This window comes from Marmota marmota, unplaced genomic scaffold (genome assembly GCF_001458135.2).
Source record: "Marmota marmota marmota unplaced genomic scaffold, marMar, whole genome shotgun sequence".
NCBI lineage: Eukaryota > Metazoa > Chordata > Mammalia > Rodentia > Sciuridae > Marmota > Marmota marmota.
In genome coordinates, this window is record NW_025999895.1 from 4,855,388 (window position 1) to 4,925,152 (window position 69,765).

Sequence of the window (69,765 nt, forward strand, 5' to 3'; positions counted from 1 at the left end):
GAAGAGCAGATTAATCAAAACATACCATATTGTAGTTTACTATTTTAGCAACTTCCATCAGGAGTCTCCTCGGCATAGTGTGTACACAGAGGGCTAGGACAGAGCCAGCTAGAGCTGAGAATGCACCCATGTTTGGAGTTGAGCCCCAGCAGAATTTGAGACACTCTCCTGGCCACTGGGCCAGGAGCATAGGCTGTATGTCAGCTGAGGCTGTGTCCAGTGAAAAATCTGCCAGTTGTCACTACATTGGGTCACCAAGTCCTCGACATTACAGCTCTGAGGTCACCGGTTTGATGTTCCCAAGCAGCCCGAGTTCTAGCTTCTGTAGTAACTGCCACACCCAGGTGGGAGCACCCAGCCTCTTGGGCGCTCGCTTATCCAGCAGGGAGAATGCCTGTCTGTTGTGCCAAGCAGTCGTAAACCGTCCTGAAAATATTTGGGCGATGCACGTATGTTTCCTGAGTGGTGATCAGCATCTAGTCCTCACCTGAGGGTCATGCCACCTCTGCTGGGAAGAATACCAACCCAGCTGCAGGTGGAGCAGGATGGTAGCTAGGGCTTTATGCTCTGCCTGAGCCGAGACCCTGGTTGGGGCAGAGGCCAAGAGTGCCACCAGGAGTTGCAGTGGTTATTGCCAGGCCTATCGCTTTGAAGAAACATGGAACCATGTTTTTAAAATGGATAAGGTGGGTTGGGGCTGATGCTCAGTGGTAGGGCCCCTTGCCTAGCACATGCCAGGTCCTGGGTTCAATCCCCAGCACTGCCAAAAAAGAAAGATAATAACCCCTCTGTTTATCAGTGTATCAGTGGTAGGAGAAGTGAGAAGAACATGAATAAATACAGTCTAGACCAGCACCTCTCTGAGGCACTGTTCATACCATCACTTGGGACTCTCCTTGTGTCTAACAGGTGTCTAATGATGCTGCTGCTGCTGCCTGCCCTCTGAATTGCACTGATGATCTACAGTTCTTCCAAAACTAGGGATGGGCCCAGCGCAGTGGTACATGTCTATAATCCCAGCAGTTTAGGAGGCTGAGGCAGGAGAATCACAAGTTCACAGCCAGCCTCTGAAATTTAACAAGGCCCTAAGGAACTTGGCAAGACCCTGTCTCTAAATAAATACAAAAAGAGCTGGGAAGGCAGATCAGTGGTTAAGCACCCCTGAATTCAATCCCCAGTACCAAAAAACCAGGAATGTCAGTAGGTTTTGGTTTTTTCTTCTCCCCATATTCTAGTATGTAATTGATTTGAGGTCTTTGTCTTCTTGTTTTTCTAGTGCCAGTGTTAATCAGAAATCATCAAAAGGGCCACAGAAGGACAGGAAATCGATAAGGTGACCCTAATAATCAGGCAGCTCTCTCTGCTTCCTCTTCCCCTCCTCACTGCTTGCTGACAATTATTATTAACCCAACTGTTGCTAAGAAGTTTCAGTGAATTGCATTTTTTTAGGATGGAAATGTGCTAGTTGTTAGCGATATAATGCAAGCAGTCAAGAGGAAAATGATCGTTCACCATTTTAGTGAAATTGCTTTGATCCAGCCAGTCTTAGTGGACTTCTGCTGGAGGCCACACAGTTTTAACCCATGCTTCCCATGTGCCCCATTTTAGAGAGGGAGAGACTGAAATCCAGATAGTGCCTATGATTTGCCCAATGCCACAGAGCTAGAAAGAGACAGGCCAGATTTGAACCCAGGATTGTTTGTGCTGCAGGGTACAAGTTCTTTTCACTAGCTACACAGCTTCCCCTACACTGAACCAGATGCTTTGGACAGTGGAGATTCCCTGGCCCTCCAGCTCAGGGACCCACAGACTTCCTAGGAAGGGCCAAATGGTGAATGATTTAGACATTGCAGGCTCTACCATCTCCTTCACAGCCCCTCAACTTTACCATCGCGACACACAAGCACCCAGAAATACGAAGCAAACATTGTGCAGGCTATGTTGCAATAAAACTTTATTTAAAAAAATAAAAGGCATAAGCTGGATTCAGCCTCCAGGTTGTAGTCTGCTCACCTGTGCTCTAGAAGTGTCTTGACCAGTAGAGATGTAATGTGAGCTTTGTCGGAAAAAGTAAATAGGAACAGGCAAAAGTAGTTTGTTTTGTTTTGTTTTATATTTTAAGGTAGCTGTAGATGGACAGAATGTCTTTGTTTTGTTTATTTTTTAAAATATCTTTATTTTATTTATATTTTAAATGTGGTGCCAAGGATCGAACCCACAGCCTCATGCATGCTAGGTGAGCACTCTACCACTGAGCCACATCCCCAGCCCTGTTTTGTTTATTTTTGTTCTAAAGATCAAACCCAGTGCCTCACACATGCTAGGCAAATGCTCTACCACTGAGCTACGTCCCAGCCCCATAAGTAGTCTTAATACTATTTTAATTGGCCCAATGATTTCATGATATTAACATTTAATCTGTATGAAAAGTACTAAGAAGTTATTGTGCATTTGACAAGAGTGGCAGCTGTATTGCATTGCGCTGCTCCTCAGCCCTAGTCTGGTAGGAGAAAAGCCACCCTCTGATCCCCTATTCAGCCCTACTTTCTTGATAGCACCTGGCAGCATCTGAGATGGTACTGCTCCATGTCCTTCTCGCTGTCCTCCCAGCCAGAAGGTAAGGGAAGTGCTCTACTGTACACCCAGTGCTGGAGAGCACTGGCCCCACATAGGTACTCAGGGAGACCTGCTGAATGGGTAAATGCATGGCCACTCGAAAGTGGCAAGGGCTGAGCCTAGGTGAAGGGTGTTAACATGGCAGGGGGCGCTTAGGAGCAGTTTTCGTGGGGGTGGAAGAGAAGAGCCTGGAAAGCGGTGGTAGAGGGACATACACCTAGACCAGGAGATTAGTTTGCATCTAGGCAGCTGAGTCAGGAAGTTGGAGGGACAGGTGGAGAAGTGGTACACTTGAGCACTTCCTCACTTAGGCCTCAGAGCTTCTTCAACTTACATCCTGAGGACCCCAGTGAGCTCCTGTTTATATGGGTTGTATCTATTAATGTTTCACCATATAAGGAGTTAGGACAATTCAGAGCCCAAGAACACCAGGCACAGTCTGTTAGCCTCTGAGCAATGGCATCACCACACATCATGAGGCCTCTGAAGACTAGCACATGGGAACTGTGAGAGGATAGAGTGCAAAGGGCAGCTGCCCTCTTAGTGTTGACTGGTAAGAGCTCTGATTTTGGATCTCCTAAAAGGTCTTGGGACCCTGGAACCAGTTCTTGAGCACGACTGAGCTGGAGGTGGGATGGAAGCAAGAGAGTGCAGGTGAGATCAGGTTTGACTGCAGAGAATGGTCATCATGGAAACTTCTGTGCACCACTGTGTTCCGAGCCCTATGTGTGCTTTTTTAAGCTTCATTGGCAGAACCCTGTGAAACAGGTGTGTTATGTCACAGATGAAGAGAGGTCTGAGTTCTGCCCAGGGTCAGGAAGTGAGTGGAAATGCTCAGGTCAAATCTTGACTGCACCCACAGCCACCTGGTCAGCTGCCCTGCATCATATCATATTTTGCATTGTGTTTGCTATGTGGCATGTAGGTCTTTGATGACAGATGCAGGAGTTAGGGATTGTATTTTTACAAAACAACATGTATCTCCAAACTTTGCAGTGATGATCTGACAGCAGTTCATGGGTGGATTGGGTGGGGGAACTGGAGATCAGTCAGAAATTCTTGGCAGTTTTAGGTGAGCTTTCTTATGTGCATTTAATTTGCATGACATCACATATTTGCATGGCATGGAGTGATAAAAGTGCTGATATTTCAAACATGGTGGCCCTAAGTGTGAACCAACCCCTTTATCCAGTACCTAGTGGAGAAGTGGCTGTCTTTTCCAGAACAAGGGGAAAAGCTGACTGTGTTGGGGTTTACTGATAGATTGTGGGGGTTTTTTTGAACATAATTTAATGATGCTCATTTAGAACATTGGATCTAACACCCCTGTAAAATTGAGACAGTTGTGATCAAGCTTTGAATTAGAGCAGTGTGGTAGAGAGAAAGATAGGGTGGGTGGGAAAGTTTTTCAGATGGGGCTCCAAGGCGTGAAGAGTGTTTGGGACTAGCAAACATTCCACGACCTAGCATGCAGCACAGTCCAGGAGTGTGTGGGGAGGAAGGAGACAGGGAAGAATCAGTGTATCGTCATGCTGGGCCTTCAGATAATCAGGAGAGAGATGAGGAACCACTGAGATTTGTTTTGTGTGTGGGCGGTGGGGGGCTGTCTTTTTAATTCTGCTAAAATAATTTGAACAAAATTTACTACCTTAAGATGTGTGTGTGTGTGTGTGTGTGTGTGTGCGCGCGCGCGTGTAATGTTGGGGATGGAACAAGGGTCTTGTGTTTTTTTGTTTTTTTTTTTTTTAGTTGGACACAATATTTTTATTTTATTTATTTTTATGTGGTGCTGAGGATCGAACCCAGGGCCTCACACATGCTAAGCAAGTGCTACCCCACTTGAACAATTTTTAAATTAAAAGTTCAGGAACATTAAGTGGTTCATTCACATTGCTGTGCAACCATCATACCATCTCCAGGACTTTTTCATCATCTCATCTGAAACTCTGTATCCATTAAACAACTCAACAAATCACTATATATATAGCTTTTAGAAAAAGGTTTTGTGAAAGTAGTAGATATTCATGGTCGACCCATGGTTACTTACCCTAGGAGAATGACACAGGGAAACACAAAAGAGACTCAGGGTGTAGTGTACGTGGCCAAGTGGGTGTCCAATAGAAGGAGATCAGCGTGGACAGAGGACCAGAGCAAGTGGAAGATTCTGTGTTGAACGGACTGTGAATCAGATGGCCTGGCAACTTCACTATGATGAAAGATACCTTCCTTGGAATTGGGTGTTCAGTCTGTCCCCTGCTTTTTTCTTCTTGCTGTCCTGTTTCAAGCCCTAATCATTGTATTTATATATAAGTTTTTTATAAAGATCCTATAGAATGTCCTCATATACCCTCACCCAGTTTCCCCTATATAACCTCTTACAGGCTGTGGTTTATTTGCCCAAAGTAAGAAATTAACTTTGTTCCCACACCTTTAATGGAATTGCACATTTTGACTTGGATTTGTTTCCGTTTCTGCCCTGTTTCTGCTCCAGGATCCCATCCAGGATGCTGCTTTGCATTCAGCATAGTTGCCTTTGGGTGTTGGGAATTACCCTCCTAATGAACCTTTCCATTTCATTTCCTGTCCTGGGAGTCAGCTTTTCTTGAGACTTGTTCAGGAAGGTGGGTATGGCCAATAGGTTCTGATGCCAGAGAGAAGGGGTCACGTCAGACACTTTCTAAGAGGCACTTTAGAAATTACAAGCAATCCTGGGTCCCAGTTTGAGGTGGGATGTGGTAGTTAGGGCTGGGGTGTGGGCCCCACTCTTAGAACCTGGGGTCAGCAGGCCAGAAAAGACTGGGCTTAAGGGCCATTTTTCAGTATCTAATGATCCAGCACTGAAAAAAAAAAATTGCTGGTATCTTTTGCTTATTTGTCTTCCATCCTGGTTGCTAAGTTACTTATATACCCTTAATACAGGTTGGGTATCCTTATCTAAAATGCCTGGGACCAGAAATGTTGCAGATTTTGGAGTTTTTTGAATTTGGGAATATTAATTAGACTTTACTCAGTTAGCATCCCTAATCTGAAAAATTCAATATGAAATTCTCCAGAATCCAAAACTTTTTTTTTTTTTTTGGCAGGGAGAGAGTATACTGGGGATTGAACCCAAGGACACTGCCACTGAGCCACATCCCCAGTCCTTTTTACTTTTTATTTTAAGCCATGGTCTTGCTAAGTTGCTGAGGCTGGCCTGGAACTATGATCCTCCTGCTTTAATCCACTGAGTTGTTGGGATTACAGGCATGTGCCACTGTACCTGGCCAGAATCCAAAACTTTTTAAGTAGAATTTCAGACCATTTCAAATTTTTGGATTAGGGATGCTCAACCTGGTTTTTTATTAAAAAAAAAAAAAAAAAAAANTGTTTTTTTCTGAATGTATACAGTCTTTTTTTTAAGAGAGAGAGAGAGAGAGAATTTTAATATTTATTTTTTTTTTAGTTTTTGGCGGACACAACATCTTTGTTTGTATGTGGTGCTGAGGATCGAACCCGGGCCGCACGCATGCCAGGTGAGCGCGCTACCACTTGAGCCACATCCCCAGCCCCCCCCCCTTTTTTTTTAATGCTGGGAATGTAACCCAGGAGCACTCAACCTCTGAACTGCGTCCCTAGCCCTTTTGTGTTTTTTATTTTGAGACAGGGGCTTGCTGAGTTGTTAGGGCCTTGCTAAATTGCTGAAGCTGAACTTAAACTTGCAATTCTCCTGCCTCTTGAGTCACTGGGATTACAGGTGTGTACCACCATACCTGGCTAACCAATCCCCCTTGACCAGTTAATTTGTTTTCAGTTTTAAATAATGGGATTCTGATATCATTACATTTTTATTTCATACTTTTGTTACATTTTTGCATTTTTAGGTTTCTTAAATGAATTCCTAGATGGAGTTACTAGGTACATTTAAAAGACCTTTGATTAATTTTACTTGCCATCCTAAAAAATGCCACCCATTTTCCATCTGTCTTGTGATGCCTGTTTTCTGCATGAAGATGAAGATTTGTGGCAGTACACATGAGATTCCCAGCCTCAGGAAGGCTGGTACTTGGTCAGCTGGTGGGGCCTTCAGTTGACTGTACCTGTGCTGGGATGTTTCTTTGGGGTACAGGCTAGTCTGTTGTGCCTTCAACCCAGGGAATGTGTCTCTACACATAGGGCTGGACTCGTGCCTTAAGTGAGCCAGAAGGGGAAGGTGGTACATGGGGTTGGGATGAACATGCAAACCTGTGATTGCTTGGTATCTGCAAATAGAAAAAAAAAAAAAAAACAGACTCCTCTAGTTGTGGGGGAAGGAATGTACTCACCTTTGAGAGGTTCTGGGTGGAGTCTCTGACCAACTGTGACTGCTGCCTGGGGAATAGTTTAGCTCCACTTCCCTTTCCATGTTATGGGGAAATGAATGTAATTGAAAATAAGATTGAACGTCTAGAGGGAATACTGCTAATTTTCTGTCCCATAATACTGTTTATTTTTGCAGTGCTAGGGTCTGAACCCAGAGCATTGCTCATGCCAGAGAAGTACCACTGTGCTACACCCCCAGCCTTGTTTTTTAACAGATACATAAAAACATAAAAATGATCCGTATTAGAGGGAGCACAATGGCCCATGCCTGTAATCCCAGTGGTTTGGGAGGCTGAGGCGGGAGAATTGTGAGTTCAAAGCCATCCTTAACAGTTTAGCTAGGCCCTGAGCGACTCAGTGAGACCCTGTCTCTAAATAAAAATACAAAAAGGGCTGGGGAGGGTTGGGGATGTGGCTCAAGCGGTAGCGGGCTTGCCTGGCATGTGTGCAGCGCTGGGTTCGATCCTCAGCACCACATACAAATAAAGATATTGTGTCTGCTGAAAACTAAAAAATAAATATTAAAAAATTCTCTCTCTCTCTCTCTCTCTCAAAAAAAAAAAAAAGGTACCTGTAATTCTACCATTCAAGAACAAGAATAAGTGGCATTTTTATGTGTATGGAGTGGGGTAGTACTAGGAATTGAACCCAAAGCCCCATACATGCTAGGCAGATGCTCTACCACTGAGCTATATCCCTCTACCACTCAAGGATAACTGTTTTTTTTGTTTTGTTTTGTTTTGGGTACTGGGGATTTAACCCTGGGTGCTTTTACTACTAGCTACATCCCCAGCCCTGTTTAGTTTTTGTTTTGAGAGAGGGTCTGGCTAAATTGCTCAGGATTGGCAGGCTTGGTGGTGCATGCCTATAATCCCAGCAGCTTGGAAAGCTGAGACAGGAGGGTCTTAAGTTCAAAGCCAGCCTCAATAACTAAGTGAGGTCTTGGGGCTGGGGATGTGGCTCAAGCGGTAGTGCGCTTGCCTGGCCTGCGTGCGGCCCCGGTTTGATCCTCAGCACCATATACAAACAAAAGATATTGTGTCCGCCGAAAAACTAAAAAATAAATATTAAAAAAAAAATAACTAAGTGAGGTCTTAACCAATTTAGTGGCTCTGTCTCAAAAAAATAAATTTAAAAAAAGGTCTGGGGAGGTGGCTCAGTGGTTGAGTGCCGCTGGGTTCAATCCCCAGTACCAAAAAAAAATTTTTAAAAATGCTGAGAATTTTGCTAAGATATGCAGGTTGGCCTCAAACTTGCAATACTCTTACCTCAGCTTCCCCAGTTGCTAGGATTACAAGTGTGCACCACTGTGCCCTGCTACCTGCATTTTATTACATATTTCAGTGGATGGTTACTCTTTTTTACACATATAAATATTTCTGTTTAGAAAAGCACATACTGTGCTAATTCCAACCTTCTCGTGTCATCTCCTAATAAACTATACAAATGGGTCAGATTCCAAAAGAATCTGTTTGCAGGTGTTCAGGAGGGCTCTTTGCAGTACCTAGCTGTGCGTCCACTGAAGAGTGGAAGCTTTAAAGTCAGATGTAGTCTTCTCTGTTGATTAGTGTTCTATAAGGCATCTTTTCCAAAAACAGACTGTGTCACCTGCATTGAAACCTGTCAGACTCATTACAGTGCAGGTGTCCCCTCCTTGAACTTTAACTTGCAATTCTCCTGCCTCAGCCCAGGAAAACCCTTTGTAATTGCTTGGCATCTTCCCTCACCTTGATGTTACCCTGATTCTCATAGGCCTGAACCAAAGGAATCATTCCCCAGTGTGTTTTAAAGGTAAAGAACATCAGGAACTAGAAGCCCTTTGCCACCATGACCTTGCTCAGACTGGGTCTCAATGCCAAGCCTTCTGCAGCCCTGCAGAAACAGGAGGCTGAGATTGTGCTCATCACTGCCTGGAGCTTGGGGCTCTGCCGCTCATGGGTTACTCTCTGGAACTTGCCAAGAGTCCTGTCACAACCCTTGCAGAGCATGGTTGACACCTTGCAGGGACACCTCAGCCTGTGGGCTTAAGTTGGTCCACTCATCCTGCATGCTCTTGGAGTAGCCATGGTTTTCTTCCTGCCTCTTTCTTGTAATATAGTCTGTACTTCAAGGGCCCTCATACATAATCTGTACTTCAAGGGCCCTCATAAACTTCCTGGGGCAGCAGTTTGAGCACACAGTGCCATTGCTCTTTTCAGGTGCAGTGGGGTTAGTGTTTATTAGACATACAGACTAAGTCCTTGGCACAGATCAGAAAGGCCGGTGGACTGCTCTTTTTCAGGAGACTAGCTTTGGTCCTGCCCATAGTGCTCCTGAGTTGGATGTTCACAGGCGATGTGTTTCTGTGTCAGGAAATTTCCTGTTTTTTTCTGAATGTATACAGTCTTTTTTTTAAGAGAGAGAGAGAGAGNCTCTCTCAAAAAAAAAAAAAAAGGGCTGGGGATGTGACTCAGTGGTTGAGTGCCTCTGAGTTCAATCCTTGGTACCAAACAAACAAAAATATACATATTAAAGAGGTAACCATGTGATGTTGCAATACATGTATACATTGTATAATATTTAAGTCAAGTTAAACATATGTTTCCTTATACACTTATCACTTATTCCTTTTTTGCAGTGCCTAGGCAAGTGCTCTATCATAGTTAATATAGAAAATTGCACAACATTCAAAAAAGGTTTAAAAGAATATAAGCTGGGAGGGGCTGGGACTGTGGCTCAGCAGTAGAGCGCTCACCTAGCACGGGCGGGACCCGGGTTTGATCCTCAGCACCACATAAAAATAAAGGCATTGTGTAAAAAAAAAAAAAGAATATAAGCTGGGCACAGTGGTTCACACCTGTAATCCCAGCAGCTCTGGAGGCTGAGGCAGGAGGATTATGAGTTCAAAGCCAGCCTTAGCCACAGCAAGGTGCTAAGCAGCTCAGTGAGATCCTGTATAAATAAAATTCAGAATAGGGCTGGGGGATGTGGCTCAGTGGTTGAGTGCCCCTGAGTTCAACCCCTGGCACACACACACCCCCCGCCACAAAAAAAAAAAAAAAAAAAAGAATATGTAGTGAAATGTTTGTCTTCTTTCTATCATTTCCCTGTATGCATACTCCAGTGTGTGTGGGGTGTGTGTGTGTGTGTGTGTCTCTCTCTGTCTAATTTGGGTTGGGGTCTTGCTTTGTTGCCAGGTGGCCCTAAACTCATGGGCTCGTGTGATCTTCCTGCCTCAGCCTCCCAAGTAGCGGGAACTACAGGCATCCTGCGTCTGTCTTGTATTTTAATTTTTTCCATATAGTAGTAGCTCTGGGTATAGCTGTTCAGCACTTGCAGGGTCGTAGCTTTGGGTGCAGTCAAACCTGGGTTCATTTTGAGACTTCCTCTTTAGTCTTGTTGTGGCAGTTCCCGCCCGACCTGGTACATCTTGTCCCTCGGGGCTGTCTAGGCATGTTGCTTCCCTTCTTCTGTCTGCAGTGTCACCCTTCGTGCCAGGATGCTCAGTTGGATCCAGCATGCTGTCACTTGAGGAAGAGGCCAGCTCTGCTCTTTGTAGAATAGTGTAGGAATCCAGTATGCCTTGCTGGGCACTACACAGCCCTTTTTCTGGGACAGGGATTCTCCATAGTCAGGGTGTCACTGAGGGGTGGTGGGGGAACGGGTCTCATAGGGCTTTTTGAATCAAAAGATCCCGGGAGGGGGAATATTTAAAAAAAAAAAAATAGCCAGTGGTGCATGCCTATAATCCCAGAGGTTCAGGAGACTAAGGCAGGAGGATTGCAAGTCAAAGTGAGCCTCAGCAATGGTGAGGCACTAAAGCAACTCAGTGAGACCCTGCCTCTAAATAAAATGCAAAATAGGGCTGGGAATGTGGCTCAGTGGTAGAGCTAGCATGTGTGAGGCACTGGGTTTGATTCTCAGCACCACATATAAACAAATAAAATTAAAGTCCATCTACAATTTAAAAAATACTTAAAGAAAAAAAAAAAGGCAGATGCAAACTGTGGTCCAATGTAGCAGGTTCTATTTCCTTTCCCGGGATGGGGAATTAACCTCATTAAGAGTCCAGTGAGATGCTTCTCACATAGCACAGCTGTAGTCGTAGGGTTATACTGTCCTTTACAATTTCCAGGGAGACATGTGAGCCCAGTGATTCCCAAGATAGGGTGTTTCCTCCATGTCGAATGTCCCCTGGATCCTGGACCTCATGCTCTTCTCCTCTGTGTAGCCCATGTCAGATCAGGAGGGTGTTTTCAGCTGCCAAGTGTAGCTGCAGATGGCATCCTTGCCCAAGCCCAAGGAGCTGTGGCTGTGTGTAGATGTCAGAGTTCATGAAGGGACTGGACAGGATGCCAGGGTAGCCTGATTGGACCCCTTTATTTTATAGTCAAGGAACTGAAGACTTCAGTGGCTTTGTGGTTTAGATGATGGTTGATAGTAGCCACAAACAGAAGACTAAGATTCCCATCAGATCTTAGAGGCACAGGGGTTAGTTGTGCTGATGGTAGTTTCCTAATGATTTCATTAGAGTTGAGATGGGTTTTGGTATTTAACTTGAAATGCAAAATCTAATACAAAGGATTGATGGGGCTTTACTTTAAAAAGAAAACAGAAAGCATCCTACGTTAAAAACCATGGAACCAGGCAGCTGCAGCTCAACTTGGTTTATCCTAAAACAAACAAAACAGGTTTCTTGAGATAATTCACATCCGTTTTTTAAAAAGGGATTTGTAAAATCCCTTTGTAAGGGGCTGGGTTTGTGGCTCAATGGCAGAGTGCCTGCTTTGTGGCAGGGTGCTTGCACTGGGTTCGATCCTCAGTACCATATAAAAATAAATAAAGATATTGTGTCCGTCTACAACTGAAAAAATATTTTTTAAAAATCCCTTTGTAAAGCATGCATTTCAAGTGGTTTTTAGTATATTCAAGGACTGGCACAGCTATCACCACTATCCATTTTAGGACATTTTCATCACCCATACCCATCAACAATCACAACCCTCTTCCCTCCCCCTCCCAACCCCTGGTAACCATGTTCTGTCTATGACTTTGCCTGTGCTGGGCATGGCACATAAATAGATGAAAACAACACAAAGCGTTTTGTGTCTAGCTTCTTATGATTTTTTTTTTTTAAATATTTATTTTTTAGTTTTTGGCGGACACAACATCTTTGTTTGTATGTGGTGCTGAGGATCGAACCCGGGCCGCACGCATGCCAGGCAAGCGCGCTACCGCTTGAGCCACATCCCCAGCCCTCTTATGATATTTTTTAAGGTTTATCCATGTTGTAGCACATATCAGAACTTATTCCTTTTTATGGCCAGGTGATATTCCATTGGTATGAACATTCTACATTTTGTTTATCCTTTCATTAGTTGATAGACATTTGGTGGTTTCATTTTTGACCTGCTCTGAATAGTGCTGCACTGAGCATTTTTGTGTGGGCATATATTTTCAGTTCTCTTGTGTATTATACTCAGGAGAAGAATTGGTAAACCTTTGTTTACCCCTTGGAGCAATTGCCAAACTGCTTTCCAGAGAGTTGCACCACCATGCCATTATCAGTCATGCAGGTGGGCTCCTGTCTTTCCATCCTCACCAGCACTTATGATTGTCAGTAGTCTAGTTTACAGCCATCCTAGGAGGTATGAAGTTAGTGCACTGTGATATTTATTTGCATTTCCCTAATGACTAATGATGTTGAGCATCTTTTCATGTCTTATTAGCTATTTGCCTATCTTCTTAAGATATGTCTGCTCAAATAAATTGTCCATTTTTAAATTGGGTTATGTATTGGCTTGCTTATTAGACCTAGCATTTGAATCTTCTCTGCCCTATAAAGTCTGACAGGTGGGCCTTCTCTGGTAGTAGGTGCCCTGCTAGTGTCATTGGTATTTGTATCAGGCATCTTGCATTATAATGATATGTAGCCCCTATTCCTATTTAAATATTCTGTAGAGGATTTCAAGTCCTTAAAAACTTAAAAGTCCTAAGTCTTTCTAGCAACAGAGGTCTAATTGTTTTAAATCTGAAGCTCCATGACCTCTCTGGGATGAAAAAGGAGTTGCTAAATAGGTTTTAGACAGTGGGCAAAGCTTTCAGATGTTTACCATCACACAATCCGAAGTATGACAAGCACAGCTTAAGTTTTTTGAAGGCAGAGACCATACTACCTGTGTCTTTTGAGTCTCTTTTGTAGTGTGGATTATGACACTTCTTATGCAGTAGGATGACATCTTTGTTGGTGGACAGGAATGTACTTTGGAATCTGAATGGGCTCTCTAACCTTTGGTAAGTTGAAAACATGGCTATACTGCATTGGCTGCTGTTGCTCTGCTGATCCTCTGTCCTGCTTCATCACAAGCAGTGTGAGCAACATGGCATCTGCTGTGGGGCATGTGCTCTGTTTGTGTTTGGTGACTTTCTCAGCGGTTGCTTTTAGTTTCGTGTTTGAGAATCTGGTTTAATTTTGTGAGTGTGTAAAGCATTTTATTACCCATGTTTGCTGTACAACACCGACAGGCAGTCTCTTCCACCCAGAGCCCAGCTTTGTCTGGATCGTTCTGTCATGGTCAAATCATAGCAGTATGTGGAATTTAAAATTTCTTTGACATTGTGACAAAAAGCCGTTTCTAGGAGAAGATAAGAGGCCCTTTCAGGTGTGTGTGTGCGGGGCAGTTATCTAAAGGATCTATGCTCTTTTCCTTGTGCATCATTTCAAATCTCAGAATAGCACACTGAAAGAGCCCACCAAACATGAACCAGTCTCTCCACCGAGTAGATGTCGAAGTGAAGGATTTCTGATTTTTGGATTTGTAATTTTCTGGGGTTTGTTGGCTAATTATCACCTCTCTTTCATCTGGTTTTAAGTAAGTACTTTGCAGAATTAAAGTTAAAAGTCTCTGGTAGCTAGGCAGAGTGGCATGCTCTATAGACCCAGCCACTGGGGAGACTGAGGCAGGAGGATCCTTGAACCCAGGAGTTAGAAACCAGCCTGGGAAGACTAGCAAGACCCCATCTCAGCCCCATCTCAAAAACACAAAAAATCTCTGCTTGACATTCTTGAGGTAAACAGGGGATTGAACACATTCATTTATATCCATTTCCTCTAGAAACCCTGCTAAAATAACGGCAAAAGGATTTTTAAAATATATAAATCCAAAAGGACAAAGAACAGGTGAGCGAACAGTACCAGGCGAAAGATTTCACAGTTTTGGAAGATGGAGGTGACAGGAAACTGAGCAGAAAATGATATGCTGGTGCCTGGAGAGAGACTCCCAGGAGGAGCAGTGAGAAAGGCCCGGCATGAGTGGCACCTGTGTGCCTAAGGTGAGCGTGGCCTTGACCTAAAACAGAGGGAGCTGTGCCTTCTTACTTCATGTGGATCTGTGGGAACACCACAATGACCTCCTGTTATCTGCCCTTCTCTGAGGGTAGTGTGGGGTGATTCTTGCTAACTTGCCCAGGCTGGCCTCAAATTCACCATCCTTCAGCCGCAGCCTGGAGTCTCTGGGATTACAGACCTGCACCACTGTGCCCAGGTGCTTCCTTACTTTTAAATAAGAGTGGGCAGCCAAGATCACTGGGTATACTCACCAACCAAGAAAGGAAGATGTCAAAACAAAAAGAAGAACGTATCTCAGAGGAAACAGTTGATTTTTCAAGGAGGAGAAACCTAGAAAGCATGTGGAGAGTACTGTCAGAGAAATAAGAGCCACTGTTTCATCCAAGAAGTAAACAGGACAGTGTAAATGTCAGAATGAGCAGGCGCAGTGGCCCACACCTGTGATCCCAGTGCTTGGGAGGCTGAGGCGGGAGGATCTCAAGTTCAAAGGCAGCCTCAGCAACTTAGCAGGGCTCTAAGCAATTTAATGAGACCCTGTCTCTAAATAAAAAAGGACTGGTTCAACAGCCAGTACCAAAAAAAAAAAAAGCCAGAATGAGAGCGTTCTAGAAATTAAAAACATTTTTGAAAAGCAAGATGACAAAGATTCCAAGGAAATAGAATTAAAAGTCCAAAATCTAGAGGGTCTGTAGAGAGAGAAAGGGTAAACAAAGGATAGGAACATATCAAAGAAGTAGAAATGCTTCCAGAAGTGACAATCACAGATTGTGAAGTGGTGACTGGAAGGTAGCCCATCTGTGGTGGGGGTGTGATTAGAGGACACTGGGCGAAGCTTCCAGACAGAGGAAACGGTCCCATGCTTAAGGTTGGGAGCAGACCTCTGGAGGCAGATCAGGGGACAGTGGTGTGGTGGAAGGAGCTACAGTAGACCCACTCCTCCTGTTGTCACGTAGTCATACCATGGTAGAAGATGACGGATGGGAAGACCTGAAGTATGTAGCTTATCAGAAAGAAAGAGGTCAACACCAAAAATCAAACCAGGAGCTTAAAGCCAGAGTAGAGTGGGTGGCTGGGGGTCTTTACTGATGGACACATAGGTCCTACAATAGAGGCTTGGCTTTTAGTGAACATGTAAAGCCTGGAACTGAACTGGAAGTCCCCTCAAACGGCCATCCCCAGGTGAAAACAATTCAAGAACATCTCCCCCATGAAAAAGCAAGGAGACCAGAGAAAAAGCAAAGGGGGTGTGCCATTGTGCCGCACTCTGAATGGGGCTGCACAAGTCTTCTGTGAGCAAGGGAACATCCAAGTTTGAAGTCCACAGTTGTGGTGCTGCATGTTACGGGAATCCCCAATAGGGCAGCTAGCCATGCCCTTGCAGCTCCTTGCAGCTTTTTGCAGAAATAAGGCAAAACCTCTGTAGAGTGACCCTTCCACGTGCAGGCCATTTGGAGTGCTGCAGTCCTGCAGATGGTGACTCGTCCTTGGATGTTACCAAACTTATAGAAAGTATAGGCCTGAGTCAGCCACCACAAGAAACAGGAAGGTGTCCAGCCTAAGGGCCTCAGTAATAGAAGAGACGACAGCTTGATGTTTAAAGTGACTCAGTGGCCAAAAGAAGAAATGGAATCAAAGGAAAGAATAAGACACAATATATTTAAAAAAAAAAAAAAAGATTTTTTTTTTAAGAGAACCAAACAAAACTTCTAGAATGAAAACTGTAATCATTAAGTTAAAAGCCCAGTTAAACAGCAAGTAGCATAAATTCTCTAGAGAGAATTGTTGAATTGGTAAGTAGATATGAAGATGCTAACTCGGCTCCTACACAGAGAGATGGAGAGATGGTAGTCAGGAAGAGAAACCAGAATGACAAGCCCCAGTGGGTGTCTAACGGGATCTCCCAAAGGGGGTGTGTGTGTCTTAAAAGCATTTTGAGAGCGAAAGGCAGATTGCCCCAAGGTTTAATAACTCAGCAGACATCTAATTATTAACAGCAAAGGCCAGACCATGATGGAATAGTCTTAGGAAAATGAGTTGTTGGCTTCAGTAAGTAACTAGCTTAAATTATTATTTGGCAGTGAGGACAAATAAAAACATTTTCACACAGAGAAAAAGCTGCCTGTGCACCAGCAGACCCTCACTGTAGTCAGGAGAAGGGATCTCAGCGCTGGAGGAGGGAGAAACCTGGAGAGTGGGTGGTCTGAACAGCACCACTCACAGATCAGTGACTGCGGGTGGGGATGTGGCTCAAGCGGTAGCACACTTGCCTGGCATGTGCGGGGCGCTGGGTTCTGGGTTCGATCCTCAGCACCACATAAAAATAAAATAAAGATGTTGTGTCCACCGAAAACTAAAAAATAAATATTAAAAAAATTCTCTCTCTCTCTCTCTCTTTAAAAAAAAAAAAAAAAAAGATTAGAGCCCTGACAACTAGTAGAAATGAGAGGGTAGTTGATTTGAATTCAGGCATTCTGAGATCTTTGACCCCTCTCAAGATTGGGAGGGAGGGCTTGGGTTGTGGCTCAGTGGCAGAGTGTCTGCCTGGCACATGTGAGGCACTGGGTTCAATCCACAGCACACCACATAAAAAATAAATAAAATAATGCATCCATCTACAACTAAAGTATATTTTTAAAAAGAGTGGGAGGGATATCTAGTTGCTTGAGACTCTGAGTCAAGTAGACATGTTCAGAGTTTAAGGGGACCCCCTAAAAGAATAGCAGTGGAATTCAAAGCTTTCAAACCCTCAGAAGGGAAAAAATGTGGAATTAAAAGCCCAGATCATTCATATAAAGAAAGAGTGTGGTAGATAGAAAGCCCTAAATGTAGAAATAAATCCACGTGGATCACAAAGAATACAGACTAAACATGCCAGCCGACATGGTTCTCAAGACTGGAGGACAGCAGAGAAAACCCCTCAACACTCTGAGGAAGTTCTGCATCCAGCCTCAACACCAGGCAAGTAAGAGCAGAAACAAGTCCTTTTCAGGCCTTGGGGGACTGAAGAAAGGGGCCCCTGTGAACCTGTCTTGGGGAGTTGGAGGGCAGGTTCTTCATCAATGTCCAGGAGTTTCTCTGGGAACCAAGAAACTGGGGTCTGACCAGGTGAGCAACAAAGTAAAGTCCGGGTTAGAGAAGCAGAGTGCAGTTCTACAGGAGAGGGTCTCCAAAGGAAGAGACAAAGCCAGAAAACCACAATCAACTGAGGGACGTTTAGAAAAGTTTGGATGGGTATTTGGCAAAATTACCAGTGTATGTGCAAGTGGTATGAGGATGGCAGTGTTGGCAGAGCTTCTTTGGTCTGCCGTGGCCCTCCTGCATCCACGTTGCTGTTGTCTCAGTCAGTGCAGCAGAATCATTGGAGGGATGGAGTCAAGGCGAAACAAGTGTCAGAGGTAACATCTGTAATTAGCTAGGAGTGACAGGGCAAACATGTTGTTTGTAAATGTGGAGGTAAATGCAAGTTGAGCGTCTCTAATAATAAATTTGAAATGCTCCAGAATTGGAAAGTTAGAGTACTGCCGTGACATCATGAGTGGAAAACTCCACACCTGACCAGTCATAGGGAAATGCAGATGCGCTCAAGACACTGTATGAAATCGCCTCAGGCTACGTATGTAAGTCCTAGGTGAAACTTGGGAATTTCTTGTCCCCAGGATACTTCATTATGTATATGCAGATTTTCCAAAATCACAGGTACTTTTGCCCCAGGATATTGTCCAAGAGATCCTCAGCCTGCATTCAGACAGCTGTGGTATTGGAGGTCACTGCCTCAGGGCAGCCTGGTTGAAGGCAGAAGATGAGGGACTGCTATTTTTTGAAATGATTTTTTTTTAATTTGTATCTACATTACTTTTATAGAATTAAGTAGGTTCACACAGGCGTGGTAGTTCTAATCCCAGTGACTCAAGAAGCTGAGGCAGAAGATCATAAATTGGAGGCCAGCCTCAAACTTAGTGAGACCCTATCTCAAATTTTTCTTTAAAAATAGGGATGGGTGGATTTCAAAGTAATATACTTTACTTCACATTGGCTAACACCCATTGTAGCCTCAATCCCAGTCCTCACAGATCGTGAAAAAAAAATTTTTAAGCTTAATTTGGCATTCTTCGACATCTTTTGATATCTTTGTTGTATTCAAAATGAAAGTCAAATTTGCCGTGGGCTGACCAGAATCGAATTGCTTCAGTTTAAACACAATCATTACCCACCCATGGGATACCCAAGGCAAATTGTACTGCATTCTAATGCTTACTTCTTCTCTAGTCCTGACATTGCCCCGTGCAGAGAAAGTGAACCCAAGAAAAACTTTGCTTTTGCAACCCTGATATCAGGTTTACCACGTCAGAGGAGAGATGGTGAGAGACGGTGGGGAAGAAGCCTGCGATGGAGATCATGAGACTACCGTTAATGAAGCCAGAAAAATTGCCATTTCAAATTCTGAAAAATGTTCTTAATGTTTGAATCTAGAGAAAAACATGGTTTCAAGAAGGAGGGTGAATAATATGTATAATATTGTTAACATATATTCATTAGTTACAGTTTCATGTTTAAGTGTTTTCTTGGTAGTGTCTTTACAAAGGCGTAAAAAATACCCCAAATGTTTTAAGTCACTTTGCCTAGAATTGTAGAAATATTAATTTACTTGAAGAGATGTACAATGTAGCAAGTTCTATAAAGCATGTGTACCCAGTGTTATGTAGTTTGATCCTTGTGAAGTCTTTATCATGTAGCTTTTCGGGTATAGCTGTGAAAAATCATTAGAACTCCTCACTGTTTGGGGAAAAAACTTCTTCTTCTTTTTTTTTTTCCCCTAAGAGAGAGAGAGAATTTTTTAATATTTATTTTTTAGTTTTCAGTGTACACAACATCTTTAGTTTATTTTTATGTGATGCTGAGGATCGAACCCAACGCCCCACGCTTGCCAGGCGAGCGTGCTACCGCTTGAGCCACATCCCCAGCCCAAAACTTCTTCATTAAAAAAAAAAAAAAATTCCACCAAATTAAGCTGGTTCTTTTTAAAGAATTTACTGATAAGGGCTGAGGATGTAGATTAGTAGTAAAGCACCCCTGGGTTCAATCCCCAGTATCCTCCACACCACAGCCACTGAGGCTTCTGGGACCACTGAGCCAAGGTCATCAGGGGTGCTGTCATTCTTAGGGCACTGGATCTCTCAGTTGCATGGGGCATTGCTGACCACTCTTCCTTGACACTTGTCTCCACGCCTGGGCTTTTCCTCCAGCATGTCTCTAGTGACTCCTTGAGTCTATCCTGTGATCCAGGAACTTCCTGAAGATGTGTGGCAAGCAGTGCCTACCCTTGTGGGGCTCACGTTCTAAACCCCATGGGACAGACCAGAGAGACAGAGGGACTACAGGAAAGGGAACAGCAAGCACTATGGAGAAGCAGATGACGGGTGGGAAGAGAATGAACGAGGAGCGGTTCTATAAGGGGCAGTCAGAGAAGGTTTTTCTGGGACGACTTCGTTTTTCTTTTGGCTTTGTGGACTGGGGATTGAACCCAGGGGAGCTCAACCACTGGCCTGCACCCCAAGCTCTTTGGGTTGTGCCAAGTTGCCAAGGGTAACCTTGAACTTCCTGCTTCAGCTTTCTGAGTAACTAGATTATAGGCATGACGTACCACACCCAGCTTCTGAGCAGACACAGATGCATCTGGCTGTGGTCCATGGAAATGCCATGACTGTTGTCTCAGGCAGTGCAGGCTTCTCCTGGGCTGGCATGAGACCTCCCACCCTGCTCTTGACTGTGGTTTCCTGATGTTTCATTAGCCCCTGGCATAGCAACCTAGTAGATATCTAATTTATTGAGTGACTGAATAACTGAATAGATGATTAACTACAGAGCAGGTGAGCATCATATCATAAATAAGAAGAAGACAACTATTGGGAGCCTGGACTTCCTACAGGGCAGCTATGTGTCTGCCAAGCCCCTGGGGGAAGCGAGATGAGCTCAGGCCCAGGACCTGCCAGCTTAAATGGTAGACGCCTCCTGCTCACAGACTCTCTGTCCCCATGTCAGCTGGACTTTGGGGCACATTATCTGCCTTTCAGGACAACTCTCACCACTGATAAGTAACTCTAAAATAGTTAGGAAGGCATGAGGGACACATGGGCATGTGGAAGGGGACAAGAGGGAAACTTTATGGCTTACCCACTGTGGACCATGTTTCTGTGTTTAGCACACAGGGTAGAACTCAGAAGCCCTGGCCATGGGCCTGCCTACACCTTCCCGTGGCATGGTTTTCCCTTAAAGGACATAGCAGAGACATCTCCATGTATTCCCATCTTTCTACACTTGGAATTTGTGGTCCTTGGGAGCATTTAGGTGTTGGTTCATTGGAGGAGGAAGGAATACTTCAGTGTAGTCTAGTACTGCCTCCTGGTCATCTTCAGACCCCACCCAAGGGACTGAGGGAAGGAGAGGCAGCCCAGGCAGGAGAGAGGAGAGCTGCCGTTTACTCCATAGAAGAAAGTATGGCCCTTCTCAGCTAGCGGTTGCCATCCCACCCACCAGCTGTAACTTGTTAGTGCATCTCAGAGGTGCTAACTACTCCAGCCTTGGGACAGTAGAAGATAGTCTCTCAGAACCTTTTCTGGAGGGTGGAGCCTGTGTGGTGTTGGCCACAAGCTAGCGCAGGCTGTCGCTTCATTTCTCAGTGTTCTACCATTGGGCTTAGCTCTAGGGAACTGGTGGCCCTGCGCCTTTTTATCAGAAAAAGGGCCTGTTGGAGACAAATGTGCTGTACCAATGGGTATTTCCTCCCACCTCTGTTTCAAAATTGGTGATGGTGAGTCTTTTCACTTTCCCAGCTGGGCCAGTCACTGTGAGCTGCTTCATATTTAAATTTAATTTTGCTGGAATCTTGGCTTAGAAGGCAAGTATTTTACCCCTTTCTAACCTTATTATGGTGATGTGGAGCTAAAGGAAGGGAAGACACTACATCAAGGTCAGTGGTGGGAGTCCAGGAGGATGAGTAGCAAAACTGTCTGCTGACTCAGCAAGGTCAGCTTGTCCTTGAGCTCCCATGGCTGGGCCTGTCAGCAATGAGGGCAGGCCTATTTTTCAGGCTGTTGGGACCATCACCGAGTGATGCAAGACCCTAGGTTGCTGTCCCTCCAGGGGCCTTGTCCCCTCCTCCTTTCCTTTCTGTACCCTTACTGTGGAATAGAAACACTGGCGGTGACTCGCTGCCCTGTCCTGCCAGGATGCTGGGAGGAGGAGAACCAGCCTGTTTTGACATGGTGGTTCCAGTGGGTCGTGAAACCTGCCTGTTCTCTGGTGTGGTTTCCCCTGCCTACTTGGGGTTTGCTCAGGTACGTGTCTGGGGAGAGGTCTGGTACGGGCTTCCCTGGCTACTGGAATTGATCTGAAATCACAGAAATAAAGCAAAACGACACAGGTGACCAAGAATGCCATAGATCAGCCCCTGTGCCCAACCCCCTTCAGTGGGAACCTGGCCCTGAGGAAAGACAGCCTTGGATCAAGGCTCTCATGTATTATTTTTACTGCCTTTTCCTACCATATTTGCATTTTTAAAAATAGCAGTGCTGAGTGAACCCTTTTCCTTGTGAGTCTGCTGAGGAAGCTAGGATGATGCATTTCACAGAACGTGGCTATTGATTAGTGGCCAGTTCTCAGTGTCTGCAGCAGGCCGGAAGGGAGCTGCTGCCACCCAGGCAGAGGTGAGGCTGAGTCTCTGCCTGCTGCAGGAAGAGCAGCAGCTCCTTGCTGCCAGGGCTTGCGTCATTCTGTGGGTTTGAAGTCAAGGGAGTGGTAGAAAGTGTCAAGAGCCTGTGAGGCAGGGTCCTGGAGGCTGTCGCTGAGGACCCTCTGCCAGGGCATGCTTTCTCAGCTTTGGGATTCTTGTGTGGACATAATGCCACACTTGCCATGCTGGCTGGCTTGCTTCTGTCCAGTACCCAGCTGTAAACACTGGGCTCCAAGAATTTGTGCTGCAGAGCTTGGTAGCAACTAGCCTAGGTCAGACTTTTCTCTCATCCGACAGGGTCGTGAGCCTAAAGGTACCCCCAAACCCTGGGCTTTCTTCTTGGTATCTTCTTGGAAACTGGCCCAGACTGGGGTTGGGGCCACATGTATTCGAGGGCTTGCTACTTGTGTATCTGTCCCAAGGGCTAAACCACCAGAAAATTCTGTCTGGGAATACTGAATAGTGGATATCAACTGAGTCTCCCTGTACTGGTTATTTCAAGCCATTGTGCTTTTACACCTTGGTGCACAGATTTCTTTTAAGCTTTTTAAAATTAAAAATAGCCAGGAGCTGTGACTTACACCTGTAAAATCCAGAGACTCAGGAGACTGAGGCAGTAGAATCACAAGTTCCAGGCCAGCCTGGACAACTTAGCCAGACCTATCTCAAAGTATTCAAAGTAGGGCTGGGGATATGGCTGAGTGGTAGAGCACTTACCTATCATGTTTGAGTCTCTAGATTCAATCTCCAGTATCTCACACAATAACAGTGCAGTTCCCCTAGGGATTCTTATAAACAGCTGCCCTAAAATTTGCTCATCCTTCCAAGGGTCCTTTTGGGGCTGCCTCCGTTTTTCACTGTTTCAGAGTCTTGCTTTTCCAACACTGCTGAATCAAATGATTAGACTTCTCCCTATTTTCATGGGGCTAACTTGTTGGTTTCCACCAGCGGCCCTTTCACAGACCAGCACAGCAGCATATGGTCATCCAAACACCACCTTGCAGTTGCTGGTTTCAAGGCAGGGGCAGGCGTCCAGAAGTGGGATAGTTAAAAGTAAATTGTATCTGTCATTCTAAGGATATGTGTCCTCTGCCAGGTCTGGGAAGAGTTCCTGTGTGAGACCAAAGAGCCCTCTGGAGGTCATGCACTCCCAGAGGAAGGAAATTTTATGCATAATTGTATAGGAAAAATCATCAGCAAGCTAGGTCCTGGGGCTTGGTGCTGGTGTCTGTGCTCTGCCTGTACCCATCTCAGGAGCGGAACTGAGTGTGAGGCTCACTCCAGGCCGACTTCGTTCTGCCGTCCCCCCTGCCTATACGCGTCTCCTGTCCCTGAGTGCAGATTGGACCGTCTCCTGAGGTGTCCAGTGGGGCCCACACAGCTGCAGAAGCTCACTCCTCTCCTCTTCCCTCTCACTGGGGCCTGCACATTCTGTTCCTGTGGCTGAGAACCCTTTTTTGAGGTGCTCCCTGCTGAGTCATGCTGGTGATCAGTCACTTCTGCACGTACTCTGATGCACTCTGATTCAGGCCCTGCCTGTACCCCATCACTGGTACCCCATCAATACCTGCTCATAAAGGTAGGGGTAAGAGAATTTTGACACATAAGCAAGAAGGTGGGTGATCCTATGGAGAGTCATTGGGACTTGTCTTCCCATAGCTCCCCTGGTGTGCCTAAGACCCCTCAGTGTCGCGATGCGCCTGAGTCACCAGCATCCTGTGTTCATCTTTGTGTCTTGTCCTGCTCTTTGTGTTAGTCCTTATGTCTTTGGCCTTTCCAGCCGAGCTGTTAGTTCCCTGGGAGAGAAATGGTCTGGGGCCTCACCAGACCCTGCCCTGGTGCTCTGTCCCAGGGACCTCCTCAGGCCATGCTGACAAGAAATCTTTTCCTTTCAGTCGGCCAGCTTTGGAGATCTCAGGGGACACACAACTCCAAATGAACAGCCCACAGGTGGAGGGCAGAGATGTGGCCTGAGGTAGGAAGGGGTGCTAGGCAGGTAGCAGTCGAGGCCCCTGGAGCTCTGAGATCACATATGGAAGAGCTTGTCCAGCCCAGTACTGCCCATCCTTGATAAGGCATCTGGTGCCCAGGGGGTGATGGCATCCTCAGCATGTGCAGCTAGAGAGTGGCAGCTTCAGCAGGACCTGGCTCTTATGTGCCTTGCTCAGAACCTGGTTCCTTTGTGTGCCACTCTCCATATCTCGGTTCCCCGTGAGGGTAGCCTCCCTGTGGTTGGCTGTAGCATATTATCTGTGGCACCTCTTCTCCAGTCTGATTGTTCTTTTTAGTTGGTGTTTTCATCCTGGCTCACTGTCCTGAGATGCTTTGCTTGTTGCTGGTGTGCCTTGGGAGAAGTGGAGGCGACAGGGTGAGCAGTCAAAGTTCTTGGACTTGATGATCCAACCAAGAAGTGACATCAATGCCCAGGAGCCATTTTGGTCAGTCCTGAGGTCTCCAGGCCAGTTGGTGCTCCAGTGACGCCAGCACTCTTGATGGTATTCATTTCATCTCCCTGGAAATAGTAACTACAGGTGTTTGAGAAGCCAGTAGAGGCTGGTGTGCGTTCAGGGAGGGAGTGTTTCTCCACACTCATGACTGAAAGGCCCTGCCCACTGAACTAGAACACTGCCCCTCCAGGGTCTCCCTTCTCCTGGGGAGCATAGCTGCAGGAAAATGCAGATTCTCCCAAACTAGGATTTCCCAGAAGCAGCTCAGAGGATGTAGCCCCATTCAGCAATTTCCTTAATCCTCCCTGGATGTCTTCTAAGCACCGACCAGATGGCCAGGTTTTGATAATATGTGTCAAGATCACTTTAGGAACTTTTTCCAGACACTTCTTTTCAGACTGTTGTGCTGGAGACAAGCGAGCAGTGAGCCTGGAGCAAGGCCCTTACCAGCCCCCACCTTACCCACCTGCTAGAGCTGCAGGGGCGTGTGTGTGCACACACCTGAAGACACACAGATTCCCAGGCAGCAGGCAGAGCCTGAGAGGCTGTACTTCCCAAGAAGCCGGGAAGAGGCAGGGTTGCCAGGCAGGGGCCACACATGCCAGATGAAGGGCACATTAGCAAAACCAGGGCTCTGATTGGTACCTAGGTGACCTTGGGCAGGTCACTTACCTCTCCAAGCTGCCCAGCTGCCTTTGTGGAGTAAAAGTAAGGAGAGCAGCCCCTCCCTCACGAGGATCAGAAGAGGCAGAGAGACACAAGGGCTCTTTCCTGGCACAGTGCAAGTTCTAGAAGGATTAATTTGTATGATTACCACCTAGATGACATCAGAGAGGCAGGGTGGGTTGTGGAGGGCAATGCCCAGAGGCAGTGGGCGTTCTCTGTGCCTGGGCACTTGGCCAGCCCCTGCTTACTCCCAGGGATGCCTGGCAGCCGCAAGACAGCAGCCTGTCACCTGTAAAGTGGTCCAGCCAGGCCCCCTGGTTAGGTGCTGATAGCACATTCAGGCTGGACAGAAATACCTCGTGAAAACATGCTCTTCTCCTTCTACCTTCTGCTAGTACTTCCTCCCTGAGGGGAGGCCTGCTTCTCCTAAAGATGCCCATTTTTCACTCCTGGCTCCTGCCACCGCACACCTGTACACATATCAAACAGCATTGCAGAAACCAGCCCCACTGCCCAGGCCTCTTGCTGGTCTCCTGCGGGGGGCAGCTCCCTGTCCTTCCCCTCTTTCAGCTGGCAGCTGGACTCAGGCCCTTCTTTGTCCTCTTCAGGCCGCACCTCCTGGCCATTCCAGCAAGTTGGCATTGCAGGGACAGTTTCCAGGCAGTGATGGCTGTATCATGCCCTACTGCAGGCTTCCAGCATGCGACGTGGGAGCAAGAGGGTCACTGGGAAATGAGAGTACTAGGGGAGGGGAGCTGTCTCTTGTGAATAAATGTCATTTTGTCTTCCCCATCTAGAATAAGTTCTCTAGCTGGGCGCAGTAGCACATGCCTGTAATCCCAGCGGCTTGGGGGGCTGAGGCAGGAGGATCGAGAGTTCAAAGCCAGCTTCAGCAAAAGCGAGGCACTAAGCAGCTCAGTGAGACCCTGTCTGTAAATAAAATACAAAATAGGGCTGGGGAGGTGGCTCAGTGGCTGAGTGCCCCTGAGTTCAATCCCCATTCTTGCCCTCTCCCCCCCGCCCCCCAAAAAAAGTTCTCTAAAGCCAAGGTACATTCCCAATTATGTCTTTGTGATGTTGTTGTGAGTCTGTAGGAAATACTCAAAATCCTATGGACTCCATGGACCTCGTTCTCAGAGCTTCTGAGGGCTAATTTCTGGAGCATATGATTGGCGGAATGTTCTAGCTAGAGGTACCATTTATTTTACTTCCTACCTCCCCTCCTCCAAGTATGTGAGGCCCTCTGGCCACATGTTTTGCTGGTAAAGGCTTCTGTCCTCAGGTGGGCTGGTGCTGTTTGCTGGGTTAGCAGAAGCTCAGCCACATGATGGTCAACTGCTCTGAGAAAGTCCTTACACTGGCACCAGCTAGAATTCCTGACCAGCCAAACCCCCAATTGTGTGAACTGCAGTTTGCAAGAAGCTAGAAGAGGGGCCCAGCTCCAACAGGAAAGCCCATTTTCTGCCCCTCCTGGTGTTACCGTTCTGGCTGACACAGTGACATTTGAAGTCAGGCCACAGCTACAAGTTTCCACCCCCAAAAGTGATTAGGTGTGGGTGTGTAGGTGCTGGGTTTGTGTGTCCTTGCCTGCAGGTGGTCTGGTGCTGATGAGGGAATCTCTCTCCCTTGGTGGAACAGGATGGAACCCTAGCCAGAGAGAACTACTGGTGCAGGACATGAGGGCCGGGCAGATCCCTAGGCAGGGTGGGGATTCTCAAACAAGATTCTTGACAGTGACCCACAGTAAAATAAACAGTTCCCAAGGTGACCCAGGGCATGTGTACATGATGGATACAACTGAGGAGGTCTCTGGAGTACACTTGCCTTACTGCATACATGGAGCACTGCAGATGCTTGCTGTTCTTCAGTGTTGGTCACAGCCTGCTAACACCATCCCATATCCCACTAAAGGGACATGGCCCATGGTTTGAAAAATGTTGCTCAGAGGCTGTTCCATTCTAGGATTTCCACCACTTTTTCAGAAATCCACATCAGGATAAAACTTTCTGATCTGACAAGAGTGGCAAACGTCTCAGACCACCATGTTGCAAGAGCATTGGGGCATGGGGGTGAATGTCCCACCCCTGTGGTATGCCAGATTCTTATAAATCCTTTAAAGACCATGGACAAGGTACATTGCTTCTTGGGTGCTTGTGTTCTTGTCGAGCCTGGAGTCTGTGGGAGGCACAGGAGGCACAACCTAGATTGAGCCTAGGTTTCAGCCACGTTCCAATTGAATGATTCCCTCTTCCTGTCCATGCTGAGTTGGGTTTCTCAGAGGAGCTTCTGTGTGTGCACTGACACACCAGTGCCCCACAACTTGTGCTGTAGTGCAGCCACACCCATCTGCAGGCAGTATAATGGGGACCTTTCTCAGTGCCCACAGCCTCAGCAAGGTGGGAGAGGAGTGGGCAGTCTGGTTGGACCTCTGGGTAGTAGGAAGCTGTTCCTTGCCCACTCACCATTGTCTTATGTCATTCTTCTTGTGCATGTCTAGGGCTCAGACCCAGCTCAGACAGTACAGGGTGGATCAGGCAGAAGAGGTAATGTTTCTCTGATTGATTTTACCCCTTAGGAAGTAGCAGGTTGGAAATGAGGAATCCTAGTGTGGGTGCAGTCTCGTATTCCCTTTGGGCTTCAGGCTGCCTGGGTCAACAGCTTCTTTCCTCGTGTGAGTTTCCAAGATCTAAGGCCTGGCTCAGTCCAGTGAAGGTGAAACCTCACTCTTTGAACAAAACCCAAACTAGGGGCCATTGCAGACTGTCCCCAAGTTTCCAGAAGGAGGTCCTTTAACCCATCTCCAGGGACCGGATATGGGCTGGCAGTCGGCTTGGTCTGCTGCTGGGCCTTTTGTGTTGGTAACTACTCCCACTTGTAAGATGAAGATGTGGTACTGATAATATCACTAATCCCCAGGAAAAGTGGGTGGTTACCTTCTGAGATTGAAGGACACCACATCTCTGGGCCTTCCCTGGTGTTTGACACAGGGGGTGACAGTGGTGTGGCTGCGGTTCCCAGCCTTGAGATATATATGCTCAGTCCCACTAGAGCTTCTTCTTTGGATTTCCTACAGTTCCCTCTTTGAGCATTCCAGATGCTGGTGCTAGTGACCAGGCACAAGGCTACTTCTTCCCCAGGGCAGCTCTTGACCTCCACTCAGCAGGCCAGCCTGAGGGTCACCCACTCCCATGATGTTCAAGAACAATTCAGGTGGACTTTTTGGTTTGCTTACTTCTGTTTTCAACCTGTTATCAAACTTGGTTTGCCTTTTCTATTCTTAGAACATAGACATAAATTTCAATTCTGCTGTGGTCAGCCAAAGTCAGTGAGGGTCTGGGCCAGGAATCACAGGACAAGCTAGCTTCTTCTGGTGTCTTGTCAGGGTCAGGCCTCGAGATTGCCTCTCAGAATCAGTGTGAGCCTCAGAAGGAAGCTGGTACCCTGACAGGACAGCCATCTGGTGAGCTCATAGTTCAAATGGAGGAAGGACAGAAGTGCCCATGTGCCCTGCTCAATGGCCTTCTCCCTGGGACTGTCCTCTACCACTCCCTTGCCATTGGATTGCTTTCTTTTTTTAAGCTCCTTTTTGCTGTGCCTCAGAATCTCTCCAGTAACCCACGAATACATGCAATTTTTATGTGTCAACTAAAAAAATAAAGGGAAAGGCAAAAGAACGTATCCAGAAGGAGGAGGTCCTTTAACCCATCTTGTGTGCCACTGCACTAGTGCTGGCACCTTTGACCCTGAACAGCCTCAGGGCTCCTAGCCTGGGCAGTGCTGACGCTCTGGTCAGATGACCTTGTGCACTGCAGGATGTTCAACAGCACTCCTGGCCCCCAGTTGTGACAGCCTAGAATGTTTTCATTTCCAAATGTCCTTTGGGGACATGATGGCTCCCAGTTGAAAACCATTGCACAAACTGATCTCCCTGCACCTTCTCCATGTTCTCTGCCTGACAGCCAGATGACCCTTTTACTTTGCTCAGGCCTGCAGGGGCTCCCACCTGCTCAGAACAGAATCTCCAAGGCCAGAATGACCTGGCTGCACACTTCTCCCACTCCTGAAGCCCTGCGGGCCTCTAGACGTGCTCACTCCTCCCAGTGTCTCTGTGGCTGTTCTTGTCTCTGCTTGGAAAGATCCCTCCCTTATTTCACCCAGTTCTCTGGTCAGATGTCACTTCAGGGTGTCCCCTCCTGACCACTTATTTAAAGTAACTCCCTTGTGTCCCCCTCCCCTCCCCACATTGCCCTGTTTTTTGTACAGCTCTGAGAACCATCTGACCTGCATCTGTCCGCTTCCCGCCCTGTGCTGGGATGGGGGCTTGGCAGAGCTGGGGCTGGTCTCCCCAGCGCCTGGCTCATGAAGTGCTCCATCAGCGCTGGCCAGACAGTGAGCTCCTTAAGACCCAGTTCTGCTTCCCACAGAAAGGGCCAGATTCCCCTGCTTCCAGAGGAGGAGGTATCAGGGGCCGCCAGTCCCAAGGCCCCACCAGCCAGCCCCATTTTGCCTGTTGAGAGTGATCCACGTGCATTTTGAACCACCCAGGGCCCTTCCCACATAGAGATAATGTTAGCATTTTGGTGTCTGTCTTGTCCTTTTTCCATTTAGAACCCTCTGATCACTGTGGCTTTCCATGAAATGGTAGACAGCAGTTCCTCAGCTCTGAGGTTGTTCAGAATTCTAGAGCCGTGACAATTGAAATCTACCCACCTCCCACCTCAACTCCCCTCCCTAGTAACAGTGTTTTAAAAAGGACATCCAGGGTGCTCTTTAATGTAGGGATTAGGGGTTTATTTCACAGCCTTGGTTTTGCACTAGAACCTCTTTTTCCTAGAGCAGGCATGGCGTCCTCTAGTGTTCACCTCTCAGCACAGTTTGGCACTGGTGGTTTGGGTACCATACTTGACCTTTTAGGGTAGAAGGGAAAGTGGAGGGCAAATTGCCAATCCTCCCCTGCCCAGGGCCTTGATGATATCCACTGTCAGAGGCTGCCACAACCATCTTCCAGTAGCCCCAGAAACATTTTATTACCTCTATAACCAGAAGATCCACTTTCTTTAAGAATGTGTGGACCTTCCAGAAATACATTTTATTCTGTTCTTATCTCTGCAGCTCTGAGGGTAGAACTAGGTTCTGTGTGTCTGTGTATATGCGTGCACGCGCCCACACATGTGCAGATTTGAGTACTGAACCCAGAGCCTCGTGCATGCTAGGTAATCCTGTACCACCAAGCTGTATCCCCAGCCCGAAAGGGTAACTTTTTTTTTTTTTTTTTTTTTTAAATGTGTGTAAGAGAAAGGACTCTTGAGCCAGGCTGCCAAGTTCAAGACCAGGGTTCGCCTACAAGCTGTGTGACCTTAAACAGGTTGCTTGCTTTTGCTTTTTCTTTGTCTCTGTTTTCTTATCTTTAAAATGGGGAATAACCATAATGATAGCAAGTGTCGAGTCCGTAGACAAGATTACAAAGTGCCTAGAAAACTGTCTGGTCACAATAAGCACCTGGTATTGGCATTAGACTGCCAGCTCCCCAGCTTTGCACAGTGGTTCCTTCCCGAACGGGGACATTGAAAGGCCACTGCAGAGCAGGGATGCAGGCAGCACACAGGGACACAGATGGGAAGGGGTCCTGGGGATCTTGCTGTGCAGTGCAGCAGCCGTGGGTGGGACAGCACAGGCACAGTGTAGGAAGCACGTGCAGTGTCGGGTGTATCAGTGAGGACGGGGCGCCAGCAAGGACAGGGAGCCCTGTCAAACCCTTGTGTCTGCCTCCTGGGATTCCCGGGGCGGGGTGGGGGGGGCTTGTGGCCAACATGGTGGCGCCATCCTCCCCTTCCCTGTCACTCCTTCCCTTTCTGCTTCAGCACCATCAGGCATGGGGAACTGCAGTGCCTTGTTAGAAGACCGCTCCCAGGTGGAGCCCAGCCACACTTGACAGTCCCACAGGTGCAACGCTTGCTGCAAGCTCCTCCCGGGAACATGCTCTGCCTGCCCCACGGGCCACTGCCTCCCCCTGCTGCCAGCTTTTACCCACTGTTGTGTTCCTGCTTGGGAACGAGAGCCTATTTCCTCTGTGCCCTTGGAGTCATGAGGCTGGACCAAATGTGATGTGGGAGCTCAGAGTGGTCCAGGATGGGGCCTGCCTGCTGTCCCTTTTCTGGCAGCTTTCTCAGGGGCATAAAGCCCCCAGGGGACGTGATCTGCAGAATGAGCTGGGCACTCCCCTAAGGCACCTTCCTGCCCCTTACAACACAATCCCTTTCCCCTTGGATTGTTTCTCTCTGTGACCGTTTGGACCCCAGTTATGGTTTTTTGATATCTGAATTGGGGGCATGGGTTTGAGATAGGGCAGTGCAAAAAGCGTCATGCCCCAGAGCAGAGATTCGGGTGCACAGTGCTACGGCATAGAACATCACCATATTAGTTAGAAACTTACACTGGCATTTCAACATGCCCTTATAGTGGGTGTGTCTTGGAGCAGAGGTAAGAAGAACCTGGCCTGTCAGGGTGGTGGCTGCAGACAGGAGCTGGTCACCCCAAGGTTCCTCAGCATCTGCTAGGAGGACTCTGTTGGACCACTAGTCTCATCATCTAGACTTTAGTCTCATCACAAGGCTTGGGCTCCCTGTGGAAATTTCAGCACTACTGGTTGATGGTGGATTTAATGTTTCCATTTACTTTGTTGTAAGTCACATGCTACTAATAGAGTTTGTTTTATTTGTCATTGCCAAAATTTCAGTGATCTTGAAAAGACAGACCTAAAAATCTTTCTTTGGCTTAGCTTTTGTGGCAGTCATCTTTCTAAGCTCCAGCAGCTGAGAGCAGAGGCCACTGTTAAAAGCTGTCCAGTAAGGTGGCATTTGAGGCAACAGCCCTCCAAATCCCATGGTTAGGGGACTTGGAAGTGAGCAGATCCAGAGGCCCACCTATTCCTGTGAGTCAGGGAAGCATCACAGGAGTGGCCCAGGTTCAGGGACCCAGAGAGAAAAGATAGGCTGGTCTAGTGGAGAACCCACCCCTGCATGGGCTGTTGGAGGGGGATCCAGCAGATTGCAGCAGCAGGAGATGGGAGCTGTGGGCTCTGCAGGGAAGGGTCAAGTGCCTGTGCACTTGGCCAGGCTTCTGCATCCAGCCATCCCCTGAGCTACTCAGCAGCCCTCAGGGCTCTGCGGTGTGTAGATAAGGAGCAGGCTGCAGCTGGGCAGGAGGGATAACCCAGATTAGAACATGGTGTAGTGACAGCCCAGCCTCAGGGTGACCCACCACAACTCAGTGTCAGACTCATCCCCCTCCTGCTCTTGTCATCCTGATGCACTGGGATCAAAGGGTGGGGTGTCTGCAGGAGGTAGAAGAGGGTTCCATGCATGGCTCGCTCCGTAGGATAGCCTGTTAAATCTTGCACTAACACGAGGCCTTTTGCGGTCTGTCATTCAGCCACACTTAAAGATCGAGAACACCTCCCGTGACCTAGTACTTGCTTTTGGTGGAATAATGGTGACTACACTACACTGGGACTACTGGGTGGGACACGTCCCTCTGTGGACCTGGGAGCTGGCTTAGCCAGGCACTTGGGCCTGTGTCTTTGTAGTGCGGGTGGTACACTTCAAAAGCTGGAAGAAACATGCATCGGGTGGAGGCTTCTCGGCACTCTTCTCACACCCGTGTTTCGTCTTTTACAGCTGAAGCTAGAGGACCGCTCTGTGGTACCCCGCGATGTGGTCCGGCACATGCGCTCCACTGTGAGTCCCGTATTCTCACCCCAGCCTGGGCCTCAGGGCAGCCACCTCGGAGACTTGAGCCTCCCTGCCCAGCCTCTGTGCCAGAGAGCTGCCTGGCTCTGGTGGGGGCTGATTGGGATGGTTGAGGTAGGGTCTTCTGTGGTGGCCTTACTCTGAACACCTTCTGCCTTCCCCCAGGACAGTCAGTGTGGTACCGTGATAGACGTCAACATCGACTGTGCCGTCAAGCTCATTGGCACCAACTGCATCATCTACCCCGTCAACAGCAAGGACCTCCAGCACATCTGGGTGAGTGGCCTCTCCCTGACTTCTCTCAGCTCTGGGGTTCTCTCAGCAGCGCAACATCTGTGTTCCAGCTTACCGACCTCTAGACACAGCCCGGGGCCACCCAGACCCAGGTTGGGATGTCTCCCCGGCCCCAGCACAGTTGCCAGTGGGGTTGTCTTTACTGGTCTTCTTTCTCCTCTAGCCCTTCCTACCAAAAAAGCAAACATTTCTTTTCAATATTCATTTTGTGAATGATTTGAAACTTTAAAAAAGGTATAGATTCCTGTGCCGCCCTCATCCTGCTTCCTCAGCTGACAGCGCATCACTCCGTTGGCTCCATCACATATCCTCCCTCCATCCCCACATACCCCATTTCCAGTGTTTCTTCTCTGAACCATTGATAGCAAGCTACCCACATAATGCCTGTCGCCCCTAAACACTACAGTATGTTTTCCAGAAACCAGGACACACTCCCATGTAACCATCACACAGACCAACCCTGACTTTTTTTTTTTTTTTTTTTTGGTATCAGGGATTAAACTCAGGGGCACTCGACCACAGAGCCACATCCCCAGCCCTATTTTGTATTTTATTAGAGACAAAGTCTCTCACTGAATTGCTTAGCGCCTCGCAGTTGCTGAGGTTGGCATTGAACTCATGATCCTCCTGCCTCAGCCTCCCGAGCTGCTGGAATTACAGGCATGCGCCGCTGTACCTGGCTCCATCATTGACATTTACTTCCATCTTCAGACCCTGTTCACTGTCCCGATCCTGGTTTGGAAAACCGGGAACATACTGCATTTAGCTGTCAATTCTTCGCCCCAGTCTTTCTCTCTCCCACATCCTGGACAGTGATACGTTTAGTACCGTGACCCTCACCTTGGGCCTGTGTGACGCTGTCTTATGACTAGCCTGGTCCTGGCATGCGCATGGCGACTGCCACTGCCAGCTTTGATCCAGTCCAGGTCTGGTTGCTGCTGGGAGAGTTCACTGTGCTCCCATCACATTGGTTGTCACCGGGTCTTTCCACCATACAGTCGTCATTTGCCCCTTTTTAAGTGGTGATATCTTGTAGGGAAATATTCTAAGATTGTGTCAGTAACCTGGTACTTGCTAAACTCCAATTCCACCAGCCTTAGCCTGAGGAACAGTTCCCACTAAACCAGCAGCCACTTCAGTGGTTACTAAATGGTGGTTTGGAGGCCATCATTCTCGTTTGTACCAGCTGGCATTCTACTTTATTGAAGAACTTCACCTACTGCCCCCATGTATTTATTTATTGTCTTGGTTGGTTGGTTGGTTGGTTTTAGCAGTCCTAGAAATTGAACTCAGGGCCTGGTGCATACTAAGCTCATGCTTTCCCACTAAACTTTATCCCCAGACCTATTTGTTCATTTTTTGTATCAGTGTGGACTCTGTTTTATTCAGTTGATTGTAATCCATTACTACCATTACTTATTTTGTTGCCTAAATTGTCCCAGATTTGGCTGATGGAAGCTCCTTCAGGCTGACTTTTGTGATCCTTTGCGGGGGGTGGTGTTCCTAGGGCTTGAACCCAGGGTACCTTACCACTAAGCTGTACCCCCAGCTCTTTTTATTTTATTTTGATACAGGGCCTCACTAAGTTGCACAAGCCAGCCTTGAACTTTTGATTCTTCTGCACTGCCTCCCCAGTAGCTGGGATTTCAGGCACATGCCATTACTCCCAGTTTTTTTTGGTGCTCTTTTCCCATGTTCCTTTTTTTCTTAAAGCACTTTCTTATTTTCTGGCACAGTGAAAATATCCCCCATCCAGCCAGCAATCAACCATTTATCTCCAAGGAGCCTGGTTCCTTTCAGAGAAGAATGGCATTTTAAAAAAGCAGAATCTGCAAGTGTAGCTCAGGGGTTAAGCATTTGCCTAACATACACAAGGCCCTGGATTGGATCCCCGGCACCAAACAAACAATAGAAGATACCCAAGAAGCTAAGATCTGGATGTTAGGTGTGCTGATGGCTACTGGGCCCTCTTAGAAACATACCATGAAACACACATGTGTATACAATGTACGTATGAGATGCACACTACACCTTAGTATGTCAGTGCCTACTCTGCCTCTACATGAAAAAGTATGCATTCATCTTGACACCTCCATTCTGATTGATTACCTTCTCTCCTCCCCTTTGTGGTGAGCACCTCCTTCAGCAGTGAGAAACTGGGTTTTTCATATCGTGAATGTATGACCTGTTTACTCCAACCCTTTACCTACTTGAACACTTCAGCCAACCTCCCAGCTGTATGGCTGTCTCCCCTGCCTGTCTTGACTCTCCCAGTTCCCACACCACTGCAGCCGCCTCACTGAGAAGCGGGTCGGATGCAGCCTGAAACTCGGGGGATGGCCTGCTGATGGCACTTGTTAAGCCAGCAGCCGACTGGTCCAAACAATAAGCTGTCGAGAGCCTTCCCCACCTGTCTTAGTGGGGCACAGAGGAATTGTTCCCTCTGGCATCAGCAGTGTCTGCTGTCTTACTGTCCCTGTGCCCTTGGTCTGCAGCCTTTCATGTATGGGGACTATATCGCTTATGACTGCTGGCTGGGGAAGGTCTATGACTTGAAGAACCAGATCATTCTGAAGCTATCCAACGGTGCCAGGTAAGTATATCCCCACCAAAGAGCCACCAGCTTGAGAAGAGAGCCTGCTGGAAGGAGCGCAGGAGGGTGTGTTCTTGTGAGGTCTGTGGTAACAGGTCTGACCTAGGGCAGTGGCAGGTGTGCAGGGCCTGTGTCTCAGGGCTAAGCCCCAAGGTCTTCTCCACATCTGTGGTGACCTAATTCCCTCTCAGTTGCTGGTCCATCTTGGTTTGGTGAAACATCTTCCTTTAGGATGTCTGCCAGGGACCAGGCTTTACGTAGACACTTGAATAGCAGTGAGCACTCAGGTGGGGCTTAGAGTCTTGGACCTTCTCAGAGGCTGAGCTGTTGGTGGAAGATGAATGGTCCCATGGTAGGCACGTGGATGTCTTGGCACCCTGTACCACCACCGTTTGTTGCTCAGGCACTGTGTTCCTGTGGGGGGACCAAGCTTCCATTCACTGTTTCAGGTGCTCCATGAACACAGAAGATGGCGCCAAGCTGTATGACGTCTGCCCACATGTCAGCGACTCGGTAGGTGTGCTGTGCCGGGGCAGCTTCTCTCTCTCCTCGGCCCTCCAGCCCACAGAAGAGAGGGCTACTGAAGAAAGAGCTGGCCCTGGCTAAGAAAAGTGGGTTCCTAGAGAAGGGGCAAGTAGAAGTGCACCTGGAAGTTTGGGCGTAGGCAGGAAGTATCAGAATTTATATGCATCCATGTTCATTTTTTATCTCGTCCTTTCAAAATCTCTGTATTAATCTGTAGAAAAACTTAGTCCAATAGGACCTATTAGCACAGTAAGTAGTGTGTGGATATGGTTTGTACTGGGGTGGGGGTTGCTCGGTTAAACAAGGTGGGGAATCACTGCTCTCTAGGGCTTTCATCTGGAAGTGTGGCCCCTGCCCAGCAGCACTGACAGTGCCCAAGAGCCAGTAAGGAACAGAGAGTAGTCTGCAGCAACCCTCTAACAAGATCCTTGGTGATTAGTTTGTCCCCAGGACTGGCGAAGTTCTGCTCCTGAGTTGCAGGATTTGTTATAGGGAGTGTGAGAGCCTCAGTAAGTGAAGGCTTCTGCTAGTGAAGGCTGGAGAGGGCAGGTACAGAGAGCACTGTCCCCAAGGAGGCCCCTCTCACAAGGACTTTCCCTGACCCTAAATCCCGCAGGGTCTCTTCTTTGATGATTCCTATGGCTTCTACCCGGGCCAGGTGCTCATCGGCCCTGCTAAGATCTTCTCCAGTGTCCAGTGGCTGTCAGGGGTCAAGCCTGTGCTCAGCACCAAGAGCAAGTTCCGCGTGGTGGTGGAGGAGGTAGGGAGTGGGGGCAGGGCGGGAGTCAGCCTCCGCACCTTGGAGCCAAGCTTCTGCCCACTTCCTGCCTGCTGCTCAGCATCTGACCCTATTGGTCTGAAAGGGCCAATAAGGATAAAGGGAGCCCAGGGTCTGTTCAGGAAGTGGCCAGTATGCAGAAGTCCCTCTACGTCCCTACACAGACAGTGGCCCCTGACCAGCATGGGGTGCTATGGTGTGTCTTCATGTGGTGTCTTCCTACTCAGGAAGTCCCGGGGACTCTGGGCAGCTGGGGGAAGAGCTCACTGTTAGATCCTGCCCTGACAGTGGCCCTGTGCCACCTGCTGTCCTCAGGTGCAGGTTGTGGAGTTGAAAGTTACTTGGATTACCAAGAGTTTCTGCCCCGGAGGCACAGACAGCGTCAGCCCCCCACCCTCTGTCATCACTCAGGAAAACCTAGGCAGGTGAGTGTGCCCCAATCACTGGCAACCCAGGGGCATACCCTGGGCAAGCCTCTGGGCCCCAGCCACAGATGCATGGGAGGGCAGAGAGCACCCCTGGTCTCTCAGATATCCAGCCCAGCCCCTGCTTTCCTGCCCCCAGGGTGAAGCGTCTCGGATGCTTTGACCATGCTCAGCGGCAGCTTGGGGAGCGCTGTCTGTATGTCTTCCCAGCCAAGGTAGAGCCGGCCAAGATTGCCTGGGAATGTCCAGAAAAAAACTGCGCCCAGGGGGAGGGCTCTATGGCCAAGAAGGTATGTCCTTGGACTGGGGTTGGTGGGCATTTGAGGAACTGGCCTCAAGCCAATTCCATGGCCAGGAAGGATGGTCTGTGCTTTAGGCCTTGGGGGGAAGCCCTCAGGACCCTTGAGGGCCACTAGGCGTGTGTTGCTGACATCCCTCATGCAGCCCGGGGCCTGGCCAGCCCAGGGCAGGGCCGAGCGCCTACTGCTCTCTACAGCACCAGTCCTCCCTGCTCTGCCCTTGCAGGTGAAGCGTCTGCTGAAGAAGCAGGTTGTGAGAATCATGTCATGCTCCCCGGACACCCAGTGTTCCAGGGACCATTCCATGGAGGACCCAGACAAGAAAGGGGACGCCAAAACCAAGAGCGAAGCAGGGTCTACTAGCCCCGAGGAGCCACCTGACGGGTCTGCTAGCCCAGTAGAGATGCAGGACGAGGGCTCAGAGGAGCCCCATGAGTCAGGCGAGGCACTGCCTCCCTTCCTGCTGAAGGAGGGTGGAGACAGTGGGCTGCACTCAGCAGAGCAGGATGCAGATGATGAGGCTGCCGAGGACACAGACGACACCAGCTCAGTGACCTCTTCTGCCAGCTCCACCACCTCCTCCCAGAGCGGCAGCGGCACAGGTCGCAAAAAGAGCATCCCCTTGTCCATCAAGAATCTAAAGCGAAAACACAAGAGGAAGAAGAATAAAATAACTCGTGACTTCAAGCCAGGGGACAGGTAAATTCGCCCTAGCCCCCAGCATCCAGCCTGAGACCAAGCCCCAAGCCCCAGGGCCTCAGCTCCTGGGTGTACGGGAACATATAGGGTCTGTGAGCCTCCTAACAGCTCAGGGTGTCCACCCAAGATGACATGCTTTGCTCAGGGTGGTTCCTGGTGGACAGGGAAAGTGGGAATGGTCAGGAGCATGGAATAGTGGCAATGGCCCCACACCTGGTCTTCTGGGACTGCAACATTGGGGTATGGGTGAGTCCTGTGTCCACCAGGCACTCTCTCCTACCCACCTGGGGTTCAGAACTTGGAGCTCCAAGCCCCTTGGGGCAGGGAAGGGGCAGAAAGATTGCCCGCCCTTTCCCCAGAGATGCATTTGTGTGTGGTCTGGCTTATTTGCCTGCACCTGGCAGGGTGGCAGTGGAGGTGGTGACCACGATGACCTCTGCTGACGTGATGTGGCAGGATGGCTCCGTGGAGTGCAACATCCGCTCCAACGACCTCTTCCCAGTGCACCACCTGGACAACAATGAGTTCTGCCCCGGAGACTTTGTGGTGGACAAGCGAGGTAGTGCCAGCTGTGGGGTCAGCCAGCAGGCAGCTGCACACAGGGCCTCGGAGGGTGCTAGGAAGGGTGGGCATGGGGGCCTTAGGGTCATAGGTAAGCTGAGGTCAGCAGAGGCTGCCCTTTGAGGATGGGGGAGGCCTGGTTTTAGACACAGTGGCGGAAGGCCCTAGGGATCCTTAGCTGGTTTTGTCCCCTCTGGTTCCCTAGTCCAGAGTTGCCCGGATCCTGCCGTCTATGGCGTGGTGCAGTCTGGGGACCACATTGGCCGCACCTGTATGGTGAAGTGGTTCAAGCTGCGACCCAGTGGGGACGATGTGGAAGTGAGTGTGTGCGGCCCTGTTGCTTCCTTCAGGTGGGCTCCGGGGTTGACGGAGGGCCCCTGACTCACAACAGCTGTCCTCTGCCACAGCTCATTGGAGAAGAGGAAGACGTGAGTGTTTATGACATTGCTGACCATCCTGACTTTCGGTTCCGCACAACTGACATCGTCATCCGCATTGGCAACAGTGAGGATGGGGCTCCCCACACAGAGGATGAGGTATACTTCCAGGTTCAAGTTTTGGACTGCTGCTTCCTGCCTGTGTGTGGCTGCAGTCCCTGGTGTTGCCACCAGGTGGCTCCAGGAGATGTGACCTGAAAGGCTTCCTGACCCTGTGTCACAAACTCCGTGAGCACAGAGCGAGACTTGGGAGGTGGAGCATGGGCCAGACTTAAAGGAAGTTGTGGGAACATTGATGGGTCGTGGCAGGTTCCAGGCAGAACTGTGGGAGCAAAAGTGGAGGCAGGAAACCCTACACCAGGAAGGGAGAGAAGCCGGGAGAGGCCTGCCTGCTGCCATTTGGGAAGGAATCAGTGGGGGCTTGGAAGAGAATCAAGTGCTCGCTGCCAGGCAGAGGAGTAAGCCCTGGTCAGTGAGAGGTGCCCCTGTTCTCAGTCCTCACAACCTTACCCATCCTCCCACTGCTGAAGGAACTCCTTCAGCATGCTCTGGCCCTTGCCCCTCCCAGAAGGCTGCCCTCCTAACTCTGTCCCCTTTGCCCAGCAGCCATCAGTGGGCCAGGTGGCGCGTGTGGACGTCAGCAGCAAGGTGGAGGTGGTGTGGGCTGACAACTCGAAGACCATCATCCTGCCCCAGGTGAGACGGCAAGACCTACCCTCTGAGCTCCCGACTCTGGCCCACCTGTTGTCCTGAGAGTCTGCGACCGGCTCTCTCCAGTGTTTCCCCACCGAGCCCAGGTGAGGGGTGGAGGCCCTCCAGATCACCTGGTGCCGGTGGGTGCTCACAGACTCCAGGACTCTGCTGGACTCTCACTGTGCTGAGAAAGCCCACGCTCCTCCTCAGAAGAAATAAAGGCTTCCCCACAGCGGGTTCAGGAGATCTTTGACAGACAAGGAAGGAAAAGGAGATGAGCTGGCCCCAGTTCCAGCCCCTCTGCTGGGTGCTAAGCGCCAGGGAGGTTGCTGTTCCCACACCCTACCTGGGCAGCTGGCCCTCCCCTCCTAGCTCACCTTCCCAGCCCTGGAGCAGACCACAAAGGCCACCCTGCCCTCATGCAGCTGGCCTGAGTCTCTGCAGGAGGGACTGGGTTTGCTGAGGTTCCCTCTGGGCCCTCAGCCATGGAAAGATGCTAGGAACTGCGAGCACAGAGAGGAGAGGAAGTCAGTGTGGGCTGTCAGCTGGGCCTTTGGGTCCTACCGAGGGGCAGGGTGGGACAGGCCTAAGGCCCCTCCCAGAGACCTGGGGACAGAAAGGTTCCAGCTACATAGGGAAGAGCAGAAAAGAGGGGGGAGAGTGGAATGGGGCACCGCCACAGTGTGGGGAGCGCCCATCTTACTGTGGCACGTCCCTCCTCCCCAGCACTTGTACAACATTGAATCCGAGATCGAGGAGTCAGACTACGATTCCGTGGAAGGCAGTACCAGTGGGGCGTCCTCAGATGAGTGGGAGGACGACAGTGACAGCTGGGAGACAGACAATGGGCTGGTGGAGGACGAGCACCCCAAGATAGAGGAGCCCCCCATCCCACCTGCCGAGCAGCCAGCCGCTCCTGAGGAGGACAAGGGGGTGGTGATCAGTGAAGAGGCGGCCACAGCTGCCATCCAGGGAGCTGTGGCCATGGCCGCCCCCATGGCAGGGCTGATGGAGAAGGCCGGCAAGGACGGTCCCCCTAAAAGCTTCCGGGAGCTAAAAGAAGCCATCAAGATCCTGGAGAGCCTCAAGAACATGACTGTGGAGCAGCTGCTGACCGGCTCCCCTACCTCCCCCACCGTGGAGCCCGAGAAGCCAACCCGGGAGAAGAAGTTTCTGGATGACATCAAGAAGCTACAGGAGAACCTTAAGAAGACCCTGGACAATGTGGCCATCGCAGAGGAGGAGAAGATGGAGGCCGCGCCTGACACAGAGCGCAAGGAGGACAAGCCTGAGGGGCAGTCACCAGTGAAGGCCGAGTGGCCTAGCGAGACCCCTGTGCTCTGTCAGCAATGTGGTGGCAAACCTGGTGTCACCTTCACCAGTGCCAAGGGCGAGGTCTTCTCAGTGCTGGAGTTTGCGCCCTGTGAGTCAGCCCTCCCCTGGCCTTCACCTTGGGCCTACCACAGGCCTCCCATTTGTGTTCAGCCATCTGGAGGCCGGGTGGTCTGTCCCCTCCCAGCCCCCACTTCTGCCATTCCTAGTGGTCACACTCCTGATGCCAGGAGCAAGTGGGAGGCACCTGGGCCAACTCATCTGTCTGGGAGCACACCAGGCCGCTCTCCCTCCAGGCCACACAGCCCGAGGCAGCGGCCAGGTGTGCGGCAGGAGGTGCCAGGCCTCCCCTGAGACTGTTCTCTTTCCCCTGCAGCAAATCACTCTTTTAAGAAAATTGAGTTCCAGCCTCCAGAAGCCAAGAAGTTTTTCAGCACAGTACGGAAGGAAATGGCGCTGCTGGCTACCTCCCTTCCTGATGGCATCATGGTCAAGACTTTTGAGGACAGAATGGCAAGTGGGCTTAGCACGGGCTTGGCATGGGCCAGCACAGGTGGGCCATGTAGGCACTTAGTGCCCAGCCTTGGGTGCCAGCACCTCCAGGCTGACTGGCACCTGAGTGACCACCTACCCACCTTCTTTTATAGGGGAGGTGACAGCTCAGTCAGGTGAGCTCTGACACAGAGTCATCAGCCACAGAGGTCTAGACCAGGTGGTTCATTCTTTCCTTCTTTCTTTAAAAAATTAGCTAGAAATTTATACAGTTTCCTGAGTCTACTCTTCTTTCTGAAGACTCAGAATATTACAGAGAAAGCTAAAGTTGCCATGGACCAGTCCTCACCTCCTTTTCCCCCCCAAGTCCTAGGCCTTTTCTACTCCTGGAGGTTGCACCTTAGCCAATCTCCCACAACCTCTTTTGAACATTTGTAATTCTTGTGCATTGCCACTGTAAACAGTGTCTTGTACGACGTGTTCGCACAGAGTGGTGCGTCCTAAAGCTGGCTCCCTTCTCTTAGCCCGTGGTTCTTGGGGTTGACCCCGTAGTTCAGCTGACCCAACGTGTGCCTTCTGTTATGCATTCCGTGCCTTACTTCTGCTCCGGGACGGGCCTGGCGTTTGAGTACTGTTGAGAGACTTGTAAGGACTGGGCCTCCACCATGAGCCAGGCACTGTGCTAGACACTGACTGAGTCTGAGGCCCCAGCTTGTGCCCTGTCCTAGACCAGAAGGGCCATAGAACAAAGGAGCAGGGACGTGAAGAGTTAGAAGGAGGAGCCCTGTTCACACAGGCCATGCTGGCCGGCAGCAGCGGAGCAAGGCTCAGTGCGACTTGAGATTTTAGTAACACTTTTATTGTTCCTGAGGTTAGGTAAAATTCCTTTAGAAAATTCCAGTCTCAGCTCTGCTAAAGGAATAAGGGAGCACTAGTTGGTGGTGTTTTTTCCCAAATCTCAGAAGCTGGCAGGTTGCACAGATCAGATTGTGCCTGAGAGGATCCCGTTACTCCAGTTAGGGGACCTCCCCCTCTTTGCCTTCCTGCTCCTCACTCACCCACATCATGGACCTGGGCAGTTGATACTCACACACACACCCCCTCAGGACTTGGCACCTAGCTTCTGTGGGGTCTCCCAGCATTTACTCTGGAGTTCAGACCCATCCTCTTGGAAATGAGACCCCCACCCCAGGGCATGTGCCTGCACAGCTGGAGTGCTGCTCCTCCCTGGATCTGCACGTGGCCCTGGAGGAGGGAAGCCAGAGCCTCTGTGCCAACCTTGGCCCTCCCTCCCTCCCTCCCTCCCTCCCAGGACCTCTTCTCAGCCCTAATCAAGGGCCCCACCCGAACCCCCTATGAGGATGGCCTCTACCTGTTTGACATTCAGCTCCCCAACATCTACCCAGCCGTGCCCCCCCACTTCTGCTACCTCTCCCAGTGCAGTGGACGCCTGAACCCCAACCTGTACGACAATGGGAAGGTGTGTGTCAGCCTCCTGGGCACCTGGATTGGAAAGGTGAGTGCTGTGCCGGCATCCCAGCGGAGGTGCAGGGAGAATGGGAGCAGGTGTCTGAGACAGACTCCATGGTGCTGTGTGTGTTTCAGGGGACAGAGAGGTGGACGAGCAAATCCAGTCTTCTCCAGGTGCTCATCTCCATTCAAGGTGCGGTTGGGCTGGGCAGTGGACAGGGAGTGGTGGAAGGTGGCCCACTGGCCCGCTCCTTGCGGGTAGTGGCCAGGCTTGGCCTGATGGGTGACCCTGCCCACTGCAGGTCTGATCCTCGTGAATGAGCCATACTACAATGAAGCTGGCTTCGACAGTGACCGGGGCCTGCAGGAAGGCTACGAGAACAGCCGCTGCTACAACGAGATGGCGCTGATCCGGGTGGTTCAGTCTATGACCCAGCTGGTGCGACGGCCCCCGGAGGTCTTTGAGCAGGAGATCCGGCAGCACTTCAGCACTGGTGGCTGGCGGCTTGTGAACCGCATGGAGTCCTGGCTAGAAACCCATGCCCTGCTTGAGAGGGCCCAGGCACTGCCCAATGGCATCCCCAAGGACAGTGGCTCTCCAGAACCTCCAGCTGCAGCTGAGCTCTCAGACTCTGGCCGTGAAGAACCTGAGGATGCTGGGCTGGCCCCTGGAGAGGCCTCCCAGGGCTCAGACTCGGAGGGTGGTGCCCAGTGCCCTGCCTCAACTAGCAGGGACCACACAGACCAGGTTTCGGAGTCAGCGCCTGACGCATCAGTACCACCCAGCGTCAAACCAAAGAAGCGGAGGAAGAGCTACCGGAGCTTCTTGCCTGAGAAGAGTGGCTACCCTGACATCGGCTTCCCGCTCTTCCCACTCTCTAAGGGTTTCATCAAGAGCATCCGGGGCGTCCTGGCGCAGTTCCGGGCCGCCCTGCTGGAGGCAGGCATGCCCGAGCACACGGAGGACAAGTAGCCACCAGCCCCAAGGAAGGAGCATCACCATGGGAGAGCCAGCTGCTGCCTGCTCACTCCCTCCCCTAGAACCTCCCCTCCTGGCCCCTCCTGGCTCCGTGTGAGCCCCTCAACCTTCCGCTCCCCAAGGCAAGTTTGATGCTGAGTGTAAGGAGTGCCCCAAAACGCTGCATATCTGTTCTGAAGCGATACATGGGCAGGTCCCCTATGGCAAGGAAATCGGGACCTTGTTGCGATTTTCCACATATTGCCCAGGCAGAATGTCTCCCTTCTCAGGTCAGAGGCGGGGTGTTCCAGGGCCAGGGGACCCTGCAGCGGGGCAGGAGAGTGGATGTGCCTTTGCATGAAGTGTGGGCTGCTCCTGCAATGTCCCCGGTCCCTTTCAACTTCTTCAATTGGATTGTAGCCTCCCCATGTCCCAGACCCTCCTCCTGCTGCCACCGCCACTGGATATGCCCCTCATCCCCTAGCGTTGACACCATCCCACGGGAACTGTAGCGCTGTTGCTGACTCCCAGCCCGGCCCGTTGGCCACGTAATAGCCTTTAGGCCTGTTGAACTTGCTCTCTAAGAGAGGTTGGGACAGGCTAGGTTCAGGGTGATGCCTGGGAGAGGTGGTGGCCTCAATGCACCAACATGGAGTTGAGGACAGGGAGCTGGTGGAGAACAAAGAGCTGTAGGTGCCTTGTGCTTCCTGTCTGTGGCTGGTGGGGGCACCAGCAGCTCAGGCCCAGGTCCACCTGTGGGGACTGCAGTGACACCTGCTGGCCTTCCAGCCTCACGCCAGTGAGCAGGCAGGAGCTGCAGGGCAGGTGCGGGGCCTCGCCCCATCTGGTGGCAGGAGCCTCTCTGGGATGAGATCTAGGCCTCCATCAGCCCCCACTTAGAAACTCTGCAGGCGCAGTCCAGAGGGAGGAGGGAGGCAGCAGCAGCGCTCAGTCTCCTCCTGCGACGACGGGCCCAGAGGTTTACAAGTTTTCTAAGCTTTTGATAATGTGAAGCTCCAGGTTCAGAGGATGCTGTTGAGCACATTGCAGCTATGTAATTTCTGGTGTATGTATGTAATATTTAAGGTTGGAAAAATAAATCTCAAAAGCAAAAGATATTAACACTTATTAGAAAAAAAAGACAAAAAAAAAAAAAAGCCAAAGCATGATGCGTCTTGTCAGCCTTAAGTGGGCTCCACGCCTGTGCTGTGCGAGGACCACCCAGGCAGCAGAGCCATGGGAAGGGCGGAGCTGGGCCACACTCAGGCACTCACTGGTATCTTCAGAACATCCAAGTGTCTGGTGGGGCTGCAGCTCCTGGTGGATTGTGTGGAGATGTGAATGCCCACTGCTTACAATATCTGTATAAAGTGCTGTGTGATTAAACTTTTTTTTTTACTTGCATTTTTTTTTTTTGTTTGTTTGTTTGGCTCATTAACAAGACAAGGTGACACCATTAAACCTGCCTCTGCCATTCATCTGAGCTCCATTGCCTTTCTTCCTCACGGGCCAGTGTCCCTCACACACTACCTCCCTGGAAGGGAAGGCTGTGGCAGCAGGTCCTGGCTTCCCTCTGCCCCAAGGCCCTTGGCCTCTCCAGTGGTAGGAGCCACAGCTGGGAGGCGGGGCCTGTTCAGTGGGGCTTCCTCCTGCCTCGGAGCTGGGCTCTGTACCTGGCCTGTGTGGTGTTCCTCAAGAGCCAGTTCTCAGCAGCACTGTCTGTCTCTGAGCAGCTGTGGTCCCCAACAGCCTACAGCTGGCCCTTTCAGCTCCTTCCAATTCTGGGAGAGCTGACATCACAGCATCTGGTGGCAGGCAGGTGTCATTCTCCTGGGCTGCAAGCCAAAATGGTTGCCCAGCTGAGAGATTGGTATCTGCTCCTCCCTGCTTCTTCCCTTTAACCCCCACCCAGCACTCCTGTAGGAGGACCAGTGGGGAAGGGCAGAGGCTGCTGAGTGAGGCTGGGCGCTGAGCCCCTCCGGGGTGCCTTGTGTCTTGTTCCCTGGAGTTTCCCCCATGCCTTCAACAAGAGCTTTAACTTTCCTGTGAAACCCACAAAAGGGTCCAGCCACATTTGCTGACCAGCTGCTTGTGTGGCCCACAGTCAAGAGGCTGGAGCTAGGAGTCTCCATCTTCCCAGTTGTGAGGTCAGGTGATCTGCAAGCTCTGAGGCTGAGGGTGGTCTATTGTGTGCCCATTGCCAAGGTGGCTATGACATGTGCTATCCAATCCAGGGATTGCCATTAGGCATCGTTAACATTAAATTATGTAGCCGTGGGTGGAGCAAGACCCCATTCCCTCCCTAGTCCCCAGGATAGGACTAGCAGGCTAAGAATGTCACTTTTATTTGAATTTGATTCATGGGACAGGGCTTCCAGAATAAACAGAAATACCTTCCACAGACAACTGGCCCAGCCAGCAGGGCTCCTGCCTATGGCCTTGTTCTGACCTGTGGTGGGTAGAGCCTGAACTTCCCAAAGCATAGCCACTACCACCTTCCTACCCTTTTCCAGAGGAGGCCCCATCACCCCCAGAAGCTGTGGAGAGGTCCCCTGTCCTGGGGGAAGGACAGGGTGCCAAGCTCAGCCTACACGCAGCAGACAAAGGCACAGCAAGCCCATGGGGGTCATAAAGGCTCTTCTGGAGGTGGCATCTGCTGGGGTTCCTGGCTGGGTGGGGGACCCCTGCAGCCACCACTGACCATCCAGAAGTAGTCTGGGTGCACTTGGCCCTGCACAGCCTCACTGACCATCAACTCCCCATCCACAGCAAACACACCCCTCCCATCCTTAGGCTCCAGGCGGAAGGCAACCACAGGCACATGCACCAAGTAGGGACAGTCATACTCCATGTGCTTGCCCTTCTCCATGGCCAGAAACAGGCGCAGCAGCATGGTCCTGGACACCCCTGCCCTCACGTAGAACAGATGCATGACACCAGCTGCACAGCGGCCCATGGGTGCAGCAAACATCTCACTGCCCAGATGGGTGTGCAGCAGCGCCAGCACCAGTACAAAGTCCTGATGGGGCACCACGGTCCAGTGAGAGGGCACTGGCTCCTCCAGGGGAACAAGGTGTGCGTCCACAGGGCCCTGCTGCATTAGAGCAGGGGAGGTGGGCATCTTAGAAACAGCACTTCCTGCGGGGAGATAGGCCAGTTGCCCCCGGTAGGTGCGCAGGGCTGCCAGGCGCAGGAAGGTCCCCAGAGTGAAGCGCATCTCCCCCAAGCGCCGATACTTCTCACTTTCCAGGTCCACATCAGCAATGAAGCCCCAGGCCAGGCTGAGCACAGAGAAGAGGCGCAGCCCCGAGGCGGTGTGCAAAGACAGCAGGTTCATAGGTGACAGGAGCCGTTGGCACAGCAGCTGCGTGCAGTTGGTCAGGAGGTCCTCATTAGTCACCTGCTCATAGCTGCAGGGGAAAGGGTCTGATGGGGCAGGGGAGGAACCCCGTGCATCCTCCCCTTCCTCCTCCCTTTTGCCTGCAGGCACGAGTTAGCAGGGGCAGTGACAGAGAACAGGTGAATGCAGCCAGCTTGGCCCACCAGGAGCAGGCCCCAGAACTGAGAGCCAGCCTGGAGGGATAAAGGTGAAGTGGACGTTACTCCTGTATATGGGAACTTAGAAAAGAAAACCTGGCAGAAGTGGGCACCCAGGGGAAATGGAGGCCCACTCTGGCCCTGGGCTCTCACCCAGCGTAGTGGTTCAAGGAAGCTGCCAGAGCGTTGCCAGAGCCTGCTGGGAGGCTACACAAGGGTTTCTGGATGGCCGTCTCCCAGTCTGGGCGCTCCATGAGTCCATTCACCACCTGTTGGCATGAGGGCTCAGCCCTGGAAGCCCCACCCCACCCATGCCCCAACCCCCGGCCAGCCTCTGGTGCAGGCCTCACCTCATGCATCAGCCCATCCCCAGACATGACCACCAGAGCATCCCAGCGGCCCAGCTCCTCCGCCCGCACCAGTTCCCGTGCGTGGTTCCTCCTTTCTGTAGGAGACATGCAGTTCTCAGGGCTGGTTTTGGCAGGGGATGCTGCCCCAGTCTCGGCCGGTGTAAAGGAGACTCACCAGTGAGCATCAGAGTGAAGGAGACTTGGGCCTCGGCAAGAAGGGGCTGCACGAGGCTCTGGAAGAGCTGCAGGGCCTTGCCCTTGCCGCCGCGGGGGTTCAGCAGCACCAACACACGGCAAGGCCGGGGGAGCAGGTTCCGGGGGCCACTCGCTACAAAAACAAACCTGAGAAAGCCGCGTCCCCAACGGGCCACTAGGGGGCCAAGAAGAGCAACCAGGGCAGTGGGGTGGAAACGCAGCGCCAGCAATACCCGGGTACTTAACCCAATAGAGCCCAACCAGAGGACACGACCTCCCGAGGGGAATTCTGGGGTGGGGCGCGCTGCCCCTGATCCCCCTTTTCTTGGCTCAGGCCCGGTAGGCTTCCAGTCTCCAGGGGGAAAGTATTTCTCTCCAGAGTCCCCAGATCCTCTCTCTCGGAGTTCCAATATTTCTGGCGAGGGAGAGAACCCTACCGCTCTTCCCAGACTCCCACAAACCTGGATCCATAGCCTCGACCCGCGGCTCCCGCTGCCAGGGGGTCCCCAGCGTTGTTGCGGCGCTGCCCTCGGTGACCGCGGCTCGTGCTTTCAGCTCCTTATCGGTGCTGCCCAGGAGGGCGTCGCGAGGTTGGCTGTGGGGCTCGCCCTCCCCGCCCGGAGCCGGGGCTGTGGGGGTAACCGCGTCATTCCCTGCAGCGGCCAGATCTGCGGGACAAGAGGAGACAGCGCTGGAGGAGTCCAGGGCAGCAGCTCCTGGTGCGGGAGGCGGCGCCCAGCCAGATGCCGGGACCACGCACCAGGAGTGGCGCGCTCCTGAATCGCCATAAGCCCGTGGGGACCTAGCTTTCTGGAAGGACGTCCGGTGTCACCAAGCAACTGAGTCCCCAACCCCTCGAAACGAAGGGTCTCTTCCCAGGACATTCCTCTTTGGGGCTTTGGGTTCCGGCCCGAGGGATGAGTCAGAGCCCCATGGTTCTCTCTGTCGGACCAGCTCCTCACCCTGTCGGGCTGCCAGGGAGAGGGGAGTCCAGTTGCGCAAAAATCCCAGAACTTGAGCGGACATCGCGAGGCACAAAGTATGGAGCGAAGATCCCAGTCCCAGACAGCCCGGTCCTCGCGTCCCCTGCCCTGAGTTTCAGAGAAGCTGGGGCCGTGGCACACCTCCAAGAGCCCTGCTCCGCCTGGACGCTCGCTGCGTTGGTGGGAGCAGCGTTCGTAGCGCGAGAGCCGAGCCGGAGCAGAGCCAACAGTTGCCGCCTGCCCTGCCCGAGTGCAAGTGGGCACAGGACCTCGCGGTGCGTGGCCCAGTTCCCCAGGGCCCCGCGAGGGCGGGCCGCCCAGGAGCCACCAGCCACGGGAGGGCAGGGCGGGCGGCCCTACCCAGTCGGTCTGGTTTGCTGGCAAGGCGAAAACGCCGTTCCCTATAGTGGCCTGGGGCGGAACGAGGCTCGTTCCAGGCTCAGCCCGGCATCTGAGTGACAACTGAAGCGCCGGGCTGGCACAGACTCCCGGGTCTCGCTGCCTCTGGCCTCAAACTTTTCGCTCAACTTCACTGCGAGGCGCCGCGGCTTGGGGAGGGCTCTCTGGGCGCCGGCCTAACCACGCCCCTCGTGGCTTCAGCTAGCGGAGGTGGAACTGGAGCTCGATGTGGACCCGGGCCCTGAACCCTGGCCTCACCACGCCACCCCCAGCACGGTCCGCGCCCACCGCCACACGCAGGTTCTCGGCAGTCTTGGGATGCGGATGCNCCGGACGGAGCACTCAGGATGGGACTTCCCAAGCCGCGGTCCGCACGCCTCCTCGCAGTGTGTGCTTCCGCTTTGCGCGGTCCTGGCACAGCCCCGGGCCGGGTCCCCAGCGTTCCGAGAGCGCCCTGAGAAGGTGACTCAGCGACGCGTTCACGGGTGGAGAAACGCCCGGAAACGAGAAACTGGAGAAGGAGCAGGGGCGTCATCACTGATTCCCAGCGCCGCGCATCCGCGGAGACTGCGTCCGGCACCCTTGGCCCCCTATGGCGCAGACCCGGGGAATCCCGCGCCGGCAGGGGAGGGCAGCGCTGCAGCCGCAGTGCCGCGGTCATGCGCTACGGGGACGCGGGCACCGGCTGGAGGAGGGTCTCCGCTCGGGAGCCAGGAGCCAGGTCTGCCCGCCACCCCCTTCTCCCCTTTTTTTCCTTCCCCATTAGGGTCCAGGTCCGGATCTTGGAGCCTAGATGACGCGGGTAGGAAGGTATACTCCCCAAGATCTCAACCTTGGAAGGGACCAACTGCGGAGAACGACCCGGGGTTCCCGCCTCTGCTTCCTGGCTCAGAACACTTCTGTCAGGCCTGACAAGCCGCCCTTGTTAGCGGCTGAAGAGGGGAAACTGAGGCACGGGGTTATGAAGCCCGCCTGGAACAGGGCTTCCTGTTTCTCTCGCGGGAGGGGGGGGGGACAGGCTGCAACCCCTGGGTCCTAGGACTGGCGAGGAGGGGGTGGGATTGACTGGAAACAGCTGGAGCTTGCAAAGGGAGGCAGGGCAGCCTGCTGGGCTCTTTATCCCCTGGGCCTTCGGAGGGCCCAGCTCCCCTCCCAGCTGGGGAAGGCCCAGTGGGAGAGAGGCAAAGGGCAGAGCCCTCTGGCCCCGGTGCCACTCCACACAATGATTCCTCTGTCCTGCCTGGGTTTCCCCACCACCACCCCTCTGTTCTAAGAGCCTCTGCTCTGCCCCGCCTCCTTCTGGTCATTCACCTCCCCCCACCGCGGTGCCTCTTCCAGACCCCTTTCCCTTTGGGCCTGTCTAAAGAACTTCATCCCTTCTCCAGAAACTCAACCATCCCCATTCCTGACCCTAGAGACAGGAAAGCAAGTTGCTTTCTGCTCTTGACACTTGGGGGAACTGAAACTTGGAAGGGTTTACTCAAGCAGCCAAATCCTTGACCTGGGGAGTTGAGTAGCAAACCCCCAGCCCTGCCCCCAGCCTAGGAGGCCAAGCTGGGATAGGCTGGCAGCCTCCCCCTGCCCAGCTTCTCCAGGATATTGGGCATCTGTTGGCCTGGTGGATTGCTTGCCACAGAGCTGCCCCAGAAACCCAATGGTCACAGAGTCTCCAAAGAGGAAGCATCTCTAAGCCCTGTTCTGGCTTCACTCCCCAGGTTCTGATTGAACAATCAGTTACTGTGTCCCGCAGGGCCCACCATGCGCCTGGCGCCAGGCTTGGGCCAGCCAGGGGGGTCTGACTTGATTGCCAATGCAGGACTGGCCTCTCAGGTCATACCTGTCTCACAGGTGAAAGGAATTGTTTTGCACTGTCTCTCAGCCTCCCCCTCCTGGGGGCAGCCTCCCCAGGGAGACACACCTGAGGGAACCCACACACACACACACACACTTTTTTTTTTTTTAAAGAGAGAGTGAGAGAGATAGAGGTAGAGAGAGAGAGAATTTTTTAATATTTATTTTTTAGTATTTGGCGGACACAACATCTTTGTTTGTATGTGGTGCTGAGGATCGAACCCGGGCCGCACGCATGCCAGGCGAGCGCGCTACCGCTTGAGCCACATCCCAGCCCCACACACACTTTTTTAAGCGAGGACCTGGCCAGATATTCTTTCCTGTTGACCACGCCTGGTGTTGGTGGTGCCGTGTGGCAGACTGGCCACACGGGATTCCTGGCTGCCTGCTGGACTGTGGGCTCTGCCTTGTTTCTGTTTCTGTGTGGTGGTGTGACTTCAAGCCTTGGTGGTGTCCTCATGGATATCCTTGCTGAGACTAGGGACTTGGCCTCGGCTGGGCTTTTGGCCTCGCCTCCCACACAGCCTCATCCTCGGGCTTGTCAACCCTGACTGTGATTCAGGTACCTCAGCTTCCACCCACCATACTCATACCCACTGTTCTCATTTTAGCTGACTGCCAGCATTTGGAGGCACCTGCATGCACTCCCTGGTGGCTCAAACAAATTTACTGTCTTAGCTCCAGGTGTCGGAAGGGCTGGTCCTGTGGAGGCGGTGAGGGAGAATTTGCCCTGTGTGCCTACCCTGGCTCTGATGGTTTGCGGGCATTCTTTGATGTTCCTTGTCTCACCTATCCATCACCCTGATCTCTGCCTTCATCTTCACGTGCCATAATCCTGTGAAAGAGTTGGCTGAGATTTGTTTGTGTGTGCACACAGTGCTGGGAATAGAACCCAGGGCTTTGCCAACACTGAGTTTGTGCTCTACCACTGAGTTCTTCTTCCTCCCTTCCCCAGCTCTACCCAAGTGAACGTTTACCAGGACCTTGCTTTCCCCCAAATTAAGCATATCCCAAGAGTCACTGTATAGATTTAGATGTGTTCGGAATTATTTTCTATGGGCATGTTCTTTCTCAAATGCAAATGACTGGCAGGGAAAAATCAATAAGTTGTAAGGACTCTAGTGTGAACCAATATTTCAGATTTTCTTTCTTTTTTATTTATTTTTTTTAATTTGCTATGTAGGGCTGGGGCTGGGGCTCAGCGGTAGAGTGCTCATCTCCCATGTGTGAGGCCCTGGGTTCAATCCTCAGCACTACATAAATAAAATGAAGGTATTGTGTCTACCTACAACTAAAAAAATATTTTTAAATTTTTTTTTCAATGCAGGGGATTGAACCCACAGTGCTCTAACACCGAGTTACGTCCCAGCCTTTAAAAATATTTTTGAGACAGGATCTCACCAAGTTGCCCATGGTGGCCTTGAGCTTATGATCTTCCTGCCTCAGCCTCCTGCCTTAGCCTCCCCAGTAGCTGGGATTACTAGTGTGCATCACTATGCCTGGCTTCATGTTTTCAAGGTATCTTGAAAGAGGAAAGTAGTGTACATTGTACATGCTTCTGTAGGTACTGGAGAAAGGAGGTGTCTGGAAGCCAGGCCTGCTCTCCTCCTAGGGTTGCCAGGGTGCAGTCTGTTGGGAGGAGTTGATATCTGTTGACAGCCAGGCTCCCACACTGTCCCAGCTACCTTGACCTTCAGATCCTGGCTTCTATGTTGGCTTATGGCAACTTCAGTTTCTGGAGCAGATGGGCTCGTTCCCCAGGCCTTGGAAGAACAAAGCTGAGTTTTGTGTTGGATGGTGTATTAGGTTCCTATTACTGCACAAATTAAAAAAAAAAAACAGAAAAAAAAAAACATCAATTTGTCTTACATTTCTAGAGGTCAGAAATCACAGTTGACCTGTAGGATTCTATAGCCCTGCCTTTTCTAGCTTCCACGAACCACCTGCATTCCTCAATCCAGGGCCCTTCGAAAATCTGCAGCACCTCAGCAGCAGATCTTATCTCTGGCTGCTGTTTCTTATCTCTGGCTGCTGTTTGGGTTGTTCTCTCTTGTCTCTCTCTGGCCTTTGTGCCCACTGTAAGGATCCTGAGCTTACAATGGCCCCACCCAGACAGCATAGGATAACATCCTGCCTCAAGGTCCTTCATCATTTCTGCACCGACCCTTTTGCTATATAAGGTAACATGTTCATTCACAGATTCTTGGGATTATGACAGGGACACCTTTAGAGACCATTACTTTGCCAACCACAGACGAATAGAATCCAGAAACCATGTCCTTACTTGGCTCCAAAACCTTCTTTTCCAGTACCTCCTCCCTTCCCCAGCTCTACCCAAGTGAACGTTTACCAGGACCTTGCTTTCCCCCAAATAAGCATATCCCAATTTGGCTAAAAACATCCTTTTTGGGATCGAGATGTGATTCTATAGTCTTTGTGGTCTTTGACTCATCTAGCACAAATAAAATTCATTTCCACTTTTTGAAATGACCCAAGAGGGAGAAATTGGCATCTTTGCTAAGCAGTAATTACAGAATTGCAAAACCCCAGCTCTTCACCTCGGAGGTGTTGGAAATGGACCAGCCCATCCATTTGCAGCCTGGCAGAATTCCCCACACTGCTTTGCAGGAAGGGCTTGCCCCCAGGCACAGCCCTCTGGGCAACAGCAAATGTGTGTGGCCCTCCCGGCTCCTGTCCTGTGACCTGGCAGTCCAGCTGCTTCATTCCTCTGTGGCAAGGCTGGATCAGGCCAGCCACACTGACACTGCTGCCCCAGGGAAGAGTCATTCATTGGGAGCATTCCCTGGGCTCCTGCTGACACCAGTTCTGATGATTCAGGCCCAAAGTGGGCTCTGGCCTGGCCTTCCATGTCCAACCCCACATCCTGAACACTTCTGCCCAGGATACAGCCAGGCCCCAGTCCACCCACCTCTACCTGTTGCTCAGTTGCTTAGGTATCCTGGGACCCTGGTCCAGAGATCTCACCTCCCAGGGAGGAGAAGCCCAAAGGCTGTGTGTCACATGGCTTTGGCAGTCACAGAACAGGAAAGCAAAGCTGCTTTTATCTCAGCAGCCAAGCCCTGATCATAGAGGCTGGGGATGGTGTGCACAGTGTCCTGGGGCTTTTTGTTTTGGAATGTTTTCCACTTGCACATCTCACAAGCTCAAATGTGTCCTTGGGTGGTTCCCAAAGCAAACAGACAGCAGGTTGAATATGGGCCCCAGCCAGGCCACGCTTTTGCTCAATGGTCTGGGGCTGTTTCCACCCACCTGAGGGTGGACCTGCGCTAAGCGGTGAAGTCCTTCTCACTCTTTCCCAGACAGCATAGGGGCCTTTGGCGAGGCCCTCCTGGTGGCCATCCCTGGTGCACCTGTCTCCTCTTTCACACCAACAAGCAGCCTCTCTGGCTTCCTCGAAGCCAATTAGCGGGGACAAGCAAGGGATAGATGCCTATTTCACCAAGCTGGGAAGAGACAGGGAGCCTGGCGTGAGGCTTGCCTGCTCCTCATGCTCATTATCCACATCCTGAAAATAGAAATTCCCCTTCCCTGGAGGCTCACCTCCTGAAGGTCAAGCTCTTCGATGATTTCCAGGCACAAACCTAGCTACTGAAGTAATGATTGCACAGGATGGCCGCACAGCTGGGGCCTGGGACCTGTGTTCTGGACAGGATGCCTTTGCCTGATTCCATGGGTTTCATGGCTCCGAGCCTTTGTGCAGAGGGGAGCCGTGCTGGTGATCCGACAGGATGGCCTCTCTAGAATTGGAGTCGCTTGTTCTCTTTGCTCATTGCCTTAAAGTCTTGATCACCGCAACAGGACTGTCATGTTGAGGATGAGCTAAGGTGTCATTTCTCCTTCAAGGCACCCTCTGAGGGTCCCAGGAGCCTCCTCTGATAGCCCCCATTTCAAAACTGAATGGGTAGCCAGGTGGTTTCCTGTCTTAGTGCTGAGGATTTTTTTTTTTTTTTTAATGTCTGATATTTCAAGACTTGCAGACTGGTGAGAACATACGTGTGTGTGTGTGTGTGTGTGTGTGTGTGTGAGAGAGAGAGAGAGAGTGTGTGTCTGTGTGTGTGTGTATTTGAATAAATCAAAACTGAAAGGTCCTGGAGAGTGCTCTAGAGCAACCAGGAGCTTATAGGTGCCTGGAACGCTGCAGTCAGAAGGTTCCTGCACCGAGTCCTCAAGGAGAGTGCTGCAGACTGACCTCCCTCCCGTGCGCGTTCTTCTGGCAGATGCCACAGAGCCCCCAGGGACGAGGCTGCATCTGGATGTGAAGTGCTGCCGCAGAGATACAGTGAGCTCAGGAAGGGCACCTTTTGCACCCCACCTCCTCCTAGCTGGGCACGGCAGGCTGGGGGGTTCCAGACGGGCAGATGGTCCTAATGTACAGTTAAAAAGACACATCAGTCTTCCTGACCCTGCATGGCCTAGAAAAATCCATAGCATCAGAACTTGGCATTTGCAAACAAGCACGAACCATTTTAGGCTGAGTTCCAATTGCCCTGGGACAAGTATCTGTAACTCCTTGGTTCTCAGAATGAGAACTTGGAGCTCTTCAGAAGGGAGCTCAATAACTGCAAAAAATGATAGCGCGGACCGGATCTGTCTCCTTCGGCTCTTGGCAGGCAGGGCCAGCTGGGGTCCAGTTTGTAGCCGGCAGTGGTACAGGAGACACCCTGGCAGGGAAAGGCCAAGCAGGAGCCTGGAGCCACAGCAATCCCCAGGACACTGAAGGGCTGCTCTCTGAGGTCTCAGCTGTGTTTGACAAGCTGTGGCCCCTGAGAAAAAAAGCAGGAACCTAGTTCCAATTCTGCACCAGGACCCTGTGTGCTGTGAGCGTCTAACAAAGGCTGGCATCTTGATCAGGAAAACATGGCAGATACTAAGCCAGCAGTGCCAACCCGTCCTTGAGGACAAGATCTTAAAATAAAAGACTTAAGGATCCTTTAAAAATTAAACACACACACCAGATGTGGTGCCACATGCCTATAGTCCCAGCTACTCTGGAGGCTGAGACAGGAGGATTGCTTGAGCCCAGGAGTTCAAGGCCAGCCTGGGCAACACAGCAAGAATCTGTTTATTAAAAAAAAAAAAAAATTAGACATATGATTACCATATGACTCAACAATCTAGGTATGTAGCTGAGAAAAATGAAAACACATGTCCACACAAAAACTGGGGCAGGAGTGTTCATGGCAGCATTATTGACGATGGCCAAGTGCTGGGAATGACCCAAATGCGCCTCTGTGGATGAGTGGGCAAACACAGTGTGACATAGACATACAACGGAATATTATTTGGTCACTGTGTGTTAGCTTCCTGTTACTGTCACAAATACCTGAGATAATCAACTTATAAAAAAGAAAGGCTTATTTTGGCTCACAGTTTTAGAGGGTTCTGTCCATGCTTGGCCCCTTTGCTTAGGGCCTGTGGTGGCACATCATGATAGATGCACGTAGTGGGAAAAAACCGCTGACCCGCTGACCTCATGGGCAGGGAATGAAAGAGAACAAGAGGAAGGGGCTGGGTCTCCATATCCCTTCAAGGGCACATCCCAGCCTCTTAAAGGTTCTCCCACTTCCCAGTAGCACCAGCGCCTTTTGGGGACACTCACCTAAACCAAAGTGGTCATAAAAAGAAATGGAGTCCAGATCCATATTACAATGTAGATAAACCTCAAACATGTCCCACTGAGTGAAAGAATCCAGATGCAGAAGGCCGCATATCCTATGCACCCATTTTTTTTTTTTTTTTTTTTTAAAGAGAGAGAGAGAGAGAATTTTTTTTTTTAAATATTTATTCTTTAGTTTTTCAGCGGACACAACATCTTTGTTTGTATGTGGTGCTGAGGATCGAACCCGGGCCGCACGCATGCCAGGCAAGCGCGCTACCGCTTGAGCCACATCCCCAGCCCCTATGCACCCATTTCTAAGAAATGCCCAGAAGGGGCAGACCTTTAAAGACAGAGAGCAGAGGGGTGACTGCGAAGTCTGGGGAGGGGAGTGTGAGTAGCTGCCCGGTGGCTGTGGGATTTTATTTTGGGGTGATGTCAGTGTTTTCAAATTGGATAAAGGGGACAGTTACACAACATTATGAATGTGCTTAATACCACTAAATTGTTACTTAAGATGGTTAATTTTATCTTTTTTTTTTTAATTTTATTTATTTATTTTTATGTGGTGCTGAGGACCAAACCCAGGGCCTTGCACGTGCTAGGCGAGCGCTCTGCTGCTGAGCCACAACCCCAGCCCCTTATGTTGTTTTTTTTTAAAATACTTTTAGTTGTAGATGGACACCATACGTTTATTTTATTTATTTATTGGTCTGTGATTCTGAGGATCATACCCAGTGCCTCACACGTGTGACGCAGGCGCTCTACCACTGAGCTGTGACCCCAGCCACAATTTTATGTTGTTGGATTTCACCACAGCTCTAGTTTCATGATATTTTTTCAAATGAGACACTCAACTGGGTGCATGCCTGTAATTCCAATGGCTCAGGAGGCTGAGGCAGGAGGGTCTTAAGTTTGAGGCCAGCCTCAGCAACTTAGGGAGGGACCTGGAGGAACAGGCAGGTCTGATTCTTCTGTGGTGCACCAGTGTCCATTGTTTCTAAGGCTGCAGTGCCCACACTCTCCCCTGCTCACAGGCTGTCCTAGCCTGAGGCTTTCTGGCTCTGCACAGCTACCCTGTTCCCTTTAGCCAACACTGGTTCATCATGACAATGTGTACTTTCCTTCTCTTTTTCTTTGTCACAAAAATGGTCTTAGTTATAGGATTGGTGGACATTTTTCCAGACACTCTTTTGCTTTGCTGCTGGAAGTTACAGGAACCATCTGGGGACCTGGTCCTTTTCCTAGCTGGCATCTGTAATGGCTCTATAAACCTTTTTATTTCAGAGATCCTTTGGTCTCCAGAATTTTGGTTCAACATCAGATTTTAATGCATATACTGAATGACCAATTTAGCAGCAGATGAGAACCCGAAGCCTGTTTTCCCTGTCGCTGGGCATGCACAGAAAACTCTTGTAGGGCCTCACGGACTATAATGGTCTTCTGACAATGTTGTATCTGGAAATGAATCAGGCGTAGCAGCAATGACACACACTTTTACAATCTCCCCCCACTTCCTCCCAGACACCAGCGTGGGAATGTGGGAATGGTGACAAAGCTGGCTGCCACCCAGGCTCCTAGGAAGGGGGGCCAGCCCCGGATCTGCGCCTCTTTCAGTCCCTCCCACTAGATGGTGTCAACGCCAGGTGCTCTCCTGAATTAAAAAGCTAAATTACATCTGATGTCCCTGTTGAACAGTAATGCAATTTTGGAAAGGCTTCTTCTTAATATCTAATTGGCATTTAATTACTGGGGGATTCCATTTGCCCTTGGATATAAAATGAAGATGAATTTGCCTTCCCTCCTCGCACCCTCGTGGCTGGCTTGAATTCTCGCCACACCATTTTCTGATCTGGATTGGATTTGAGAACCAGGGTGGTGGTCGCTTTGGAACAGCAGAGAGCGATGACAGGAGGACAGAGGAAGGAGGAAGAAATGGGCAGGGGACGGGGGTAGGGAGACCCTGGGATGCTCTTGTATCCGGTGTTACCTGCCCTGTGAGTCAGAATTGTGTGCATACCTGGACTTGGCCTGTGGTGGCACTTGGCTTGTGTCTTTCCACCAGCCCTGACATGGCACTGCGTGAACCCTTCCTGGAGAGTCACTAGAAATCCATTTTTCATCCAAGAGAGGACCATATGTTCCTGAAAGCATTTGACTCCCTAGGGGAGCATCCAAATGATCTGTTTCTGAGTAATACCACCCTAAAATGCAGTGACCTGAAGCAACGATTTCCCGTCTCCCACGGTGGGCTGTGGGTCGACAGGGCTCAGCTGGGTCGTTCTCACTGGGGTCTCGCCTGGTTGCCGTGTCACTGGGGCTGAACATCTGAGATGGCTCCCCGAGATGCTGAGGGAGATGCTGCCTGCCAGCTGGGACTGTCAACTGGCGCGTGGCCTCTCTGTGTGACAAGCAGCTGGGGTCCGAGAGGGAGTGTTCCTGAGTGGTCATGTGGAGACCCAGTCAGGCAATCCAGGCCTTCTCCAGCCTTAGCCTCAGGAGCCCCAGAACCTCATCTCTACCTCTCTCTGTTGGTCAAGCAGATCACCAAGGCCAGCCTAGATGCCAGGGGCAGAAGTGAGGCTCCCCACCTTGTGAGGAACAGAGTGGCCTGCAGGCAGAGAGGCGGTGGAGGCTCTCAGCTCAGAAAGCAGGAAGTGGACAGGGTAAGTGGAGACCCCTTCGCGTGTGTTTTCAGAAACCCCAGGGCCTTGGTGGCCAAATGCCCCCCTGGTCCTGGTGCTGTGACTGAGCCCTCCCACCCTGCATGACAGTATCTATCCTCAGAGCCCCTCTCCAGGAGGCCACTGATGCCCCACTTCCTCCTTGGAGCCGGTGGCCGACCTCGCTGCCCACTGGTCCTGTGACTGACACTCTGCTGGGCCGGGCCCACATACAGCCACTTGAGAGGCTTCCAGAAGAAAAGCTGTTATTTTTCTAGTAACTGTACCAGCTGTGCTCGGTCAAAACCCCCTTTGCCACATTGGCACAGCTTCTGTGGAGGCACCCCTGGCTCACAGAGGGCTTTAAGACTTGTCCAAGACTCCCCTCCCCCATCTTCCCCACACGGGCCAGGCCAGAGGCTCCACATTGGAGCAGGGGACCCTGTGTGTTGCTGACCGGCCACCCCCTGCCCTGTGTGTTTTCTTCTCTGAGGTGGAGGCAGGAAGGAGAGAAATGAAAAACAGATGTGTTTCCTGCTGCGGTGACATTGCCCTGGGGGGTCTTCATCCACTGAAGACCCAGCTCATTCCTTAGGGCGGGGGTTCTCCCCCTCAGCACTGTTGACTTTGGGGGCTGGACCATTCTTTTCTGTGGGAACCTCTGCTGTGGACAATTTGGCAACAGGCTGGCCTCTGTCCACTAGATGCCAGTGGTAGCCCCCACATCATAGCAATCCAAAACATCTTCAGGCCTTGCCAGATACCCCTGGGGGACAAGCCTGCCCCAGCTGAGAATGACCACTCTACATACTTGGTGGGAACAAGGAGCACCACAGGGCAGCTGACGCGAGACTCTGTCCCAGGACTCTTGAGTCGCGTGTTCTTGCTGGTTCTGGGGGGTGGCCTTATGCATTGTTACCCCCAACCTGGAATCTGGGCTTCTCTCCAGCTCTGGATCCCAATTCTGGGGCTTGTGGGTGCAGCACCCACCTTCTGAGGGCCTGGATGGGCCCACCCTCAGCCTTGGATAACCACTCACTGGGCCAGCTGCTCTGGGCACTCTCTAAACCTCAGGAGCCCCAGGGCAGACCAGCCAGTGTGTGACCAAGTAGACGCCATATGGGTACAAGGTCTTCCTGCCTATCTTCCCACACACTTTACAATGATTTCTCTGTGTCCCCAGCCCCCAGCCCCCACCTGGTTTCAAGAAAAACCATTCCTGTCCTGTGGAGAAGGGAGGCCTCCTGTCATGGACAACTGGCCTCCCAAAATGTGACCTCATGGCCCTTCCCCCTTTCTCTGGGGGCAGGGTACAAGCACTCCTAACACCAACTGCCTGGAGTTGGACCCAGTGTCACATGTAAAGGGCACAGTCCTCCCAGGACGGCGGCCACTGCAAGATCAGGGGTCCTCACTTTTGCCCAGTTGGCTACAAATTTGGGGGATTCCCACTGCCCGCAGCAGGCCCAAAAATCCACTGGAATGTCTCACGGCCCCCAGGAAAGCGCTGAATTCACTTCCACAGTTTTATCAGACAAGAGACTATAAACCAGAACCAAACTCAGGAGAGAGACGCATGGAGCCAAGTCTGCTAGGGTCCCAAAAGCAAAGCTTTGTCATCCTCAGGGACACGCGTCCCTCCTGGCACACTGATGTGTGACAGCCCCTGTGTTGGTGTCCAGAGTTCGGTTTTGCGGTGCTGGAGATCGAGTTGCAATTTTGTGCCAAAGATTCAGGACCCACGGGGCACTCTCCCTCCTCTAACTCCAACAGCTCCCCTGTTCTCCCAGCTGCAGGGTTGGGGTTCCACCCCTGTGCCCCAGTGTCTGCTTTCTGCTGTTTCTGACCTGCAATTTCCATCTGCCCAATTCCATATATTAAATGATTGGTTAATATGAAGAGGTTGCTTGGCCTCTGGCTAATAGAGGTATAAATATTTCCATCTCCCGCCACCTAATGACCAGAACGTACCCGACCTGCTGTAAGTCCTAATGTGCTCAGCCTTCACAACCCTGTGGGATTGCAGTGATTGTTACCACCATCCAGAAGAGCAGAGGGGGCACAGGAGGGCAGGGCTGTTTGCCAAGGTCAAGGGCCTGATAAGAGCTGGCTCCCAGCTCTGGAGACACCACTCCTACGTACCGCCCTGCAGCCTCGCAGAGTGTCCCTGGATGGCAGTACGTGACCACGTAGTATTCCAGCTTATGGCTGGACCACGGCTGTCATTGTACATTCATGGTTTGAAGGTTTTGGCTATGAGGACCTGGGTCTCCCACAACACGTCAAACCTGGAACCCTTGAGCCAAGCTTTGTCCCTTCCTGCATTATTTGCTTCATGATTCATAACCTGTCTCCCTTGAGTTCCCCTCCTACCTTCTTCTTCTTCTTTTTTTTTTTTTTTTGTGGGGGGTCGGGGTACTGGGGATTGAACTCAGGGGCACTCAACCACTGAGCCACATCCCCAGCCCTATTTTATATTTTATTTAGAGACAGGGTCTCACTGAATTGCTTAGCACCTCACTTTTGCTGAGGCTGGCTTTGAACTCAAGACCCTCCTGTCACAGCCTCCCGAGCCGCTAGGATTACAGGGGTGCACTACTGTGCCCAGCTCCCCTCCTACCTTCTCAGCCCCTATGGTCCTGACCTTTTTCCTCCTTTCTTTCTCTTTTGTCCCATCTTGTCAGTGCTGCCGTAGATCTAACCACGTGTCCAGGAAGCAGTTCTCATTGGCAGGAGTTTCTGGAGTGCATTAGAAGGTTCTAGATGGTTTTCATGAACCTAGATGGCTTCAAGAATGTCTGGGTATTTGGGACACCCTGAATGCTTCCAGAGGCCTCTGCCAGGAGCTAGTAGGACCCCACGCACAGGTGAGACCCCTGTCCTGTGGAGGACTCTGGACCTTGGGAGTCCACCCCGGATTTTCCTGCGGCCATGACAGCAGCCACTCTCTACCACTGTCCTTGCTGAAGTTGGGAAGGGTCACTCCCAGCAGGCTTGGCTCCTCTGCCCAGTGTTTGGCCCTCATCCCCAGCGTGGTTTCTGGTATCCTATAGAGAGAATCAGCTTAGAGATCCAAGTTGATATTATTTTTAGAAATAGAGATCATCTGTTCAGAGAATGAAAGCAGATAAAGTCCTCATATTTTTCCAAAGTTCAAGTTGGAGTAAGGTAGTGTGGGTGCAAAACTCCTGAATTATTAGGGCCAGGAGTGTAGCTCAGTGTAGTACAGTGTGAGCTCAGCCTGTGAGGGGCCCTGGGTTCCATCCCAGCACCAAAAATTAAAAAAATAAATAATTAATTAATAAAAATCAAAAAACAAGTTATTGCTGAAATGTTCTTTTTTGTTGCAAAGATTGACCTTGCTTTCCCAACAGTCCCTGGGGAAAGGAGGAGCCATCCTAACACATCCCTCTTTGTTTTGTCCTGTCTGTTCTCAGGCCTGAACCCTTGCCACTCTTTGTCATTGAGTTTTTAGAAGGGAGGGATCATCTTTCCATAATTTATGCTGAGCCTGCAGTCTGGTTAACAATGGGGGATTTTTTTTTTTTTTTTAACTTGAAAACTAAAATCCAGCTGCCTTTGGAGAATGTCACCTTGAAGCAGGCAGAGCTGGTTTTGTTCTTTCAGGTCTCCAACAAGCGTGGAGGCTCAAGGATCAGCCTGGCTTTATAAAGAAACAAAACTAAGCAAATCTGAAAATGACCACGTGGAGTCTCAAAAACAACAACAACAAAAGGCACTTTGGGGCTGAGGCTGGGGCTCAGTGGTGGCACACTTGCCTGGCCTGTGTGAGGTACTGGGTTCTTGGCACCGCATATAAATAAATAAAATAAAGGTCTATCAACAACTAAAAAAAAAAAATTTTAAAGGCACTTTTTACAATATGAGCTAAAGACTCTTTCTCCTTGTTCCAGACCCTCAATCTGAAGGCCATTGTAGGCAGAATTCCTTCTTGCTCCCAGGAGGGCAGTCTTTGTTCTATCTGGGTCTTCTACTAATTAGATGAGGCCCATCCAGGTTATGGAAGGTAATCTGCTTTACTCCAAGTTCACTGATTTAAATGTTAAAATCACCCTGCAACACACACACACAAAAAAAAAAAAAAAATCACAGAAACATCCAGAATAATATTTAACCAACTATCTGAGCAACATGACCCAACCATTGGACTCATAAAATTATCAGTCACAGACCTCAAGGAGCTTACACTTAGGAAGAAAACAATAGCAGAAACTATTAGACACAGCTGGAGATCACCCAGATACTGAGGCAAGAATGCTGTGTAGGTGTTACGGGGACACCTAAACAAACCGTTTCACTTGCTCGTAGTTGACTTAAAGATCACTAATTTGAGCCGGGCATAGTGGTGTATACCTATAGTCCCACTGACTCAGGAGGCTGAGACAGAAGAATCTCAAGTTTGAGACCAGCCTCAGCAACTTAGCAAGACCCTATCTCAAAATAAAAAATAAAAATGGTCTGGGGATGAGGCTCAGTGGTCAAGCGCCCCTGGGTTCAATCCTGGCAATCAATCAATCAATCAATGGCTGGTTTTGGAGGTCACACAGCTGGGCAGTATATTCTTAGACTCCCACTGGCTTTGCTGTAGGTCACAGCTCGGATGTGTGTTATCAGGATGCCGGTTGCCTAGGTCACTCTTCAGGGACCTGAAGGCACCTTTTGCTGAAAACAAAAGTCTTCACCTGGATCTGTAGCTGACTGGTGGGAGACTGGGAGGGATGAGGAGGCTGGGCCTCTCTGCCTTCCTATGGGGCCTGTCTCCTCTCGCGGCCTCCACCTTTGGGCCAGCTTTCAGCTCTGCATGTAGATGTGTTGCTCATTTGAGAAATGTTTTGTGCAGCGTTATGATATAGGGCTGACTTGACCTGGACCTGCCAGCTGCCATGAGCACAGACACCCGACTCAAAGATGGCACCCGAGTTCCTGGAAGAGATGGGTCCTATTTATTCCCAGAAATATGGGCCTTCCTCTCCTGTTGGCCTCTCTCCCTCACTGTTCCCAGCCTGTGTCTATATCCCCTCCACACCCTGGAGCCAAGAGGCTGATTGGGGAGCATAGCTCCCTCTTCTCTGTTCTTTAGTCTCTGAAAAAAAAGCCCTTCTTTCTCCCCAACACTCATCTCAGACATTGTCTTTTCTGTGGGAAGAGCCTCTGGCCCTCCCTGGGTTCCATAACACAAGTGGTTAATCTGGAAAATGAACCAGGAAGCACCAACAAGAGAAGAAAGGAAAATCAAGATGGCTGACAGGGCTGTGTAGGGAGCAGGAGGTGGTTGTGGGAAACTGAGGCTTGTCCCCTCTGGGGATCCCTGGGGGCTTATGGGAAGCAGCTGCAGAGTCACCCCTAGTGAGCAGCTGGGAAGCTGACCATTCACTCCCTGGCCCTCCTTGCCTGCCCTGGAAGGGGGACTGGACTCCAGTGGAAGCCACATGGCCAAGCCAGGCAGGGACTACACTTGGAAGCGGGTTTTGTTTCCAAAAACCCGATTTTGTGTGTGTGTGTGTGTGTGTGTGTGCATACTGGGGATTGAACCCAAGCCCTTGTGCATGCAAGGCAAGCGCTCTACCAACTGAGCTATATCCCCAGCTCCATCTAACTTGATTTTTAAACAAGAAGCCTAACATGTCTTTCAATAAAAAATGAGAAATAATTCAAAATAAACTTCAATTCCTCATTATAATCAGTGTCATGGGCTGAATTGTGTGCCTCCCTAAATCCATATGTTAAGATCCTAAGTCCTAGGACCTCAGAATGTGAGTGTTTGGAGATAGGTGTGTGTATTTAAGACAGGGTCTTGCTATGTAGACCAGGCTGGCCTCAAACTCCCATTTCTCCCATCTCAGTTTCCTGAGTAGCTGTGATTACAGATGTGTGCCACTTCACCTGGGTTGAAATATTTAAGTTAAATGAGGTCACAAGGGTGGGCACCAACCCAATATGACTGGTGTCTTTATAAGAAGAAATCAGGATATAGACACACAGATCAGGACGACCATGGGAGGACACAGGGAGAAGGCTCTTAAGAAACCAATCTGAGCCAGGCGCTATGGCGCATACCTGTAATCCCATGGTTTGGGAGGCTGAGACAGGAGAATTGCGAGTTCAAAGCCAGCCTCAGCAACTGCAAGACAACTCAGTGAAACCCTGTCTCTAATTACAAAAAATAGGGCTGAGGATGTGGTTCAGTGGTCAAGTTTCCCTGAGTTCAATTCCTGGTACAAAAAAAAGAAGGAGGAGTGGGAGGAGGAGGAGGAGGAGGAGGAGACCAATCCCGCCCATACCTTGATTTGATCTTGGACTTCCAACCTCCAGAACTATGCAAAAATAAATTTTTGTGGTTTAAGATGCCAGACTGGGGTATTTTGTGCAGCAGCCATAACAGAACAATTCAATCAGTTAGGGGCAGAGAGAGGGGGGGTGGGGGAATCTGGTTATGCAGGGGTAAAGAAGAATCCAGGCATGGAGCCGGGCATGGTGGCACACACCTGTAATCCCAGAGGCTTGGGAGGCTGAGGCAGGAGGAATGCAAGTTCAAAGCCAGCCTCAGCAACAGCGAGGCGCTAAGCAACTCAGTGAGATCCTGTCTTGAAATAAAATACAAAATAGGTCTTGGGATATGGCTCAGTGGTCGAGTGTCCCTGAATTCAATCCCTGGTACCACCCCCCCCAAAAAAAAATCCAGGATGGGATAAGACACTACCAGAACATGTCCAGCCGATAGATTTCCAGTGCTGCGTGTGCTGTTCACTAGAAATCTTCATGCCTTTGGGTTTGTTGAAACCTCCCCCCTCCAAAATGTGGAAGACAAAATGCTGGAAGAAGAAATCAGAACTGGGATCAGCCTGCAACATCACTGCCTGCTGAGTCAGCTGGTAGTCTCTTGTCTCAGCTCAAAAGAGCTCTAGGTCCCATCCATTCCAGCACCTCAGAGCCCTCTGGCACTGGGAATCTGTGGTGTTGGGACCACTAAGTCTTTAGTAGGGAAAACAGATGCTGGGTTCCAGTCTCCCTCCCCTCTCCCCTCTCCTATCCCCCCTCTCTTTCTCTCCCCCACCTCTCCCCACCCCCTTCTCCCTCTCTCTTTTGTATTTTTGACATACTGGGGATGGACCCCAGGACCCTGTGCATGCTAGGCAAGTGCTGTCCCCAGCCCTTTTTGTCATTTTATTTTAAGACAGGCTCTCCCTAAGTTGCCCAGGCTGGCCCTGAACTCACAATCCTCCTTCCTCCGCCTTCCATGTCAGTGGGACTGCAGACACACCAGGCTATGCTCCATTCCTTAATAAATTTCATAAAGAATGGGTAACCCATATAACTTCAGAAAAAGTGTAAAAACAGAAAAAATGGGTTCCAGTGCCACCATGGAGATGACCACTGTCTACATGACACATGCACACATGTGCACGCGCACACAGACGTTTTATTTTTACATAATTGAGATCATTGTATATAGCAGAGATCAACAAAACTTTTCTACAAAGATTCAGTAAAGGGGCTAGGGATGTGGCTCAAGCGGTAGCGCGCTCGCCTGGCATGCGTGCCGCCCGGATTCGATCCTCAGCACCACATAGAAACAAAGATGTTGTGTCCGCCGAAAAACTAAAAAAAAAAATAAATATTAAAATTCTCTCTCTCTCTCACTCTTTAAAAAAAAAAAAAAGATTCAGTAAATATTTCAGGCTTTGTGGGCCAGACAGCCTCTATTGCAATTACTCAACTCGGCTGATATAGACCAAAAGCAGTCACAGATGATACGTCAATGAATGGGTGTGCTGTGTTTTAAGCAACTTGATTCATAACACTGGGGGTGGAAGTGGTGACGAAATGGGAGGGTAGGCACTGGGGGATGACTTTGAAAATATTTTGTGGCCTGGGAATGTGGCTCAGTGGTACAGGGCTTGTCCAGCATGCTTGAGGCCCTTCGTTCCATTCCCAGCAGCATTAAAAAAAAAAAAAAATCCTTTGTATAGACATCAGTTTTCTTCCAGGATACTTCAAAATTCATGACATGATTCATTATTCTGTTAGTCAAAATCAGATTGTCAAAGGACTAAATTTCTGCAAGTTTAGTTCCTGATCTAATTGAGTTTTATCAGTGATTCATGAATGTGGCAGTGTCCCATCTATGAAAGAGAAGGGTGTTTTCCGTTGAGTTAAGCAGAAGAGGTAGGTTTCATAGGTAAAGAAAGGGCTGCAAAAAGCAGAAATAAGGAACAACAACAACAACAACAAAAAAAGCCAGAGTAATCATTTCAAATCACAGTGTTAAAGCAGAAGGGACTTTCTTATCTTGCTTAGGTTAACCACGTTCCTTCTGATTGGTTGCTGTGAAAAATCTCTGTCTTGCAGGGCACTGTGGTGCACACCTGCAATCCCAGCAACTTGGGAGGCTGAGACAGGAGGACCGCAAGTTCAAAGCCAGCCTCAGCAATTTAGCAAGGCCTTAAGCAACTTAGCAAGACCCTGTATCAAATTTAAAAAAAAAATAAAAAGGACTGGGAATGTGGCTTAGTGGTTAGGAGTCCCTGGGTTCAATCCCTTATATAAACCGCCCCCCCTTCCCCACCCGTTAGCTCTCTCTTTCTTCATACTGGCCTATTTTAAAGTTGTTTCCTTTAAAAAAAAAAAAAACATTTATTTTTTAGTTGTACACAATACCTTTATTTTATTTCTTTATCTTTATGTGGTGCTGAGGGTCGAACCCAGGGCCTCACACATGCTAGGTGAGTGCTCTACTGCTGAGCCACAACCCCAGCCCTCAGTTTCCTTATATAACACAAATAACACATTCTGTTTTGGTCTGGTCTGTTGGAGGCTAGTGCAGAAGCTCTGTCCAAACAATAGCCTTCCATAAATTTTATTTAACAAGATTAAATTTGGCCAGGTGCGGTGGCTATACCTGTAATCCCAAGTACTCAGCAGGCTAAGACAGGAGGATGGCAAGTTCAAGGCTAGCTTGAGGAACTTAGCGAGAACATACCTAAAATAAAAAAATTTTAAAGGTCTGGCAGAATGTTTACCTAGCATGCACAAGACCCCGGGTTCATCCTGGAAAAAAAAAAAATTACATTTGACTCCAAGTCCCCATGTGCTAGAATTGATAAATAAAAGAGCTCCACCACCCCCACCACCCCTACCCACCCTGCCACCAAACCCTGAACTTCAGGAAGAGCCTCTGGTCTTCCACTTCCCTGATTCCTCTGAGGGTCCTCAGGCACTGACTACGTGCCCCACCTGCCAATCTGCACCATCCCTACAACCTGGGAAGACTCCCCTCTCTCCAGAGCTGGGGTACCCAGGAACACTCCAGTTGTTTGTCTCTGGGAATTTACACTTTTATTGAAATATCAAGTCCCTGGGACATGCCCCTGTGTGTGTTCTCTTTCTCTTAAGACATGCAGGAAAATGCAACTCAGATAATTTCTAAAACAGGTTATCTTATCACTTTGTTTATGCAACATTACATTACAATCATGTCAATGTTATATTATGAACAAGTCATCAATGATTCTTTAAAAAGCTAACTTTGATGACTGTCAAGTACTGCACTGTGTGGAGGGATCATATTTATTTAGCTGTCCTGTTATTCTTGAGCATTCAGGTTACTTCTAATTCTTCTCTAGCTACATTGAGTAGCTGCTCCTCAGGCTCAATGCATTGAGAAATGAGCTGTTATATCTTCTCTTCTCCAAGGGACCCAGCAATGGTGCTGTGCCACGGGG

The 69,765-nt window shown here is 50.3% G+C and overlaps 2 protein-coding genes across 3 annotated transcripts; one reads left to right on the top strand and one right to left on the bottom strand.

The window, feature by feature from the left end:
• The first annotated feature begins 17,161 nt into the window (after positions 1 to 17,161).
• On the top strand, positions 17,162 to 45,831 carry Ube2o (ubiquitin conjugating enzyme E2 O). The gene is made up of 18 exons (XM_048796684.1): positions 17,162 to 17,239; positions 32,800 to 32,859; positions 33,037 to 33,147; positions 35,661 to 35,758; positions 36,208 to 36,271; positions 36,900 to 37,043; positions 37,377 to 37,486; positions 37,626 to 37,776; positions 38,012 to 38,484; positions 38,889 to 39,043; positions 39,251 to 39,363; positions 39,453 to 39,581; positions 40,089 to 40,178; positions 40,902 to 41,598; positions 41,884 to 42,020; positions 43,312 to 43,515; positions 43,605 to 43,662; positions 43,772 to 45,831. Exons 1-18 carry the CDS (start codon positions 17,162 to 17,164, stop codon positions 44,440 to 44,442), a joined length of 3,543 nt encoding a protein of 1,180 aa, XP_048652641.1. The 3' UTR covers positions 44,443 to 45,831.
• A 925-nt stretch (positions 45,832 to 46,756) lies between these two features.
• On the bottom strand, positions 46,757 to 49,913 carry Sphk1 (sphingosine kinase 1). 2 transcript variants are annotated; one of them, XM_048797819.1, is made up of 6 exons: positions 49,634 to 49,913; positions 48,971 to 49,177; positions 48,490 to 48,642; positions 48,315 to 48,409; positions 48,118 to 48,233; positions 46,757 to 47,837 (listed from the first exon to the last, which is right to left on the bottom strand). In XM_048797819.1, exons 2-6 carry the CDS (start codon positions 48,978 to 48,980, stop codon positions 47,054 to 47,056), a joined length of 1,158 nt encoding a protein of 385 aa, XP_048653776.1. In that variant the 5' UTR covers positions 48,981 to 49,177; positions 49,634 to 49,913; the 3' UTR covers positions 46,757 to 47,053. The 2 variants fall into 2 exon arrangements, with proteins under 2 accessions (XP_048653776.1, XP_015359629.1); XM_015504143.2 differs by having other exon boundaries at positions 49,472 to 49,772.
• Between the last annotated feature and the right edge of the window lie 19,852 nt (positions 49,914 to 69,765).

Bases quoted from the DNA above. Each gene is read 5' to 3' on its own strand.
- Ube2o (XM_048796684.1), top strand. From the start codon at position 17,162: ATGGTTCTCAAGACTGGAGGACAGCAGAGAAAACCCCTCAACACTCTG. The intron at 39,364-39,452 runs GTGAGTGTGTGC...CCTCTGCCACAG, and splicing joins CCAGTGGGGACGATGTGGAA to CTCATTGGAGAAGAGGAAGA. The intron at 41,599-41,883 runs GTGAGTCAGCCC...TTTCCCCTGCAG, and splicing joins AGTGCTGGAGTTTGCGCCCT to CAAATCACTCTTTTAAGAAA.
- Sphk1 (XM_015504143.2), bottom strand. From the start codon at position 49,535: ATGTCCGCTCAAGTTCTGGGATTTTTGCGCAACTGGACTCCCCTCTCC. The intron at 48,410-48,489 runs GTGAGTCTCCTT...TGTCTCCTACAG, and splicing joins CTTCACTCTGATGCTCACTG to AAAGGAGGAACCACGCACGG. The intron at 47,838-48,117 runs GTGAGAGCCCAG...TTTCCCCTGCAG, and splicing joins TCCTTGAACCACTACGCTGG to CTATGAGCAGGTGACTAATG.